This window comes from Macrotis lagotis, chromosome 2, assembly GCF_037893015.1.
Source record: "Macrotis lagotis isolate mMagLag1 chromosome 2, bilby.v1.9.chrom.fasta, whole genome shotgun sequence".
In the NCBI taxonomy this organism is placed as follows: Eukaryota; Metazoa; Chordata; class Mammalia; order Peramelemorphia; family Peramelidae; genus Macrotis; species Macrotis lagotis.
The window spans coordinates 39,020,602-39,074,693 of record NC_133659.1 but is presented as its reverse complement, the minus strand read 5'-3'; the positions used below and the strand labels follow the sequence as shown (position 1 = coordinate 39,074,693).

The following is a 54,092-nucleotide window of genomic DNA, read 5'->3' as shown; positions in this document are numbered from 1 at the left end:
GAGAATACAAGAACTAAAAAGAAACTGAAATGGCAACAAGTTCCAGCAAGAGTCATAGGCTGTAGTGCATTTGGAGTAAGCACAGCAGGCATGGTTGCTTTTTCCAAAGGACCTTCACCATTGGAAAAGGGCACTGAAGATGAGAGCATTGTCAGAGAAGTCTGAGGAATTATAGATCAACAGCTGGATGACCATAGTGCCCTACTGGTCCGCCCAAGATGTTGGGAGAAAATATAGAAGACCTCAAGCATATTGGGCAAACCTCTATTGTGAACACTTGAGAAAGCATGGAGGAGGGTCACCTAGGATGGGCAGGCATGGAGGGGTCACAATCTGCATCACAGGAGGCAGCCCCCTGCTCAGTGAACTCACAGATTGAATCTTTGAGTAAACTGGAAGCTACTACAACACCTCTGTTGATCTTATGTATTTGAAGGCAGGTACTGGCTGTAGTATTGACATCTAGCACAGTGAGCACTCTCTAAATCGCAGAAGAAGAATAATTAAAAGGAACGATAATATCCACAGGACTTCCTTTTTGTTTTTCTTTTAATGACAGGGTTCTATGAGGATTGTTCAGGTCCAGGGGGTAGGGAAATAGTTCCATAAAAGGGATATGTTATAGAGCAAGACCTGGAGTCAGGAAGACCTGAATTCAAAGCCATCCTCAGACACTTAGAGTTGTATGACCCTAGAAAAATCATAGTCCTGCTTTTTGCCTCAATTCACTGGTTTGTAAAATAGGGATAATGATACTACTTAGTCTCAAGGATCTTATGAGGACAAAATAAGATAACACTTGTAAAGTACTCTGCTGACATTTAAGCACTATATATATACACTACTTTTTAATCATTATTTTTATCATAATTATTATCATTATCATAATGATATTTTTATTGTTATTAACATAACTGCTACTGTTGCAGTTATGGAAAGCATGAAAGCAGTAACTTCAAGAAGTTAAAAATATTGTGTTGAGGGAGTGCTATGGAAGAATTTTCTGGTACAAAGCTGATGTACTTTTATTTATTTAATTTTATGTTCTATTTTTTCCAATTTTATGTAAGGATAGTTTTCAAAATTCATTTTTGTAAGACTTTGAGCTCCACATTTTTTCTCCTACTCTCCATTCCCTCCCCCTCCCCATGGCAGCAAGCAATCTGATACAGGTTGTATATCTACATTTCCATATGATTCATTTTGTGAAAAAAGAATCTGAAGAAAAGGGAAAAGAACCATGAGAAAGAAAAAAAAACAAAATTAATTTAAAAAATTGAAAATAGTATGCATTGGTCTTCATTCAGTCTCCCCAGTTTTTCCTCTGGATGTTGATGGCATTTTCTATCACAAGACCTTTAGAATTGTCTTGGCTCATTGAATCCTGAGAGGAACTAAATCCAACATAGTTGATCATCATACAATGCTGCACAATGTTCTCCCGGTTCTCTCACTTCAATCAGCAACAGTTCTTGACAGTCTTTCCAGGTTTTTCTAAAATCTATCTGCCCATTATTTCTTACACAACAAAAGTATTCCATCCCACAATGTGTTCAGTCATTCCTCAATTGATGGGCAATTCCTTGCCACTACAGAAAGATAAGCTGCTATAAATACTTATATACTAACAGATCTTTCTCATTTTTTATGATCTCTTTAGGATACAGACCTAGTACTCTTATTGTTAGATGACACATTTTTATAGTATGATGGACTTTTTTAAAGTTACAGTTCCTACTTTGAGTTGAGACATTAAATTTTGAAAGGAAAGTTGCTGATTTTTCATAAAATAGAGTTTTTGCTGCCTTTATGGTAGGGGTGGAAAGTAATGTCTGTCTTGATTAATTGGAGGGAGAGTATTTGAAATAGCTGAGGAAAAATGTAGAACAACATGAGGTTTCTTTGGATTCAGATAGAACTGGTTCTTTTTCTTCTAAAAGCCGGACGTCCAAATGTCCTTGACTTCTCATCTACATCTAGGAGTCATAGGATATCTCAAAATAAGGGGTTTCTTTTGAACATATTATTTTACTGTTATGTTAAATGTATAATGTTATTTAATTAATTTATTTTTTTAGGGTTTTTTTTTTTTTTGCAAGGCAATGGGGTTAAGTGGCTTGCCCAAGGCCACACAGCTAGGTAATTTTTAAGTGTCCGAGTCTAGGTACTCCTGACTTCAGGGTCGATGCTCTATCCTCTGCACCACCTAGTCGCCCCATGTTATTTAATTTATAACATCATTTTGACATGCTATTGAAAATATGTCTTAATCAATAGAAACTCCCTTCTGTCCCTAGCCCTTTTCCTAGGGATCCTCTTATTGATTGTGGCTAGAATATGCTACAAAGGAGTGTACCCTGAAATCTATAAACTTCTGGAAACACTTGGGGCTCTGAGCTATGCTGAAATACTTGGTCCTTTGTGATAATGCAACAAACCCTAGACCTCCATGTTGGCAAAAAGGGAAGAAGTTGATTAAGAAACTTCTGGCCACTGAGTCAGCAAGTACTGCCCATCTTAGAAGGAGTAACTCTGCCCTTGGGATTCTTTCTTATGTCCTGCCTTTGGACTTTGAAGCATGGAAATAACTCTCTTTTTCTTGTTTTGTTTAGGTTTTTTGTGGGGCAATGGGATCCATATGGTCACACAGATAGCATCAAGTGTCTAAGGTTGGATTTGAACTCAGGGCCTCCTGCCTCCAGGGCCAGTGCTCCATCCATTTGGCTGTCCCCAGTACTAATTCTTTCTTGAAGAGACTTCTATGACAGGGGCATGGGGGTGCAGGGGCACCTTTGTCCACCTTGACAGAAATGGTGATTATTTGAACTTGGGTCCTCAGCTTACTGAACCTGAACCTGAACTTCATGCCTCTGGCAGCCATTTATTGATATTAATCTTCAGACAGACATTCCAGTGATGGAGACAACCTTTTGAGTTTAGGTAATCAAGAACCTCAGAGTCTGAAAGTTAGTACCAGCTCTTTTACAGGAGTGAAGTATCTGCTGCAGCTATGTTTTCCCTTCTTGGAAAAGTCAGTCACCAATAAAAAGAAGAGCTGACCTTCTGGCCAGGCTTATAGAAGACCTTGAGGGAAACAGTGCAGGGTCTGTGATGGTGAAGTAAAAAATGCATCATGTTTTACTGTTTTATATTTCAAACTTCTTGGAGAGAAAAATAATAGTTTTACGTGATGATTTCATGTATAAATCTCTGTCCCCTGCTCACTCATTTGTATTTGATGGTTTACATATTTCTTTTGTGTGGAAGAAATTAATAAGCATTCCATATCTGATAGATATTGCTTACTAAGACCCTGTCTACTATGTTTTGAGGGATATCTTAGTCATGAGTCAGACCCAAGTTTTAACTCATCTCCTGGGGCAGAGCTATAAACAGCTAGAGAATTTGGGGAAAAAATAACCTGCTACCTCAGTAGGGTACAACCAGGTCTGTGAACCTTGGTTTGAGTAAGCACCAGAGGAAATTTCAAAAAGGAAATTTTTGTACTGAGGAAGATTAGAATTATAAGTCACAGAGAAACCAGGAAATGGCCCTGACCAAAAGCCCTTGTCATTTAGGCAGTTTTGTTTCATAAAGGATTCTTTGTTTCATGAATAATAGGCTGCTCTGGGCTGGTGACATAACCATCTAAATCTTCCTGGTTGTATAAAATGCATCCAGTGAGGCAGTTTTTCACTTGTTAAGACCTAGCAGATTTTCCATTCTGAGTGGGCTGATATGTCAACTCTTGAATATCATCTCTGAGGGAAAAAAAAAGAGGCAAGAGAAGCCTTGGTGCTCAATGGAACTAGAATCAGAACTGCAGGCATGGATTATCCTTGCCCTTTGTTTGCCAACTGTATTCTTATAAATTCTTATAAATTCAATAAATTCATTCATCTATCTATTCATCTATTTATCTAGTCATTCATTTGTTTATAAAATATTTTTATTTGTGCCTTTTTCATTACCATAATTTTCCTCAGTAACCTTTCTTCTATTTCTCAGAGAGCATCCTATCCACCAAGGAATATTTTTTTTAAAGACAAAAAAGGAAAAAAGGAAAGTAATTAGTCCAACTACTCAAGATATTAAAAAAATTTTAAAAATACATCATAGTTGTGGACTTTTCACCTCTACAGAGGGGTGGAATAGGAGTGTCTTCTCGTCTTCTCATATTTTTTATTTGGTCCATTTATATTGTTGTAAACAATATATATATATATATATATATATATATATATATATATATATATATATATATTGTGTTAATGGTTCAGATTACTTCCCTCTGCATTAGCCCATGTATAGTTTCCCTTTCTTTTTCTGTATTAACCATTTTTGTAATTTCATACAATAAAATAAATTTCCATTATACACCACAGTCTGTTTAACAATTCACCAATCTATTTTCTTCCTAGGTCTTTTCTATCACAAAAAATGCTGCTTTGATTATTTTGGTATTTATGGAGTTTTTTCCTTAGCAGTGAATCCCACTGGATATGGCTAGCAGTGGAATGTCTAAGTCAAAGGGAATGGACATTTTAGTCATTTTGTATAATTTCAAATTGCTTTTCAGAATGGTTGTACTGATTCACAACTCTATCCACCCTGTACTCATGTTCTTATCTTTCTATCATTCTACCAGTATTGACTATTCCCATAGTTTTTCATCTTTGTTAACTTTTTGAGATGAAAAATTAGGGTTACTTTATTTGGCATTCATTTTACCATTTATGAATTGAAACAGTTTTTTTCTTTAGCAATTAATAGTTTGCAATTCTTATTTGAAAAACTTTTTTTGTTTATATTCTTTCCCACTGGATTTTAGGAGTAGGGAATTGTTCTCCCAGGTTACTCTTTCCAGGGTTTTAGTTATGATTCTTTCCCTTGGTTCTTGTCCTGTCCATCAGACTATTCCTCAATATTTTTGAAGGTCATCTTTCATTTTTTACTCCACTAAACTATGGGTGTACCCCAGGTATGTCTTAGTTTTGTTTTCCTCTCTTCTATTGCCTTCTCCTGTCCAGTCCAGTACTCTCTGGTCCTGTCCTCTCTTGTGCTTTCCTCTCTTCTCCTCTTTAATTCTCTTTGCTTCTTTCCTTCCACAATCTATCACTTGATGACTCCAAAAACTGCCGTGGATCTAATTCCTGTCTCTCTGCAGTTGACTCTCTGAACTATGTATCTGGTAATAGTGTTTATCAAGTTTCAGTCATACACGTTCAACTCCTAGTGGATAGTACATGTGTAATGGTCTATAAGTATTTCAAAAGCAATATGTCCCAAACTGAACACAATAAGTTCCACCTCCTCTCAAATATCTTCCCAACCTCCCTTCTCTTTTCTAAACTTCCCTCTTCCCGCTGAGGGTGCCTCTATCCTAGTCATCTAGTTTTGAAAGTCTAGAATTATCTTTGACATCTCACTTTCCCTAACAATTATATCCAATTAGCTGCAAAATCTCATTTTTACCTCCATAATATTTCTCCCATGTCTCTCCATCTCTCCACTCACAAAGCCCCTTCTATTATGCAGGACTTCACCCCTTGTCTAAACTAACCCCAAGGGCATCCATATGGATCCCCCTTCCTCAAGTTTCTCCCAGTCCAATATGTTCTCCACATAGATGCCAAAGTAATTTTTCATGAAATACAAATATGGCCATTTCACAAGCCTCACAAGTCTTCCTATCGCCTCTAGGACCAAATGTAGGCCTTTTTCTCGTATCTCTGCTAGAGACATGCTCTCACCTCCTTCTGGATTCTCATGAAATGTGAGCTCCTTGAGGGAGCTTGTTTCTATCTCTGGGTCCCTAGAGTCTGGAGTTTGGATTTTGGACCAGAAGTGTTTAATAAATGTAGGTTTAATGGATGGACGGATTTTTAGATGAATGAATGGTATCACTGTCCTGTCCATTCTCTGGAACCTCACTGCATTTAGAATCTTCCTTAGTAATATTTTTGGCTTCTTTCCTTGACACACCATTCAGATGCAAGGTCCTGCCCTTCCCTATAAAATATCTGCTTTCATGGAGGTGAAGAGTCTGACATAATCAGGGCTACAAATATTTTTTCCCTGTTATTAATTTGTTTTTAGTGAACAAGAATCAGTTTTCTCCCTTTTGTATCATGTAACACAGATGGATGAGACACCTGGACCTGGAATCAGCAAGCCCTGTGTTCCAATCTAGACTCAGACACTGAGTAGCTATGAGACCCTGGCCAAGTCACTTAACTTCCTCTAGCCTTGGTGTTCTCATCTGTAAATCAGGGAGAACAGTAACCCTGTTTCCCAGGACTATTGTGAGGAGCAAATGGGGTAAAATTTGTAAAGTTCTCAGTACAATGTCTGCCACATAGGAGGCCCTCAATAAATGCTTATTCTTGTTCCTCTCTTCTTCTGCCATTAGAAAACAGAGGAAAAACAAAACTCTTGTAGCAAATATGCATAGCCAAAGTAGACCAGTTCCCACACTGACCCCAGACAAAAGGGCTGCAGCTCTGGAAGGCTATCATCTCTTCCTTACCTCCTCCTCCTCCCCTGGATTCACAATAATCTCATTTCTGCCCAACTCCCCAGCTTGCTGGGAGTCGATAAGGAAGCTGTCAGTGTGGGTGTATTGGGGGAAGGACTCAGCATTCTAGGGACTAATCTACCAGGACCAGTTCTAGTTAGGGGTGTGGTGGGGGTGGGACTCCCTTCAGAGGAGTGAGATAATGGTTGAAGGAGAACCTCAGGTACCGCCACCACGTGACCCATGATCAGAGACCTTGGTGCTTTTATACTTGGGAGTTGTTGTATCTCTTGTAAGAGACTATCTTGGGAAGAACTGAACTTCAAAAAGGTCAGGAGACTGACCTCCCCCCTAGCCCAGAATATGCAGGAACAGAGTCCAGTCTGGGATTTGGAGGCAGCAGTTATGAGACCCCTAATAGTGAGGAGTGAACTTCAGGCCACAGCCCTGGGTAGCTGAAACTCATCTAGTAGCCATGTCATATGTGCTCATGAATTCAGTATTACCAAGGCTATGCAGAAAGTGTGAAATGTGATCCAACTCCTCAAAGATCAAGTGACAGAGAGGAGTTAATGGACCTGAAAGGTTGGGAATGAGTGGAAAATGTTTGTATTTCTGTTTCTGTCCTACCTTTACTGGAAAAGTCTCTTTGTCAAAGTCAATTTAAAAATGAGTTAGATAGAATTGGAGTACTTGTCATTGGAGGTTAGCAGGAGAGGAACCACATCAGAATGGCTCAAGGTATCCATCCCTAAATTCCTGAGAGGGAGATGCAGCTGGCCTTCTTCTGGGAGGGTGAAGCTAAATTTTAAAAATAAGGTTATAAAAAAGTAATTCAAGAAAACTGTTATGTAGAAGAACCATATCTGCTGGCATATGACATCTCCAATTTCTATCTTTCCCTCTCCAGTTTTCTCCAGGGTCAAGTTTGGCTTTTATCCATCACCTGCTTCCTTATAAACTAAGGTTCTGAATCATGGAAGATAAACTCTGTAGAAGATAAGAAAACCATTTTGAAACAGAAAATTCAGAAAAGCTCTTAATGGTTATTTTTCATTTCCAAATGAATGCTCCTGTGTTTCCAATGGTTTGGTCTTCCTTTTGTTTTTGGCTATCCTCTGGCTCATAAATATTTAGTCCAGAGTAATTAAAATGGTTTTTATTAAGACATCTAAATAAATGGCACACCTCTCTCATGGGGAGGGCGCCAGGAATCTTGAAAATGTTAGGACTTACATGCAATTTTAAAGGCTTTGTTCCTGCGCCTTTATGCCAAACATTGACTGGGCCACAAATCTAATTGTTACATCCCTCCCCATAGCTTTTCCTCTCCCTGTTCATTATACTAATAAGCAAGTACTGCTACCTCCTGGAGCATGCACAAAGAAGAAGGACTCAAACCTTAGGTTAACTCAGAGCTAGGTGGAGAAGACCTAATCTCAATTTTTTTTGACTAGGTGATGTTCTTAATACACACCTGATCATAGGCAACAATACAGGCAAACCCCAGTCTTTGTAATGTAAATTAACAATTTTCCTTTCACATTCTTGTGGAACACAAAAACTCTCATATTCCTCACAATTTCCCCCTTTTCTTTCTTAATAAGAATTTGGAGTGATTTATTTCGTAAATCACAATCCTTGTGATTGATGTAATCACTGTCTTTTTTCTTCTATCAAGATTTTTACTTCCTCATTATCAAAGACATGGACCCATCCTATTTTCCAGGTTTGTGCAGAAGCACATGCCAAATTTCTGATGTCATCTATATTTAGGCAGCAATTTGATAGATTCAATTGAACACAAACTCCTCCTCCAATCAATAGTTTGTCTAATACAACTCTAAGGTGAATAACTCTCTCTCCTATTCACATGGCTTAGCCAGCCAGTAAGTCCAGGGCCATAGCTGTCTAATTGGTAAATGATTCCACTACATCTTAGAATCTAATCAGGATATAAATTGGGGTTCCATAGTCCCAAGTCCCATCCTGTGCCCAGGTAGCAGGTCCTTAAGGCTAGATAACAACTCCCTGACCAATCCTTGGCAGACAGGTATATACAGTGGTAATCACAATTTTCTATACCTTAATGCATCCTGACAAGAGATGCAGGTACTATCATAAATCTCACATGAGTCTCAGTCCACATATCTCTGTAATTTGTACAGTCCAGAACATGTACCCTGCTTCTGGATATAACTCCACATGCATTTCCTATTCCCCAGGAAAATATTAGTATAAACAATAGTCACCCTGAAGTGACTAAGTCATGTGTCACTGGTGTTTCTCTCCTCTGGTCCAGAATCCTGTGCCACAGTGCCCTTTTAACTGGTAACTGAGAATCTAGGTCAGACCCAAGGGGACTGGCACCCAAGGTCAATTCTCAACCTTCTATGGACCCCGGAAAGTCCATTTGTCAAACCAAAAGACTGGGCAATGTTTTCTGTCAGTTAGATTCTCCTTCCATCATTGCTAATACCTCATTCTCTAAATCAGAGATAGGACTCTCCCCAGATAGGACATGCAGACTCATGTAGGATCTAATCATGCCACCCAATAATTTTGACCTCCTTTTCTGTCAATGGAGAACATCTTCACCCTGCCTCTCTTCCTCCTTTCTATCAAAACCTTGATTATCTATACGGAGAGGGAAGGAGTGTCACACTTTCAAAATCAAGCAGAAATTATAGATATCAAAAGTGACAAATCTCCTGATTAAACAATGTACACATGGGCAAGAGATGGTGGAGATGAATTGGTCCAGTGTCTCTCCTTCTCTCTTCTCTTCTCCCCTGGAGACATCTGATGTCCTTCTGTATTTTCTGAATCTGATCCATAAGGTCCTCTCCAGCTCAGTTGACTTTTTGGAGACATAAACTTCTGGTAAGGAAACTGCTTAACATTTTATTCAGATTAAAACACAATTTTTATCGCAAAACAATGAGGTTTGGGAGCTTATTACAAGTTACATTTTGCCTTACTCACTGTCATATTGGCATACATATTTAACATTAACACAATAAACTTCCATAACTGCTTTACTGCATGAGTAAACTCTACTGAGAATTAACCTTTTGCTGTCATTACAATGATTCAACCTTAACTAAAATGAATTATTTCTTCCAAAATATTCCCAAATATAATATAGATTGTCCTAGTATACTCATCTGACTAACATTCCTTTCCTTAAAATAGACCTTGAAACTGTGATCATCCTAAAAATTTCTCATTCTTCTTCTTACCTAAATATCCCCTCTAGCATAAAAATTAAGAAATCTAAATTCCTATCTAAACACGCAGCTGACAGCAGGTGTCAGAGCCACATACTAATCTATCTGGTTATTATATCCACTTGACCTAAAACTTCTTTTTCTAGTTTGCTTAGTTATTATAAAGATCCAGGATATCAAAGGGAAATTCTTTTATAGATATAATTATTGAATGCCAGTGTCCAGGAAGAGGTCATGTGGGTAGCCATATGCCTTAGACCAGATTTATTCTACCTGGTGAGACATTATCCAAATATCACTTTGGGGGAAGTCAAATCAAAAGGGTCCAACCTCAGGTCACACTAAAAAATCCACGCCTTCGATTGTATATCCCTGAAACCTGAAATCTTCAGCCTGTTGACTTCCTTGGCTCCAAGAACAACACTGACCAGTAACACTTCCTTTTTGCTGAACATCACGCTATGTGACATAAAAAGAAAAAATTGATTAAAAGTCCCAGGATCTAAAAATAGTTGTTTTGCCTAATTAGAACTTCAAGTGAGTCTAATTCACTAAATTCCAATTATAGTCTTAAGGGGGTCCCAATTAATAAATCCCCTACTTAAACCTCTGAGTGAGTTTCCTTCCTGGATCCTTGCTAAAACCAGGAATTCTAATTATGACTGACCCTACTTGACTCATCTCCTACCTCTTACTCGATGCCGCTAATCTCCAGACCCACATCCCTTTGTCTGAAATCTTTTCTACTGTATCTCTATATAAAGATGGTGTATCAAATTCCCCTTGGCTAGAGAACCCACCTTCTAGCCTGTTGTATTTTATTACAAATAAACACGTTCTTTGGCCAGGAGATTGCCTAAAGTCTCACATAACAGTTAAGCTAAATATTGTGTTTATCTTTCTCATATTACATGGGTGCTTTTACTTCAAAGCAAACAACTCCAGTTTTGGGAGATATATATATATATATATATATATATATATATATATATATATATGTATATATGTATATATGTATATATGTATATATGTATATATATAATATTTTATTTTATATTATGTTTTATATATGTATAATTATTATATTTATATGTGTGTATGTATGTATATCCAAAATAGTCCCAATTTACATATATAGCCAGAAACTTCTATACATAATCTTTTTAGTTACTAACCATCCTCAACACATGGATTATTACTTTCAGAATTCTTTCAAGCCATTAGAACAAGATGACTTTAAATTTACCAACATGTATTATTAGTTCCAGTATAACAAAACAACAGTAAGAATACTACATGAATTTCTAGACTGTACAAAACTATCTTTCCATTATTACATTATGCATGAACCCATGGTTCTATTGCAGAAGAGGTCATAATTTTTGATATTTCCCTTATTACCTCTTCAAAGAAATCACATGTTATTTCCAGGATTTAACATTATAGTATTCAAATATCTTATATATTCACAAGAGATAATATAATCTCTCTTCAGTTACAAAAGAATATCACATAACTGACAAATATAATTTACTGAACAATAAATTACCCTACAGTGAGACCACACAATTGCTATTTGTTCAATCATACTTCAGAGCCCCCCCACATCATTTGTACCCGGATCCTCCATATTCTCATGTATATGATGCATTTAAAACCCCAATGTAATTCTTATTTATGCCTTGGTTAATCCAATGTCAAAGGACTAATTCATTAGATAAAACCTCAGTTCATTTAATTTGCTATCAACTATTACTATTACTGAATTTCCCAACAGTTTAGTTTGATAAAAGATTTAGAGTACCTTGTACAGAAAATCCAACACTCACATTCCAAAAACTCCATCCAACATAAAAATACATTTGTTATCATTATTAGGTTTAACATTAAAACAAATTAGAGCTCTTTCCCAAAAGAAATCAATAAATACCCTGATAATATAATCATGTATTTTCCTTCTCACCTTTAACTCAAAAGTGTTATAATAGTTTTAAATCCAAAACCACTTTACAGCAATTTAGATTATTTAATTCCACCCTTTCTGTACAGATTTTGTCAGAATGTAGCAAAACTAATGACCCTCTTTAAAAATCCTCAGAATGATCCCCAAAACTCTAGTTCAGAAAGGCATCAACCTCAAAAACGAGTTAGTCAGCTCTTTTAGATCATGTGACCAGAGCAGAGACATTCATTAAGCAAGATTTCCTTTCAATAAATGTGTCTCCTCACCCCTGGTTTTTATATTTTCTTCCTTTTATCCCACCTGTGGCTGGCCTTTCCCTTTCAGGCTTAAGCACTTGAATCTTCTGCTCCCTCCTCTCTCCACAGGTGGGGCACTCCTCAGTTTAGAATTCGAACCTTAACAAGATGGTGGATGGGATCAAGACTACCACATATCTAACCCACCATCCCTGTCCCCAACCCAGGGAGAAAACGTAGGATCTTTCCCAGACTGTCATAAGAATAAGAAATCTTCTTTCCTATAACTTCTCAATCTTTCCCTTAAAAGTTCTTTCTCTCTTGGGGGAGGCTAGGTGGCACAGTGGGTAGAGCGCCAGCCCTGGAGTCAGGAGGACCTGGGTTCAAATCCGGTCCCAGACAATAATAACCTAGCTGTGTGACCTTGGGCAAGTCACTTAACCCCATTTGCCTTGCAAAAAAAAAAGTTCTTTCTCTCAAAAACTTTCCTCAAATTACAACATTTAATCTTTAAGAGTTCCTGCCCCTTTCTCTCTTTAACTCCACACTCCAGCACCCAGTGAGGGAGAGGCTAAGCTCCATGAGGAGGGACACTGCAGGCCTACTTTCTCCTCCCCCACCTTCCCAAAACTCCTCAGCACAACTCCCAGCTCCCACTGTTTAAAATTTAAATAGAGTCCCCAGATATAGAAATAACTAACACAGACCACCTATATAAGACAGGACATACACAACATACACACACGCTGTGGGAACATTCAAACTCACTCACTCATACAACCATACAAAATCCAATCAGCTTCCTTACTACTTTCTTCCATCTTCTGGCTATTGGCCAAGAGATTCCCTGGCCCCCAAAGTCTTCCTCACGGTAAACTTTAAGATTTTGAGGAAATACCTGAGAGGGAACCCCAAATCCCCCTCCCTCCCTCCTTTTGGGCAGCCTATTATCATCTAGCCTATCCTTCAAGTTAGCTCTCCGGCCTAGAGGACTTCTCAGCCAGCTAAGGCAGTTCTGTCCACCTCCCCACCACCCTGGAGATTGCCACCAACTGCAGTTCTTACCCCCAGACATTTTAATCTCTATCAGGTCCAAAACTCCGGGCCAATCTTCCCAGGAATCTCTGAGATATTTCCCCCGCAGAGAACAAGAAGAAAGTGGTCTTGAAAACAAGACATTTGCCTGCATTAGTTTTCTGGTGTTATTCCAGGAAAATACTAGAAAAAGAAATTTACATTATAATATCAAGGTCAAGCCCCCAAATTGTTATAAATGGCTTGTGAATACTTAGTCCAGAGTGATTAAATTTTTTTTTTATTAAGACATCTTAATAAATGACATATCACTCTCACAGGGAGAAGGGCGAAGAATCCTGGAAATCTTAGGTCTTATATTGGCTGGGGTCACAAATCTAATTGTTACATTCTTCCTCATACATTTTTCCCTCCCAGTTCTTTATACCTATAAGTAAGAACATCTAACTCCTTGAGCATGAGCAAAGGAGATGAGGACCCTAGGTTAACTCCGAACTAGGTGGGGCAGACCCTGCCTAATTTCAGTTGTTTTGTTCAGTTGTTTTGAAGGTATTCCATTTCTTACCTACCCATAGGCAACAATACAGGCAGACCATGGTCTTTGTAATGTAAACTAACAATTTTCTCTTCACATTCTTGTGGAACCCAAACATCCCCATATTCCTCACCTCTGTCCTCCCTTTATTTTGCTCTTCTCACTGTTCAGTCAGCTCTTATAGTCTTGCCTCTGCTCCCAAGGGCCTGGGGGTTTCCAGGCTTCCATAAATGATCTGATGATTTAAAAAACAGACAAAGGAATACCTCTGCCATCAGTATGAACCAAACAACTTTGTCAAGGAAGTAGGACACACTGAAAGAAAAGAAAAGTTCTTTATTGCATAACTCAGTGAGTCAGTAACTTAGAAAACAGATAAAAAGAATTGTCTAGAGGCAATCTGAAAGAGGATTGCTTAGGGCAGAGAATTGAGCTGATTCTCAATAATTTATAGCAATGGAGGAAAGCTTATATTTGAAGTCATCCAGAAGATTCTTGGAACTCTTCCCATCCTGCTTCAAGAATTAGAGAAAGAAGTTCTAGAGAACTTGTAGCTCTTTTGTCTGTAATATAGACCTTTTCTATCCTAGTTAATTAGAATGAAATATGTGTCTATCCATGTAACTAGGGTTAGTAACCAGTGTTTGCAGTTTCTGGAAGCAGTTCCTCAAACATGGTGGCCAGTCATGATCCTCTGTGATCTTTGAGAAACCTCAAAGATCTGTCTCTACAATTTCAATGTGTCTATTTAATGCTATAGTATGAATTCATAAAATTTAAAACTGGCAGAGACCTACGAGGTCATCTACTCCAATCCCTTTCTCCCCCTCCTCCTACCACCCTCATGCTTTACATATGAGAAACCCAAAGTCTCCTAAAGGGTTATGCAGATATTAAGGGCCAGAGTGGGACTCAAGCCAGGTCTTCTTTAACTCTATGTCTAGCATTATGTCCCTTATTTTGCAGTTGCCCAGTTCTATAAGAGGTCTATAAGAAATTGTGGGATTTTTCTTTTCATTATGGCCTCTTGTGTTTCTTATTTTATGCTGTTGACTTTTGAAGTTTACTTTTGCAGCCTGCAACTCTGCTGAAGCTATTGTCTCATTTAGTACTTTTAATATTCTCCTGGATTTTCCATACCAATTTTTCACCCAATGCACATAGATATATCTCCTCTTTACCTATCATTATATCTTTATTTCTTTTTCTTGTCTTATTTCTATTGCCATCATTTCCAGAACTCTAACAAATAAAATATTTTATTTCCTTTGATAACTCCTTCAAAGTTAATTCAATTTCTTTTCTTGAGATTGAGTTAATGAAGGACTTATTTTTGTTCTTCTGATAATTTGGTTATTTTATGTTTTGAAGGTATTCTATTTCTTTTGTATTCTCAGATTTGGTAGCATGTAACTGTTTATAATATGTTCTGATTATTCTTTTTTACTCTTCATATATTCTTTTGACTTTATCTTGCTTATTTAGCTAAAGGTTTGTCAATTTATCAGCATTTTTCAAAGAATCAATCTTTATTTCTATAATTAATGTTTTTCCAATTTGTTTATTTCTCTTATAATTTTAAAATATCTCCTTTTTGTTTTTATATTCTGTTTGTTTATTTCTTGGCTTTCTGGTTTTAAAATGATATTCAATTAATTAATAACTCTTTTTTATTTTTATGGGAAAAGGTTTTTTGTTTTTGTTTTTTGCTCTTTAGGCATGTACCAAATGTATACTCAAGGGTGGCTCTGTTGTGGTATCAATATCACTTGAACATAGTTCTTGTTCTTTTATGAACTCATTATTTAGTATCTCATTATTACTTCTCCATCTGGGTTTGCTTCTTTTAATTGTACTTTCTGAACCAATGAGGATTTTCATTGCCTTATGTTCTGTAGAGCATATATTTACTGATTCTGTCTTTTTTTTTTTTGCTCTATCCTTGTGACTAAAAACAACCAGTTTTTGTAAAAGTTCTATCCAGTGCTTAGAAATGTGTATATTATTTTGCAGCACCAGCAGAAGATGTCCTAAGTCTCTTAATGCTAGTTGATTCAGAAATTTGTTCAGTTTCATATTTTACTTTTAATTTATCTTTCTGTTAGATATATCCAAAATACAGTAAGGAATGTTGAAATCTCCTGTTACTATATGTTACCATATCTTCTTGTAGTTCATTAAACTAAAAAATTTTTGCACTAACAAAACCACTGTAACCAAGATCAAAAGAAATGTAGTAAATTGGAAAACAATTTTTACAACTAGTATTTCTGACAAAGGACTCATTTCTAAAATATACAGAGAACTGAGTCAAGTGTTTAAAAAGACAAGCCATTCTCCCATTGACAAATGGTCAAAGGATATGCAGAGGCAATTTACAGATGAGGAGATCAAAGTAATCCATAGCCATATGAAAAATTGTTCTAAATCTTTGCTGATTAGATAAATGCAAATTAAAGCTTCTCTGGGGTACCATCTCACACCTCTCAGACTGGTTAATATGACCAGGAAGGACAATGTTCAATATTGGAAGAGATGTAGGGAATCTGGAACACTAATATGTTGTTGGTGGAGCTGTGAATTCATACAACCTTTCTAGAGATCAATTTGGTAATATGTCTAAAGGCCAACAAAAATGTGCATACCCTTTGATCCAGCAATACCACTACTGGGTCTTCAACCCAAAGAGATCATGAAAAAGGTCAAAAACATCACTTGTACAAAAATTTTCATAGCAGCCCTCTTTGTGGTAGCAAAGATTTGGAAATTGAGTGAATGTCCTTCAACTGGGGAATGACTTAACAAACTGAGGTATATGTATGTGATGGAATACTCTTGTTCTATTAGAAACCAGTAAAGATGGGAATTCAGGGAAGTCTGGAAGGATTTGCATGAAATGATGCTGAGTGAGATGAGCAGAACCAGAAAAACATCTTACACTTTAACAGCAACATGGGGGCGATGATCAACCTTGATGGACTTGCTCATTCTATCAGTGCAATAATTAGGGACAATTTGGTGTTGTCTGCATTAGAGAATACCATCTGTATCCAGAGAAAGAATTGTGGAGTTTGAACAAAGACCAAAGACTATTACATTTAATTAAAAAAATTTTATCTTATTATGTAATCTTGCTCTTATATTTTTTTTTTCCTTAAGGATATGATTTCTCTCTCAACACATTCAACTTAGATCAATTCATACCATGGAAACAATATAGAGACTAACAGACTGCCTTCTGTGGGGGGTGGGGGGAGGGAAGCAAGATTAGGGGGAGAATTGTAAAATTCAAATAAAATAAAATCTTTCTTTAAAATAAAGACAATTCACAGTATTTCAGATGGAAGTTTTGTTTTGAAAAGGAGAAAAATGAAAACAAAACCTTTGAATGCATAACCATGAGTCTTAAAGATTTAATGAAGGCAATGAGGATGGTTAAGCCTGGACAAGGGAAGGCTAAAGGGGTTATAATATGTGTCTCTAGTTAATTGTAAGATTTTTCATGTGCAAATGAGATTAGATTTTCTCCTGCTGTTTTCACAAGTCTGAACTGGATACAATTTCCAAACTGTATTTTGAGGCTCTCCAGGAAACCCCAGAGACTTCACAGGGGCATCATGTGATTTTTGATTTTCAAGGGAAATACAGGGCTATTTAACAGTTTGCCAGACAATAGGCAACTACTACTTAGAGATAGTTTATAGATTCAATATTGGATCTCAGTACATTTTGAAATGTTTGAGAGGAGAGTAAGTTCACTTGGGCTTTTGGCTGGGATAGTAAATTCTGATTTATTTCATGACGACTTTGCAAAGATGGTTTTTTGGCAGTTGTTTAGTTAAAAAGCAAGTACTGAGCAACATTCACCTTGGAGCAGTAAATGGGGGCTGGGTAGGAATAGTGGCCAATAGGATTCCAAAGTTTGAGCAGTTTTACTGTGCCCCAAAGGTACAAACATCCTATTAGTCATTGTGGTTATTTATGAATGAGATAAAAATATTTTTCCTTCCTTTTATGTTTATGTTTATGAATTTTTTCACATGACTGGGACATAAATTGTTAGGTCATCAATACTTGTTTAGGTTTTTAATAAATAGAACTCTTAGGTATTTCTTTTGTCCTGGGGATGCTTTGGTACAAAACACTGATATATTAAGAATTCTGTGAACTGGGAAAGTTTGAGAACCTCTGCATTAGATGTTGTGAAGATCATATGCAGGGTTGTCATGAAACATGGCTACACACACATCTTTATTAGTTGAGAGAACTTGATTTACTTGGAATTTGTAAGAACACAACATGCAAAGTCAGTTTTTAGGGACCAGGAAACGCATGTTGAACATCTAGACAACAGTGGAGAGAGGTTTCTGGGACCCCTAACATAACCCCCACCCAAAAGAAGTAAGTTTTAGAGCTGGAAGAGACCCAAGGGTCATCTAGTTCAGCCTGCTCATTTTACAGAGGAAGAAGCTGAGGCTGGGGAAGGTTAAGTAATTTATTCAAGGTCAAATGGTCAGTAAAGGCATTTGAGGGCAGCTAGGTGGCTCAGTAGATAAAGCACTGGCCTTGAAATCAGGAGAATGAGAGTTCAAATCTAACCTCTGACATTTACTAGCTGTATGACCTGAGTGCCTCACACCCAGGGCCATCTGCAGTTGTCCTGATTCATATCTGGCCACTGAAGCCAGATGGATCTGAAGGAGAAAGTGAGAGTGGTCCTTAAGCACAGCCTCCCCCCCCCATTTAAATCCATCTCAGGTGCTTGTCATAGTATCTTTTCCCTGATGTGGTCATCTTTGAAAATGAAGGGCAAATATTATTATTAAAGGCATTTGAACTCAGGTCTTCTGACTACTAACAGAACACTTTATTTTACTCATACACAAGTATTTCTGCTTCAAAGTTTAACTGGGGGTTCTGAAGTCAAGAACTGTTCTATTTGGACTTTTACTCATCTTAAGAAGCACAAGGACAAATTTAAGGGGAGTCAAGGGAACTTGTCGTTTGAGGTTGTCAGAGTATATTATTCTATAAGAAATCAAAAGAGACAGAACTTCAGAATAGCCAAAAAGACTTCCATGAACTGATGCAGAGTAAAGTTAGTAGAACCAGAAGGACATTGTACTCAGTAACGGCAACACTGGGTGATGATCAGGTATGATGAACTTGTTCATTTCTTTAGTATAATACTCAAAGATAATTCTAAAAGACTTGTGATGGGAAATGCCATCCAAAGAAGGAACAGTGGAGTTTAAATGCTGACCAAACTTTGCTACCTCCAATTTTTAAAAGTTGTCTTATATATTATATCTTTTTTCTCTCTCTAATGTTTCTGTCATTTGGGCTTGACTCTTCTTTCACAACATGATTAATATGGATCTATGTTTAGTGTGGTTATGCATGTAGATCATGTATTAGATTGCTTTCTGTCAGGGGGAGGTGAAAAGGAAGGGGAGGAGGAGGAAAATGTAAAACTCAAAACTTTGCAATAGGTTTTGTTGAAAGCTACCATCGCATGTATTTGAAAAAAAAATAAATATTTTTTTTAAAAAAGAATATATTTGGAGTCAATTTTAAGTCTCCTCTTCTGGGTGACTTTGGGCATATCACTGGGTATCTCTGTGCCTCAGTATCTCATAATATTAATAGCATTTTTCTTTGAGGTTTCCAGAGAATTTTGCTCATTTGCTCATACCAAGCCTGGGAAGTAGATGTTATCATCACCCCCTTTTGGGAATAAGTAACCTGAGACAGAGAGATACAGAGACTTTCTTAGGTTTCCACAGCTTGTGTCTGATGGCAGATTTCAACTCAGGTCTTTCTGACTGCCCTATCCTTTGTACCACTAAGGAATCATGTGTAAAATAAGGCAGGTAAATTCCATGACTGTCCAGGTCCCTTCTAACTCTGAATGCTGAACTATCAAAAGAAGAGGAGAAACTCAATCTTCCTGCCTTTCCCACCACTTTCCTTAAAGCAAATAAGGCTTTCTTTTAGTAGAATGAAGCCTCATTTCACCAATACATCGAAAATGGATGCTCTTCATATGAATTAACTATGATGTTCTTTATTCTGTTTAGTGACCTTCAGCTTTACATAAAACTTGGCTGAAATAGAAGCAGGAAGTATACACTGGTTCATGCATACACAAATCAGAAAATCTTAGTATACAAACATATCCTTTAACTTTTTTTGAGAAACTGAAATCCATTTGATTATTTGCCCAAATTTCCCAATGATTTTACCCCCAAACCAAGGTATTTTCCTGCACCAGGTAAGTGAATTAATACATTGCCAATACTATCTAAAAATGAGTGCAACCAGGAATGCTTTGTTTTCTCAGCATTCTTAATCTTTTTTTGTAGGATCTCCATTTGTCTCTTCATCTCTTCAGCTTTCTTATGAAATCCTTCCTCCATCAGCCTTTTTTGTTCCTAAGAGAAAACAAAAAGCACATCAGCTTTGCCCATTGGTTAGTCCCCATTCCACCAATTTATTTCTCCTACATGAAGTGTGATCTCTAAGTATATTAGAAGAGAAAAATGCATAGGGAATTTCTCCTCAAGGGGCATTCCTTGGCAGTGAAAAAAAAAACATCCAGACTAGGTTGGACTTCTTTGCAATGACTCAGTACTTCCCCACTATGAGAGACAAGAAGCTAGACTTCAGAGCCAATGTTGAAATCTGTAAGAGCTGAACACAATATCAGTCAACTTGGAATCATGGTCCTAAAAGAGTGAATGAAGTGGTAACCATGCTGCACTTGGAGTCAGAAAGATATGAATTTGAATATTGTCTCTGACATTTATTAGCTATGATTGAAGTCATATTTTTTAATCTCTAATAGTACCTAAATTACCAGATTGTTGTCAGGATAAAAGTGAGATAATGATTGCTTTGTAAACCATACAGTCACTTATAAATTGCTAGCTATCATCTGCAGCATTATTTTCAATTACTTAATCAAGTGGCCCAGATGTCCACATGTTTTAAAAATAGGCACAAACCACTATGTAGAGAGTGACTCAGTAACCTGATCTTTTGATCAACCCCAAAACAAATGTGAATCTCTATCTGTTGACTCCATTAATGGTCTGGACTGCCTCTGGCCAAACTCCATGAGTTTAGGCTAGGTCTGCCCCATCTCTTGGTCCATTGAGTAGGGATTATTGGTAATGGCCCTAAGTAAACAGGTCAGCTACTGGGCATATTCTTGTCCTAGGACCCAGTAGTTTTGGACTTAGGTAGGAGGGTACAATGGACTCAATCTGGGATACTTGGCATCATTCTAACCCACCAAACCATAGGGGATTCTGGAATTTAGTTTCACTGTCCAAAGCACTGAAGATTACAGATGACTCCACAGACTTGTTTTGTTTTGTTTTGTTTTGTTTTGTTTTGTTTTGTTTTGTTTTGGTTTGGTTTGGTTTGGTTTGGTTTTGTTTTGTTTTAGGATCTTTGTTGAGACCAAAGAAGCTCTGATCTGAATTCAGGACTTTCAGTTAAAAAGCAGGTTGAGTGGTGACAAATCCAAAACAGTCCCCATTGAGGTTTCATTCTACATGCTATGGTATTAGAAATACCAATCACAGGATTGTAAAGGTTCATGGCACTTTGTGATTTTTCAAGACTTTTTTTTTATTACCAGATGTAATAGAAACTTTCTGCAGTCACATCTTAGATAAGACAAGGAAATGTGACTGGGTGCAGAAAACAGTGTCTTGTCCCCTAAGTTTATATTTCCTCCTGTGTCTTTCTTGGCCCCTGTTCTGATTTGCACAGGGCAGCATGGCCTTATTGAGAGCCCTAGAGTCAGGAAGACCTGGATTCAAGTCTTCTCTCAATACTTCCTGGCTATGTGACCCAAGGCAAGTCATTTAACCTCCTCAGTGCCCCAGGAATTCTCTAGGACAATCCCTGCAGGATGGTGCTGATTTACTGGTAGAGGAAATTTTCTCACTGCAGTTCCTTCCATCAATGAGGTCATAGGGTCAGTTCATTCTCTCTTATACTTGTAAAAAGAGTCGAGAATTGGTAGATTGACTCACTTTGGGGGTGGAAGATGGGGGGAGGGGGCTCACATTTAGCCCTCTACAGTTTTTAGATATTTTATCCCTAAGCAGATGTGAACTTTGACAAGTTTAGAAATGGAAGTTAAGCCAGGAATGTCTGACCTCAGGTCAGAGAATGTGTGCAGACCATCTCTGGTCAGAGATAGCTGACCAGGAAATAGAAGTCAAAAATATCCTTAAACCAGAATATATGTTAATTAGGATGGCCCTGGATCTTTGATCCAAAGAGTTGGTCCTTAAGTTCTAGAATCTGCTTCTGGAGAGATAAGTAAGGCCCAATCCAACTGAGACTCAGAGAAAATCATGAATCTCTTATAGAAGAAAAACCACTGAGGATTGTTCTCTAGATAGATGACTGTGTTAAAGTGCTGTCTTGTATAAATGGGATGTAGCAGAAAAGCTACACTTAGGTCTTTGCTCTGAACTAATTGTGTCTTCTGTTGGACTAGAAAAATACAGATTTTGGTAGCAGATTGTGAACCCTAAATGTCACAGGTTGAAATTCTGTAGAGTTCCTTGAATGTGGAATATAATTGCCTGAGCACCTCATTGTGAGAGTTGGGGGAATGTTGTAAAAGTGACCCCAAAATCATTTGCTCTATACAAAAATTCTGCACCCTTAGTGAGGCAGATGTGATCTATCCTTTATTACAGATCAGAAAATTGTTGATGAGGAAAAAGATGTTCTGATGAAAAGTCCAGGAAGCTTTGCTCTTGACTATGCTTGACTATGCAAATTTGCCTTCCCTATATGTCTCCTCATTTCTTTCCTGTCATGGTGGTGATGTTGCTTCCTAAGTATAACCACTAAACCCAATTGCTTGTGTACCTTTAGATTATGATTCATAATCATTTCCTGTTTTTCCAGAATTTGGATCCTATCTTCTTCCATTTTCTTTTTCAATTGGCTGATGTTTTCTTCATAACTTCTCTTCTGAGCTTCCATCTTTTGCTGCATTTCCATTTGTTCCTGCTCCAACAATTTCTTCTCCTTCTCTGCTGCTTCTCTTTTGACCTGTTCAACTGTTTGATGGAATAGAAAGCATCAAAAGATTAAGTCAGGTGAGGCTAGTTTTAAATCTAACATTAGTGAACATCCATTTATTAAGTGTTCACTAGATACCAGACACTGGGCACTTGAAACACATTTTCTTTCTTTTTTTAGGTTTTTGCAAGGCATTGGGGTTAAGTGACTTGCTCAAGGTCACACAGCTAGGTAATGGTTAAGTGTCTGATACTGGATTTGAACTCAGTTCCTCCTGATTTCAGGTCCGGGTTCTATCCACTGCACCACCTAGCTGCCCTGTCTCTGCACTCTTGAGAAAGAACAAAAAAATTTTAAACAATTCCTGCCCTCAGGGAGCTGTCATTCAGATGCAAGATACATAGATAGTTATTGGGAAGCAATATGAATGAAGAAGGCAGTACTAAAAGTTGAAGAGACATGGAAAGACATTCTGAAGAAAGTGAGATCTTAGAAGAGGTATGGGTAAAGAGGCAGAGCATTAATTAGCTTAAGGAATAGCTACTGGAAAGATCTGGAGATCAGAGGCAACTCCTTGTGCCTGAGGAATTGCAAGTCAGTGTTGCTAAAATATTCCAAGCAGTAAAGTGTAAGAAACTATAAAGGCAGGAAAGAACCAATTTATGAAAGATTTTAAATGTTTAGTGGAAGGGTCTATAAATGATCCTGGAGGTAATAGGGAGTCATTGAAAGTCTCTAAGCAAAAGGGTGACACATAATGTTTTCTCCTGAACTCAGGACCTAAACGACCTATGAGAAAAAGAGTGAAAATTCTTAAATATTTTTATTTCTTGATTAAACTCAGAGAAGTAGGTCTGAGCAAGTCTTGAAGGAGTAATCTTTCTGATCTACTGGTTGTAGTCACAGTTGTTCTTTACAGATTTAGCAAGAACTGGAACAGTAGAGAAAAAGGAATCCCAGGAAAATCTTCATGTCACATGGAGGCCCCAAAGGGAAATTTCGTTCCAAACCCACCAAATTCCCTGCATGACTATCTCCTCACACCCCAGCTCCCTGTACCTTCCAAGGCCTTCTCTTGTTCACTGAGAGCTTGATCTGTCTGCAGGATGGATTCTTCTGTCATTGCCAGTGACTGCAGAAACCTTTGGAGGACCTCCTCTGCCTGGACAACCACACAAGACACACACGCAAACACATAATTTTTCCCAGATTGAGTCAGATGCTGAGAAGAGCATGAGCTTATATATCTCAGCAGAGACATTATGAAGAAAACATCAACCAATTGAAAAAGAAAAGGAAAAAACGAGGATCCAGTTTCTGAGAGAACAGGAAATGAGCTGAACTATATAGGCTAAATTATTCTTCTTATTAAAAGGTATTGAAAACATTTTGGGGACATGGTTGACTCAGGAGACTAAACACGGAGACCATTGATGTGACCTTCTTGTCAGGGAGTAAAAAAAGTCAGATCACAAGGAGGTAAAGTTCTAAACATGCCATTTCCTTTCAAGCTTGAACATGAGGTCCAAGGGCAAGCTGCTTTAGGCCTGGTCTCTTATGATCCTCACATGGTCTACTTCCTAAACTGCACAGCATATTCTCTGAACTGAAAGAAGAGATTTCTGTCAAGAATTTCTAGCTGAGATGTGAACTAAAAATTCAAAAGTTTCTAGTCATTCTCCTCTTGCGTGCTTATTGGTAGGAGAAAGTCACTGCTCAAGATCCAATGGGATCAGTGGTACCTCCTTGCTGAGTCACCATTCCTGATCTCCAGGTTCTTGCTCACCTTTACCCCTTTCCTGGGCACTTCATGATAATTCTTTATAATTTTTTCCCTTTCTTTCCGATAGAGCTTGTAACCCCCTGGAATAGAGAAGGTGCCTTGAGAAATGGCTTCCATCAGGGTTTCTGTGAAATACTTCAGTTTAGCTTGACAATATTGAGTTGATTCTTCTTCATTTTGGCATATGAATTCATTTTTCTTCTTCTCTAAGATTTGCTGCCAGTGAGGAGAGAAAGACAATCAGAGAAAATGAAACAATTTAACTGATAATAATAACAGATCATGATTGACATGATGCCCCATAAATGATCAAAGTGCTCTATTTCATTGGGAATGGAGGAAGATTCTAAAGAATCTGTTAGGAGGAAGGTTTTTATTTGGTTTTCTAGAAATAGGCATTGTGTAGTAGAATAAAATGTAAAATTCTGACTTGGGAGCTGAGATACTTAGGTTTTGACTTTAAATCTGCTATGTTACCATGGTCAAACACCTATTCTCTTTGGGGCCAAAAGTCCTCATTCCACAAAAAAAAAACCCAAAACATGATTATATCACATGATGCTCCATGTTTCTGCCAGTTCTAAAAACCTATAATAGTGATGACCCCTTTGGTATGGTCCAAGTGAGGACTACCAGACTGGGTAAGACTGAACAGATGTTTGGACTGAGAGGAAATGCTCCTAGAAGGGGAGTAGTGATCTAGGAATAGGAAGCTGTGTAGATATTAGTGTTTGTGTGAGTTCAAGAAAGACTGCAGTGTGCAATGAGCGAGCTAGGATATCAGCTAGTCAGCAGATATGTGAGTGGGTAATGTTTTGTCTTCTAAGAACTGGTTTCAGTGTGTCACAAGGAAGGGGCATCTTCTCATGGCAAGGGAGATCCAGACCTTCAAGCTTCTAGCTCTGTAAGGAAACCAGAATCTTCTCTTATGAATGGAGGGTATAGTCCCAAAGGTTAAAAAACTAGGAAAAACTAGTCTTTAGGTTTCACTCAGAGAAGGGAGGTAAGAAGGGAAGGATAAATCAGAGAGAACATACCACCAGTTCCTTCTGAAACGCATGTGTCTCATCCTTGAAGGAATACTTCAAGAAAATTGAGATGGCTTCTTTCTCACAAATTGTATGTAAGTTTAGCAAGTCCTGGAGAGTTTCGGTGGGCAAGTCCACCTTTAGGTTCATCTGCTCTACATAATGGTTGCTAGCTTTTTGTACAGCAGCTGAGTTCTCGGTCTGAGCCAATGCCAGCACCGCATTCTCCAGGCAGGGGATGTCTCCACTAGAGATTGTCTTCACATAGCTCTCCAGCAGCTTCCCCAAACCTGATGCACAAGATGAAATGGAAGATGAAGCAAAGAACAAGCTTCATTTAATTTGATTCAAGAGTTCTAGTAAAACTCAAGGCTTGTCAAGGATGTCTTTGAATATATTCTTAGTAAGTGGCTTCCAATCACAACTCGTCATTTATAATCGAAGTGGAGAACATTATGGCTCAAGGAAACCCCTTCTATGCTTTAGCAATTTAAATAGTTAAAAAGTATCAATTTTTATCCATCCTAAATGTGCTTCTTGGCAGATCCTATCTTATTTTTCCTAATTTTGACCTCTGGGATCAAGGAGAAGGAATATAGCTTTCTTCCATAGACATGGAAGATTTTTGATTCTTTCAATAATTTTTGTTATCTTGTTCTGGAAATGTTGGACATTGTCTATGTCCTTCCTAAAGTGAGATGCCTAAAACTGAACACAAAATTTCAAACATGCCCCATGTGGATCCAAAAGCTTGGCTCATTCTTGGCAATGAAGGCTTGAATAACTTTGCATTTGAGATTACTGATTCATATTGAGGTGGTAATCCATGTAATTCTTCAGATGTTCTTCCCTTGAACTATTTTCTTTCTCTATCTTCCCTATTCTCTAGTTAAGTTGATTTTTGAACTTTGCATTAATTCTTTTCAAGTTTCATCATCATCTTTCATTTAGTCATTTTTTTTTCCTGACAGGATCAAATTATATCTCATTTTTTTAAATCAATGCATTCAATGTATTTCTGAGTTCCTTTCCATCTACACATTGGGTCACCATTTCATTTACATCATCTTTAACTTTGTCAACATTACTGAGAATGTTCTAAAACCTTGAGGAATGGCTACATGGACTTCCCTTCAATATGAGCTCAAGTTATTAATGCCTATGGGGGGGGGGTTGGTCATTTCATATATTTTTATATCTCTGTCTTGTTCATAATCTTAGTAAATATTCTGTTGAAATCTAACTGTGCTAAATTGACACGGTTTCTCTAATCTATCTCAATCCAATCACAGTGTCAAATAAGGAAATTTGCTTAATCTGCTGAATTTTAGTGACCCCCTGATTCCCTTTCTTAGTGCTTATAAACCATCCCCTTAGTAATATGCTCTAGAATATTGTCAGGATTAAAAAGCAAAAGCACTAAATCCTACTCTCTTCACCTTTAGAAAGTTAAGCTCTCTACACCTGCAGCATCTTTCTAATTTAATTTATCTAATTTAACCCTCACCAAAGATCACTGATATTGTCTGAGTATATATTCCCATGGATTTTTATGCTGAAAGTTAGGGAAACAAAATAAAATCCTAGTTCATAAAGAGAGTAATGGAAAAATCTTGCAATACCTGTATCCTTACAAAGAAACTAAGAAAACATATCCTATCCCAATTCAGTATGCTTTGGAGGAAAGAAAACTTACGAGTCCCATTGACCTTGATACCCCCATTAAGGCTCTTAGCTTTTGCATTGGAAAAGATGTAAGAGCAGAAGTTGTCTGCCTGTTGCTTGAATGCAGACTCCAGCTGACTTTCATGGACATCTTCAAGATGAGCTAAGATTGACTTATCATTTGTTGGACGATCAAATGTAAAACACTTTCGTTTTGGAAAGAATTTTCTGATGCATTCTCGTGGAAGGTTAGCCATTTGAACTTTAGGATTCTTGCCTGAGGAAGAGGAAAACAGATTATTTTAAGGACTGGTATAAAGGGGTGATAAAGATGCTTAAGATCAGTAATTCCTGTATTTAAGTTTTCATGTATCAGTCTAAGGTAGAATGATCAAATTTTTAAAACTAGTAGTGATTTGGGGAGAGAAAATTAAAAATCAAGCAACAATTCACTTTTTTTTTGGTAAGGATAATGTATTATGTTATTCAGAGCCGCCACCTAAAACACCTGGGATTTGTACCAGATCTGAATGGAGCCTCTCATAGATTTATAGTTGATAGCTAGAACTCACCATATAATTCGACTAATTATATGTAATGTAGAAAGAGAATTATGGCTCTGTAAAATGAAAGGCCCAAGAATTAAAGGATAAGATCAGGAAGGAGGGCATCTCAGGAAGGAGATTCTCCTTGTTTGAAGTTAATAACGCTGTACCACTACAAACAGAATTTGCCTTTGAGAGCAAACTATCTCAGAAGTCATTCTCAACACTTCTTTCTCACCCATATCCTCTGTAACCAATCAGTTGCATTCTCTAAATAACATTTCTAGAATTAATTGTCTTCTGGCCACTTACACCCTAGTCATCTTTGTTCAGGTTCTCATTACCTCTCACCTGAAATTTTGGAACATCTTCCTAATTAGTCTTCCAGCCACCATTTCTTCTTCTCTCCTACTCATCATAGATGCATTACCAAATTTATATTCCAGATGAACAATTCTGATTATCCAAATATTACTTAGTTCAAGCAGATATCCATAGACCTTCCTTAATGCCTCTGGTACCAAATACAAGCATGACTCTTATGCTATCAACCCTTTCCCAATGTAGTACTAATCCTTCTAGAATGAATTCATAATATTCTCTTTAAATCCTCTGTTTCTCTCACATTGGCCTTCCTATTCTCTGTATGTGACATTCCATCACTCATTTGTGTGCTTCTGTCCAGGGAGTTCCTGTTACCTTTTCTCTTGGAACCTGTAACTCTCTGCAGCTCTCTGTTCTGACAATACCTCCTACAGAGGCCTTATGACCCCTGAACTTCTTTGATCCTTTCTACCTTCCTAGTTCCCCATATTTATTCCAAATATGTTTTTACCCACTTCTCTTTCACATGTTTTCCCCCTACCGGCATGTACCCTTTTTGAGGATAGGCATAGGCATTTTTTCCTTGTATGCTGAGCACTGAGCATAATCCCTTGGATAGAATAGGGATTAAATTAATGCCTTTGGACTGGACTTGAAGGAGTACATTGTCAAACATGGTTTATAGACATCCCTGACTACATGCCATTAAGGTGTTGCCCGTCTACAATGAAAAACAATGTATAATTAGAAATTTGTATTTAGCTTTATTACCCATTATGAAGCATTAGAAGAAAAGTTACTAGAGCAATGATAAAGCTGAATGCAAACACCTGATGGTCAGTCAGATAGCTTCAGGATAAGCAATTTGAAGATATATTTGAGAGATATAACTAATATTTCTCTAGGGTAGAAACTTTCTGAACTCATTAGCCAATGATTATAAAGCTGATTTTATTGGGAGCTTTTGAAGTCCAAATGCCCCCTTAATAGATGAGGAAACTGAGGCTCAGAGACATTAGATGACTTGCCCAAAATCACACAGGAAGTGAGCACCAGAGATATAATTTGACCTCAAGTCATCTAATTCCCAATGTACTTCCGATTGTGATGTACAACATGCCTTCTCAAGGACATGGCTATCTATGTCTCCTTATGAACAAAGTCTAGAGAGGAAAAATTCTTCAGGCTGTGTACCAGACCAAATGAAATAACTTTTAAAATCAAGTCATTCTCTTTTAATGAAATTACATGCTCACCAATCAACTGCAGGATATACAGAAACATCTAGCTCCTTTTGCAAGTTCAAAGTACATAAGTCATCACAGAATTTGGCAAAAAAATCAGTTATCTCAAGAACTATTCCCCTCTCTTTTTAGGTTTTTTGCAAGGCAATGGGGTTAAGTGCCAAGGCTACACAGCTAGCTAGGTAATTATTAAGTGTCTGAGACTGGATTTGAACTCTGGTACTCCTGACTCCGGGGCCGGTGCTCTATCCACTGCGCCACATACATAGCAGCCCCGCAGGACTATTTCCTCTTAAGAGAGTTCACTAGAATATGCAAATTATGGAGCTTCCAAAAAACTGACCGGGAGAGCTTTTCAGTCTCCATTTCAAGAGTCCATGAGATTTAAAAGAATAAGCCTCAGGAATAAACAGTTAAGCTCCAAAGAAATGCAAAAAATATTTGGAGTACATTTCTCCACTACTGTCCAAGAGCACTGTGTGCCCAATTTTGATTTTTGTTAAATTACCTTTACTGAGTTTCAAGGCATTTTCCAGGTACTCGTCGGGAGTGATGGGGCGTCCATCTAGTTCAAGAGTCAGGGTGAAATCCCGCACAGCCCACACAAAGTCTGGGAAGAAACCCACAAACTCTGCTGAGTCTTCTTCTCCATCAGCATTGGGTGAGGACTTGACCTTGATTAGCTCTGTCAGTTCTGTTACATATCTAAGATCATGAATAAGGAAAAGGAAACATCCACAGCAATAGCAGCTCCCAGTTTAACTTGTAGGATCTTCCCTCCAGTGAGTCTTATCATTTCTCTCCCCCACCTTCCCTTCTGACTTCATGGGATTTCAATCACAGATGCAGAGAGGGAAAGGAAAAGTTTTTCAGAGGAGTCCCTGGTAAACTTGATGCTTCTTTAGTCAACTTGGTGAGACCCCATGTCTCAGTATGATTCCTGATTGCCATAATTTTAGAACACAGGGTCTTTTACTGAGCCGGTCTTTATTAAAGGAGTATTTATTAAATGATTACTAAGTATCAGGCAGTGTTCTAAGTGGTAGACCATCAAATAAAGGCAAAAAAACATGGTCTTGGCTATCAGGGAGCTCCAATTTGAATGGGGGAGATAATATCCATATAAGCATATATTATATATATATATATGTATATATGGATGTATATGCTTACATATATTGATAACAATCTTAATATGTGCACATATTTATGCATAGAAATGTACATATATATGGATATATTTTCACACACATTGTATAAATGTCAGGGATATCCAAAAGAAAGCCACTAATCTGTGGAAACTGGAAAAGGTCCCTTCCTGAAGTCAGACTTTGAACTGAGGAGGGAAGAAGGGAAAAGGGAGAGAATTCTATGTGTGAAGGACAGTCAGTAAAAAGATACTTTAAGTAAAAAGAATGTCAAGAAAGAAGAACTGCAAGGAGGCCAATGTGGTTTGATGATAGAGTATAAGGAAGAAATGGACCGAAAATGTAGTCAAGAGAATGTTTTTAGGGGCTTTAAAAGTCAGAAATTTTTTATATTTGATCCCGGGGGGTAATAGGATCCACCACAGTTTATTAAATTGATAATGGAGTGACATCATCAAATCTGTGCATTGTGAATGAAGCACCAACTGGATGGAAGAGACATTTGAGCAAGAAGACCAACCAGCAGTCTATTGAAATAGTCCAGGGGGTAGATGATACCTTCACCCAATGGTAGCAATATATGAGGAAAGAAGAGATAACATGGGAGAAATTATGAAGATAGAAATGAAAACTCATTATTACAAATTGTGTACAAGGAATGAGAGTGAAGAGTTGAGGATAACACCTAGGTCAAGAGGCTAGAGACCTTGGGAGATGGAGGTGTTCATTAATAAGCAGTGAAGAGAGAATGATTTTGGAGAAAAGATAATTTTGTTTGGACATGTTGATTTTGAGATTTGTCAGAACATCCATTAGAACATGTTCAAAAAGCTACTAGAAATGGGAAGCTGGAGCCCAGCAAAGAGGTTAGGACTGGATAAGAAGGTTTGAGTATCAGAGAGATTACATCTGAAACCACCATTATAACTGAAACCACAATGGGATGAGCAAGAATGTAAAATGGAAGAAGAAAACTCAGTTTGGGGCAGAACTTGTAGAACACCAAGGTCAGTGGCTATGATTGAAAGAAGATCCAGCATAGGATGTTGAACAAAAGTCAGGACAAGTAGGAGGAGAAACTGGACCATGAAAAGCTAGGGAAGGTATCAAGGAGAAGAACGCGACCAACAGAGGCAAAGGCTACAGTCAAATCAAGGAGGATGAGGACTGAGAAAAGATCAGTCAATATGGTCATTTTTGAGATTTCTAGTAACTGCATAGAGGTTTAGTTGAATGATGAGGTCGGAATGCAGATTGTAGAGGGGTTAGAAGAGAAGGAATGGGAGAGAAATAGTCGTACCGATTAAAGATATTCTCCGGAAGTTTTACTATGTAAGAGAGTAGAGAAATGGGATTATAGCCTTTCAAGACAGTACAATTGAGAGAAGATCTTTTTTTTTAGGTTTTTGCAAGGCAAATGGGGTTAAGTGGCTTGCCCAAGGCCACACAGCTGGGTAATTATTAAGTGTCTGAGACTGGATCCTGACTCCAAGGCCGGTGCTTTATCCACTACGCCACCTAGTTGCCCCGGAAGATCTTTTTAAGGATGGGAGTGACATGGTTGATTTTTAAGGTGACACTGATACAGCCTATAAATTGGAAGGGATTGAATATTAGCTAAAGAGCAAAAAAATGATAGGACAACCTATTAGATGGAATCAAGGTAGCATGTAAAGGGTTGCTTTGGGAAGGAGAGAAGTCACTTCTTCATGTGATACAGGGATAAAAGGATGGGATGGAGAAGAAGACATATGAGTGGTGTGAGATGATGACTGGGCAATGATAAGGTAGAGGATAAGATGGAATGATTAGGCATTCCAGAATCCATTAACATGGAAGTGGAATATTATATGTAATGGCAAATTCAACTAAGGTCCATGCCTACTTTCATTTGTGAGGATCACTCAATCTGGTTTGGGAGCATTAACAAGAAAGTTGGCCACCTAGTGATTCTGGGTAGAATAACTCATTATGAGAGATCCTAAAATATGGATAGTTTACCATGTATCCTGGTGAGGGAACATTAGTTTTGAAGATGTCATGGATATTCTGAAACTCTGAAAGGATACTGCATCTGTTCTAAGGCTTGATGGTTGATGGTACTCATGCTGTTGTAGACAAAGGTACTGCTGAGCAGGATGGCCAGGGCAAAGATCCATGAATCATTCTTGGAGTCCCCCTACAAAGCAGATTATGTCAGTGACTCTATTATTCAAACCTTCATCCATGACACTGCATGACCTTTAGAGTCAGTGGTCAGCTCCACTGGAGTCAGAGAATATTAATCTATTCAAGATTTGATACTTTAGGGTTGGGGCTGAAGATTTTGGTCTAAATGTTTGTCTTTCATTTGCAAAAAAAAAAAAAAACATAAAGGGAGATGATATCATGACAAGCACATAAATTGGATTTTAGTGGTGTGCTAAGTCACCAGCTTCATTTTCTTCTCCATATTATCTGAATCCAGTGGTTAAGTGACTTGCCTAAGATCACACAACTAGTGTCAAGTATCTGAGGCAGGATTTGAATTCCCATTCTCCTGATTCCAGAGTCAGTGCTCTTTTCGCTGTACCACCTAGGTACCTACCAGGAATCTATGCTTAAAAGATGATCTATCATCTACCTATCTCTTTTTCTTTCTTCTTTTATTCTTCCTTCCTTTCTTTCTGATGGTCGATCTGTGTTCTATATTTTGTATTTGACTTTCTTCTAATCCAACCAGTCCGAGGAAGGTCAAGGTCAGCAAAGCTGGAATCTATTTTTGCCTTCAGTTTCTATTTTAAAATATTATTTTATATTTTCCTCAATTAAATGTTAAAATAACATTTAACAGTTGTTTCTATTTTTAAGTTTTGAGTTCCAAATCCTGTCCTAACTTCCTTCTCTTCTTCCTTCCTGAGATGTAAGTAATCTGATATAGGTTATGTGCAATCATGCATAATATTTCCATATCAGCCACTTTGTAGAAGAGGAAAGGGAAAGAAAGAAAGAAAGAAAGAAAGAAAGAAAGAAAGAAAGAAAGAAAGAAAGAAAGAAAGAAAGAAAGGAAGGAAGGAAGGAAGGAAGGAAGGAAGGAAGAAAGAAAGAAAGAAAGAAAGAAAGAAAGAAAGAAAGAAAGAAAGAAAGAAAGAAAGAAAACAGAGAGAATGAAAGAAAGAAAGATGGGGCAAGGAAGGTAGGAAGGAGATAGAGGGGGGAGGGAAAAGAAAAAGGAAGGGAAGGAAAGGAAAAGGAGAAGGGAAAGGGGGAATGGGGAAAAGGGAAAGGGAAGGGAAGAAGAGGGGGAAGGGGAGGGAAAGGGAGTGGAAGGGAAAGGGGGAAGGGAAAGGGGAAGGGAAAGAGAAGGAAGGAAAAGGGGAAAGGAAAAGGGAAGGAAGGGTAAGGAAAGAAGGGAAAGGGGAAAAGACAGGAAGATCATACATTTCAGTCTGTATTTTAATGTCAGTTCTTTCTCTGGAGACATCTAGTGTGTTTGTTCTTGAGTCTTTTAGGACTGTGTTGCTGAGAATAGTTGTCATTTACAATCCTTCATGGTACAGTATTTCTGTTAATGTATACATCTTCCATCTTGGACCCCAAAGCCATTATTTGGGGAAAGACTGCATTGAGGAAGGAAATTATTTTGAATAAATGACTTTACTTCATTGTCATGACCATCACCAAACTAATAAACAGACAGGCCCAAGAGGCCTGGAAAGGGTAAATGATCAATCCCACCAGCAGTTCAACCCCAGCTCCCATCAGCCTGGATAGAAAGTTGAACCGAGGTGCCTCCATATAAATTCCTCCTCTTTTATGGTACCAGAATCCTTGGCATTCTCAAGTGGCTCTATAGCAGAAACTGATAAGATTTTGTCAGTAGAAATGACATTAAAGAAAAGCTATTACCAAGTGCATTTCCTTACACTCTAAAGAAATACCCTGGCACCTCTGTATCTGATTTGGAGGTGAAATCTCTTCTAGGTTGTCTCATTCATTAGAATGGAACTCCCTGAAGATATTCAATAAAGTACTTTGTCCATACACTTAGAAAATGTTTTTTTCATTCATTCATTCATTTATTCATTCATTCATCTTTCCTCCAAGAAACTAGAGAAAAGAAAGAAAGGTTGGGCACTTTATAGTAGAATATAAAATTAAACCCTACTGTTGTCTCTTTTTTGTAAGATTTTAAGTTTCCCATTTTTCTCCCTCCTCCCCTGACAGAAAGCAATCCAATATAGGATCAACATTTATAGCCATGCTCAACATTGGTCCATATGGATCATTGTCTCTTCTTAGGTTCAGGATGGACCTATGTCTGAATAGGACATCCCCAAAAGAACACAAGTAAGCAAACATACTATAAAAACTGATTGGCAAAGACTGAAAGGCTTTTGCTCAGCACAAGGTCAGATTATAATATACATTTCACAATCTCCCTGGATTTCCCTTCCTTTTTCTGTAAAAAGAGGTACTAAATTTATATCCCCTTGAAGTGTTTTTTCCAGATCAATGATTCTAAGTCCAGTTGAAACTTGGGTCTCATATTATATACAGTGTTCAACAGAAAATAAAAAGAGACAAGCTTTATGTTAACTTTTAGGCTGAGCCATGTCATTCCTGTGCTCAAGAAATTTTAGCGGTTGTCCATTGTCTTCAGGATAAAATATAAATTCTTCTTTATCAGTGAGGCTCTATTTTATGTTCACAGATATGTGCCTATATTTCTATGCTCAGTATTTCATGATTTTTACAGATTCTGTCCCATGCCTTGAATGCTCTCTCTCTCTCTCTCTCTCTCTCTCAGGCCAGCTCTTCAGAAGAGCTTTTCCTGATTTCCCAAATTCACCACTCAAATCACTTTATGACTTATTTAATATACTGTCTTCTCTCCAGGTGTCTGTAAACATATTAGATCTCTGGTATTTGGGTACTATTGTAGCCTGACATTCCAGATCAACTATGGGTTCCAGATTGCTTGTGTGTGACTATCTGTATTTTTTTCTGTGTCTGTGTGTATGTGAAGAAGGATTTGTAGTTCTCAAATGGCTAGTATGAGTATAGCAACAAAGATTAGCAACCCTCAAGATAAGTACCAAATGGAGCCCACCTGGCCTCTATTTTTATATAGGAAAGGTTCCATCTGATGCATATCTATCTGTATTATTCATTTTGTTCTATTTTCAAGGTAGTAGATCTAAAGTCATGTTAGCCAAGGTGAGAAAATAGATATAGGGTGGGAAGGCTCATTCTTCTACCTGTCCTTAATGTTCAGATTTTATTAAAGAACTTTGGGAGATACAAAAAAAGACTTCAGTTACTCAATGTTGAACTTTGGAAACTTGGGGAAATTTTGGAGGTTAGGGATATAAGGAGACTAGAGATGCTCATGGGCGTCTTATATGAAACAATTTTAAGGTGCTGAAGGGACTTTGTAAGTCTTCTCCACAGCTTTTTTCGTTGTCAAGGGATAAGTTGGTCACCTGAAATCTAATCACCACCTGATCTTTTTTCATTTCTCAATGCCTTCCCTACAATTGTCTGTAGCTTCTGATTGGAGAATGCAGCACTAAAGTCCTCCAAAGCCTTCTTTTCCAGGGGGCTCAGATCAAAGCTTTCCAAATAATGCTCCATTTTCTATCAGCAATCCTTCTTGGTTTTGACTCCATACAGTATCATGCCCTAACACAGGAGTTCTCCTCTTCCTTTCCCCCATTTTCAGCTTCCTTTTGTCTTCCTCCAGGTTGTAAGCTTCTTTTTCTTTCCTATTTACCACCTTATTTATATGTTTAGCATAGCATCTGGCAGCTAATAGTTCCTAAATAAATTTTTATTGAATTGCTGTGGCATGGTCATTATTTTTGGGGGGAGGACAATAGTACCTTTGCTCTTATGACTTCTTAAGACAATTTCCTTTTGAAATTCTCCCCAAGAATGTGGACCTAGGTGGGGAAAAAGGAAACTTTGCCAGGAGTCTGGGGCCTTATTCTAGGCAGTAATTTCAGTTTTTTTACACTCCAAGAGGATGTATAGATCCCTTACAGCTACAAAACTTCAAAAGAACAAGAATATTAAAAAAAAGCAACCACAAATCAGATATAATAGAATGCATAATAGGTTTACCAGTTTTCTTGGCTTTTATATACACCTTGCCAATAGTTCACATCTGTGCATTGTTTTGCCAATGCATTTTACACAGATTATCTCATCTGAACATGATAATAACCCTAGAATATAGGCACAATTATTATCCTCATTTTACAAATGAGAAAATTGTGTTGCAGAGGATTCAAGTGACTTTCCCAGGTTTATTATGCCAAGTGAATTGAATTTGAGTGAGGGTGGGCTGAGTCACTAGCCTCAGTTTTCTCCTTCAGAGTTATCTAGTTCCAGGGGCCAAATATGAATCAAGATAATTAGAAATAACCCTGGCTAGAGGCAATCGGGGTTAAGTGACTTGCCCAAGGTCACACAGGGAAGTGAGAAGGCACTGAGAAAAAAAATCAGGATGGTGATTAGATTTCAGGTGATCAACTTATCGCTTGACAATGAAAAAAAGCTGTGGAGAAGACTTAAAAAGTCCCTTCAGCACCTTAAAATTGTTTCATATAAGATGCCCATGAGCATCTCCACTTCCCCTTACGTCCCTAACCTCCAAGAAATTTCTGCAAGTTTCCAAAGTTCAACAAAGTGTTGGAGGTCAAATTTGAACTCGGTTCCACTTGATTCCAGGTTGATGCTCTACCACTATATTGACTAGCTGCATTTCCCAGGATCATCCAGCTTATGACTGTCTAAGGTAGGTTTCAAACACAGATCTCTCTGACCCCAGATCCAGCACACTCTCCACGATGTCCCCTGGCTACTCCTAGAAGGCAGGTCCTGGGTCTCTTTGATCTTTGTCTGCCCTGAGTCCAGCAGAACTTGGTAGACTGATCTTTTTTTTATTTATTGGTGAATTTATAGGAAAGGAACAGGTTCAGAAGTGGGTTTTCAAAGGCTTTTTAAAGAAATGAGAACTTCCTACAATAATTGGGATTCTCAAACAACCAGACATAGCTGAGGTCCAATGCCAACTTCTCCTGGCTGAGTCAGTGTGTTCTTTCAGCCCATCTATTTCTGCACTTGGAAGTTTTGGGAAGTCCTGGATACAATGAGAGAAGTGGGACCCTGTGATGGTTGCTCATGTTTAACTGTCATGACCTTCTTCCTCAAAGTGACAGCAGCAGCCCAGAGCCTGGGTCTCAGCCCAGGACCCACCCAGCTTCATCACCCCACAGACCCACTGCATGAGAATCCCTTGGCAACAACCCATTATACCCACCCAGGCCTGCCAGGTGGAGGGGGGCCATTCCTTCTAAGTCAGACAGAGGGAAGGGAATCAAATGAGCAGAAGGTCATTGATTCTTGATTCGATTTACCTTTTCCACATCTCCAAGACCTTCAGTATCAAGAAGAACTAAGACATGGTCCGGTTTGTGGGGATGATTGACACACCACATCCAGATGCCCTTTGTGTGGGACTGCACGGTGGATCCAAGGGAAAAGCCTGCAAGGGAAGGATGAGAGGTAAGGGAACAGTGGAGGCACGAAGCCTGGAGGCTGCACCAGCCAAAGCCTGGGTCCTAGAGGAGGAGATGTGAAAGTCCTCAGTGGGGAAAGAACAAGAAAAGGCATTGCAGTGAGCAGTTCTGTAGCACATTTTATGCATGTCACAGTAATCCTGTGTTCTAGGGGTTTCTTCTGTCTTCCATTTCACAGAGGAGGAAACTGAAATTGAGGGAGGTAAATCGATAGTCCAGGCCACCCAGCTTTCACACTCTGTCCTCCTGTCTCCCAGTCCCACATTATCCAATATCAACAGCTAAGGAAAATGGAATGCATTCATTTCCTTCACCCAGAGCACTGGGAGATCAGACTTCTGGGGTAAGATTTATGGTAAAGATGGTGAACAAGATCAATGAGAGCTGCAGATCTGCCAGGAGACGTCATGGTTCTTCACAGTGGCAGCCACCCTCAAGGCTACAAAGGGTTTGGACCAACCCCAGAAACCTGAGCATACAGAGAGCCAGGAAGCATTGAATCCTAATAGATCCAGGGAGACAGGACAGCTGTGTGTCCCGCCCCAGCCCCGGGGCCCAGGAAACTTTCAAAGACCTGAAGTGGCAGGAAACTAGCTGATCTAACAGAGGGAGAGAAAGTCTCTGCTTTTTCACACCTGCAGCCAGTTACACACAGAGCATGGAAATGGTATGATTTCCTAGAATCGAGCCAGTTTCAGTTTCATTCTGATTCAGCAAGTTGTTAGCCAAAACCTCTCCTTACATGAACTAGAAGAATGTGTCTCTACAAGCAGGGCGCCAGAAAAGGAAAGAGGCAGAAGCACCAGGCCCTGGGCTAAGCACTTCACAAATATCTGATTCTGACTACAACTCTGCAGCATGGATGTTCTGATTATATCCATTTTACAGTTGAAGAAACTGAGGAAAACCAAGATAAAGAGACTTGCCCAGAATCACATTGTCAGTGTCTACGTCCAGAACTGCATTTGGATTTTGACTCTGGATCCAAGATTCTGACCACTTTGAGGTTTGTCCAGAATGCCCACGAACCACAAGTCGGCAGGAAGGTGACACTTCTGCTTGACTCCCTTATAACCCAACTGCTTTCCCCTCATGGGAAATTTTCTTTCTTTTTATTGTTTGCTGTCATTTCAGTTTGGGTAGGTATTGGTTGATTGGTTATTTCTATTATTAGTATTATTTGCATTGTTTTAATTATCATTCTTGTTTGAGACTATGTTTTCTGTAGGCACTGAATGACCAAGTTTATTCTGACCTTTGTCAGTAGCAATGTAGGAGTAAAACCTTATACAGGTTTTTGTTAGAGGTGAGTGTGAGCTCCAGAGGTACCAGCTATTGTAGGTATGAACCTTACAAAGGATGCTGGGGTAGGAGTGCCTATTCACTGTGCAGAAGCACCTCTGGAAGATCTTTACACACAAAATGAGACATTTTAGAGGAATTTTAAATCCTGGGAGAATTTTCTAGAAACTAAACAATGAAACTGAGGCTCTATGAGAGCTTCCTGGCAGCAGGGATCTTTGCCAGATTCCCAGAGAGCTATCCAAGAAGGAGAAAGCAGGTTGGTGTGACTGAGGATGATACCCTGCTATAATTTCCTGAGAAGATGCATTTTTCATGAGGGATCAGTGGAGGAGGATTATCCAGGAGGTTTGTCCAGGGGGAGGTTGGTCAACTACTTCTGGTTCCCTAGATTGATGAAGCGATAGGTAGAGGCCATTTTGACACTGAAAATGTTCAGTATTAAATGAACCCAGACTTGATATGCTGTGAATGCTTAGTCCTTGGTGGAGCTCCCTTGAGATGGAAACCAGTTTGAACATTTAATAACCATGAATGCATTCTGTTTCGCAGGGGAACCTAGGCAGAAATGAAGTTTCATCAGAGACACTAATCTGGTGACAGTGATATTATATCATAATATATACCACATGTTTCCAAATGGGTCAATGATTTAAAACAGTATTAAAACTTGCATCATAAAAAAATTAATAGTAGATAGAAGATAATATTTTCTCAACTGTTAAAAGAAGAAAAGTTATTTTTCTTTGATAGATAAGTATGGGGGCAGCTAGGTGGTGCAGTGGATAGAGCACCGGCCCTGGAGTCAGGGTCACCTGAGTTCAAATTTGATCTCAGACACTTAATAATTACCTAGCTGTGTGACCTTGGGAAAGTCACTTAACCCCTTGCCTTAAATAATTTTTTTTTAAAAAAGAAGGAAACATATGAGAAAACATAACATATGAAATAAAAAATGAAAAGCACTCTAACCAAAGCCAAAGATAATGATTAATGTTAAAAACTCTGTTTAAACCAGTCTGTTTTGATCCAGAGTTATGGTTGTACATTAAGGGTTTCTTTTCTAGGTCTTAATTCATATGAGATATCCTGGAATTCAGATTTGATCTTGTTTGAGGATGACATGAGGAGGTGTATCCTTCTATCTAACCAGCTGTCATATTTGGGCAAGGAAGTGCAGGAGACCTGTAAATAGCTGTAAGCTGCAGCCCCTCAGCCTTCTGACAGTCTAGTCCACACACCCAAAATGCAGGAATGCAACAGGAGAGAAACAAACCTGCTGACAACAGCCCCTTACAGGCCTGGAAATCCAGCCTCAGTGAATCTTCTAGGTTCCTGAACAGAAGTCAGCATATGGCAGGAGGATGAAATCATCTGGATCAAGCTCTCCCCTCAAACCTTGTAGAAATAATTCAGATCCCATCTCCCCAGAGCCATGGGAAAAGAAGCCCTCTTAACTTCTAACCTGATCATCAGCCTCACTTCCAGCCTCACCAATCCAGTCATTATCCTAGGGAATACCCCCATTGTGATGGAAACACACTGTGACCACCACCAAGAACTGCCCAACAGCCACTTATTGGCATCCCCCATTAGCAGCAGCTAAGTCCCAGAGTCCTGAAAGTAAAAACATCCCCTTCACCCTGGCCCCCAACCTGAATCCAGCCCTAGGCAGCCATGGTCCAAAGGAACAATCCTTAGATCTGGCTGCCAACTCTGCGGGTGCTCTGTCTGGCACACTCCTCCTCCTTTTCTCTGTTTGCCTTCAATTCTCAGTTGAATTTAAGTGAGAAACTTTCCTTGCTCCCATTAATGTTAGTGCTTTTCCTTTAATGATTATCTCCAATGTATCTGTATAGATTTCATTTACATTCAGGTGTTTGCTTCTTGCCCCCCCCCATTAGACTGTGAGCTCCTAGAGGCTTGGATTGAATTGTCCTTTCTTTGTATCCTCAGTACTTAGCATTCAGTGGGCACTTAATAAATGCTTGTTGATGGACTGGAAGGCAACAGTAAACCAAGGGTCAATTTTTACATTTTTACATTATATGTTTGGTTCCAGACATGCCTTGTAGTAGCAACTTTAATCCTGGGGCATAATATCCTCCCGAAGTAATCTCCCCAAGACCAGAGACTCCACTTACCTCTGTTGTTTCCTGCCAGCCTGTTCATCAAGTAGGATTTTCCTGTACGATACAGGCCAACAATAGCAACCACTACCACCGGCTTGGTGATGGAAGAAAGAATAGCTAAGGCTTGCTGGTTTACTGTCAGTTCTTCATTCCTGTTTTCTACCAAACAGATGGGGGTCTTCATGGGCAGTGCTGATGCCATGGTCACCTGTAAATGTAGAGAGAAATCATGGGGCAGATGTTAAATAACTGTCCATTGAGAATTCCTAGCTTCATCATATATTAGTAACAGCTGAAGAGAGGATGTTCTACATTTGTGGAATTCTATTTTTAGGAAGATAGATATGGCAATGGCAGATAATGAGGGTGACAGTAATGACAATGGTCATAATTACTTTTATGGAGTACTTTCAGAGTTATAGAACACTTAAGAAATATTATCATGTACTTAAACCATGAGCCTGGGAAGTGAGTATAATTATTATTCCTGTTCTTACAGATGAGGAAATTGAGGCAATTTCCATGGTTTAAACACAGGTCTTCCTGACTCCTGGGTCAGTACTCTTATCCCCTGGATCCACTTGACCAGTTGTTTATTCTGTATCCCTAGGGATGTCCCCTAGGGGAAAATAGTCCCAATCTTTGAAAGTCCCATCCAGGAAGTTCCTATCTTGGACTATGGAATATGATTATTATCATATTCCTTTGCATTATGTTAATCCATTGACTATGGTCATGAGCTGGTGTGAGAGAAGGATAATATGGATCTGAGTTTAGGGCAAATACTTTAAGATAAATAGTTTTTATTTTACCTAGTGCTAGTCCCTTCTTAGTATTGCCTAGTGACTTGGGCTGATTTCTGCCCATCCATCCATCTCTTTTCCCACCTCACCTTGAGTTTCTCATTATTGCTCAATTTCTGTTTCCTGACACCTATTTTTTTTTATTTTTTAGATTTTTGCAAGGCAATTGGGGTTAAGTGGCTTGCCCAAGGCCACACAGCTAGGTAATTATTAAGTATCTGAGGCTGGATTTGAACTCAGGGACTCCTGACTCCAGGGCCGGTGCTCTATCCACTGTGCCACCTAGCTGACCCCGACACCTATTTTTGTCCTAAGGATCTCTTTGGTTTGATTCTGGCCTATGGCATTGTGCTTAATCATCAGCATCATGGCATGGTGGATAGAGTTGGTTGGAGAGTTGAGTAGTCATTGGATTAAATACTGTCTCTGACAAAACCTGGTTGCAGGACCTTAGCTAAGTTGAATAAGCTGTCATTGGTTCATGGATCTAAGACTTTAAATTGCATAACAATTGTAGGTCTACATTGGACAGGCATCCCGGGGATTATTACACCAGAGAAACATTGTGTCCAGACCAAAAAAAATCTGGTGGAATGATTTTTTTTTTTCCATTTCCAAATAAGGATCAAGGACCCCAACTTCTGAACTCCTGACAGGAATCCAGAACCAGCCTCTCGATGGCTGTTCAGACAATGGACTGGGACTCTGGCAATGGTGCAAACAGACCCCAGGTCCAGAGCCTTGGTTGAACCCAACCCTCACACAAGTAATAGAACTACAAAGAATTTTACGATCTTTTCTGAGAATTAGGAAATAAGGCCAAGAGTGAGGTCAGTTACCCTCCCTGCCTGCCTCCCAGGGTCACAAGGGACTCTTTCTGCATGGTTTGTAGATGTTTTCCCTGAGTTTCTGGTTCATGCCAATAGTCTGTAGATCTTTACTCCTGGGAACTTCTCAGGGCTTGGAACAAGGTAGTCAAACTACTGTCTGTATTAAGCCTGACATCATATATTATAGCTTTCATTATATAATGTGAAGCAGTACAAGCATTCTCTTGAATTTGAAATAACCAGCCTCTGGAAAGGGCAAGGAAAAACAATGTCATCACCTTCCTAGATGAGGCCATGTGGCAAGCTGGATATGAAGTTGGACCTGGAGAAAGGAGCAGTTGGACTCCTCTCTTAGCTCCACATTACAGCTGGGTGATCATGGACTTAATATTTCTATACCTCAGGTTCCTCATCTATTCAATGAACACAACAGTACAGTGCCTACTTCCTTGGCTTCTTGTGTGGCTTAAGTGAGATACTTTCTCTACAATACTCAGTGAAACTTAGAGAGTAATTCATATAGGCAATATTATTCATCTCCCTGCTTTCCCTGTTCATTCGTTTTAAGGTTTAGCTTGGACACTCACAATGATTTAGCTCATGGATTAGTCTTTTGACTGTAAGTGCTCACTGACAATAGATGATCCATAGGGGAAGGAAATAACAAACCACTTCAGTATCTTTGCCAAGAAAATCCCCATAGACAACTGGTCCATGGGGGTTACAAAGATTTAGATATGAATGAATGACTGAACAGCAATAACTCTTGCTCAATTTCCTAATGTGGAATCCAATTTTTGATTGGAAGCCAAGTCCCTGAATTCTCTTAATAGTCTGATGAAAGACTATCCCTGCTGTTCATACTTCTAAACTACACTGAGGAAGGAGCAAGGTCCTCTTCAGAGTAGTCCCCTGAAAAAACTGGGGAGATGAAGTGGATTTGCTAGTATACTCTCTCTGCATCTGTCACTGGCTGACATCCCCAGCCCACCTAGAAGATTCTGGTGATACACACCACCCTACTTGTGAGCAGTCCACCTCCCAGCTGATCTGATGTAGACATGGGGCCTTTGCAAACTTTCTAGATTCTCTCTTCTTCCCCCAAGAACAAATGCCCCTGCCACTAAGATTGTCTGAGTGACAGAGAACCAGGCCCTACATGCTTGAAATCCAGTTCTAGTGATTTCTTTTCCATTGGGCTAAATATTGTTGATTCTATATTCATAAGAGACCTTAAGAAATGATGTGGTTCCACCCCCTTCCTGTACATACATTACATGAGATGTGTAGGGAGAAAACTGTGTCTCACAGAGATTAAAATGTCTGGTCAGGGCCAGGCAACTGGGAGAGGGAAGAGCCAGGACTCGAATCCAGGTCTCTCATATCATGGCTCTGTCCTTTTCCCTTTCTTCTGAGGAAAGGCCTAAGCAGAATAGACAAGTCAACCCCAGAAGTTCCCCCTTTATTAGGGAAGGGAGGAATTGTTGGTCTCCAGAACTCAAAACCAGGGGCCAGGGTTAGATTTCTGTATGAGTAGCTAAGGCCAGAGGAAATTGTTCAGATAAATCAGCACCAAACATACATATCCTGTTCATGCTGCCCCCCTTCTCACTGGATTTTAATCCTGATACAAACTTTCAAGCTCCAGGGAAAAGATGCAGATAAAAGAAAACTTGGAAATAGCCCTCACCTGTTTCACGAAGCTTCTAGATTAACTGATGTTCCCAGATGTTTGGCCAAGTTTCCTCTTTCTCTCAGATCTTCCCTTCTCTTCTTTGCTTTTCCTTCTCTCCTCTCTTGTAGTTATGAAACGCTGCTATTATTTATAGTAGAAGAAAAGGATGGGAGGGACAGAAGAAATTGAAACCAAAAGCAAATCTCTCTTCCTATCTCCCTAAAAAGAGGAAACTAAAGTGTATGTTTGGATGGGGGCCCTGAGAAATACAGCAAGAATAGCAACAGAAGCATTTTCTAATGTCAACCCCCAACATAGCCTACACATCCTTTGTACTTCCTAGAATAAATAGAAAGCCCAGGGTCTCACAATGGCAATTCTTCAGGTAGATGACCTAGGTTCCTGACTGTTGACCTGAAAGAAGTGTTAAAATATTAGCAAAGCCTCCTATCTGCTGGCATTTCTTTAATGCTATGTGGCACAGCGGACAGTGCCAGGCTTCCAACAGGAAGACTCATCTTCATGAGTTCAAATTTTGTAAGGAATCCTGGAGTAAGAGCAGAAAGGCATGACTTGAAATCTGTGCCCTGAACCTTGTGTGCAGGAACACCTTGGGCAAGTGGCTTCATTTCTCCAGTTCTCAGTTTTCGCAGGCCTAAAATGGACATCACATCTACTTTTCGCTTTTGGCAGAACATTTTGTAGATCAAAAATTTATAAAATGTAAAGTAAGAGGATCAATAATGTATCTGTTTTATTGACTGTTGATATTTACAGTCTCATTCTCTTCTCCTGTTTTGTTGTTGTTTCTATGTGAAGTTAAAGGGTTTATTGGACTTAACATTTCTTGGATAGGTGCTCTCTGCTTTAGAAATACTCTCATCTCCTTCCTGGTTCCCATGAAATGTAATTTCTTTGGGGTAGGGACCCTGGTTTTGTCTCTGTGTCCCCCCTAGTGGCTGGTTCCTGGTCTATGACTGTTTAATAAACATAGGTTGAATGAATGAATGACATCCCTACTCTGTCTATTCACTGTATTTAGAATTTCCTTCATGAGGATTTCTAGCTTCTTTCCTTGACACACCAATCAGGTACAATGCCCGACTTTCCTACAAAACACCTGGCTCTCTTCTACTTTACATGAAGGAGCTGGAGGCAGGTGGAGAATAGACAGATGGATAAGAGTTTTACATAATCTGGGCTACAGTTTTTTCCCCCCCTTTGTTTTAAAATTTATTTTCCATGAACTAAAATCTATTTTCTCTCTTTCCTCCTTTCTCAGCTCTCTGTCACCTGCAGCCCCCTTTTTTGCAAGTCCCTGATTAGGAGAGAGCCTTGGGCCCTGCTCAAAGGAGGTCTCAGCCGTAAAAGATTACAGCTTATGACTTAATAAGTTTCAAAAGGGGAGGATATTGAGCCCCTAGAATATCCAAGTAGATTGTCCAACCTGGGGTTTAGAAGCAACTTGTCCAGTTTTTGAGACCCCTGGGACTAGGAAGTGATCTTTAGGAGTAGTTGAGACAAGGCTCAATCCAATAGCCGTGTCATATTTTGGCATGAATTTGGTAGGACCAAAGCTATGTAAATGTGTGAAGTGAGAGCAAACTGTTCAAAGACTGAGGTGTCATAGACCCTTAAATATTGGGGTGGGAAGGAAATATTTGTATCTGCTCTATCTTTGCTGGAAAAGTCTGTCAAAGTCAATTTTTAAAATGGGTTAATATGGAATTGGAGTGCAGGGAAAGGATCCCATCAGAATGACTCAGGTTACCCATAAATTCCTGAAGAGGGATGCAGCTGACCTAGTTCTGGGAGAATGAGGCTACATTTTTTTTTTCTGCTTTAAATTTATTTTATTTTATTTTTTGTCTAAATTATTATTTATTAAATGATGACTGTTTTAGTATCCCCAAGAGAAATACAACAAGCAACAAAACAAATGTAAAATGAGATTTTTAGTGTTAAATAAGTTTTACAAATAAAATATCAGATAAAGTTTCGAATTTTGAATTTTACAATTTTTCTCCCACCCTCCCTTCCCTCTCCCCTCCCCCACACAGAAGACAATCTGACAATCTTTACATTGTTTCCATGCTTTGCATTGATCAAAATTGAATGTGTTGAAAGGAAAAACATCCGTGAGGAAGAAATAAAATATTAGAGATAGCAAAATGATGTAGTATATAAGAAAACTTTTTTTTTTTATAAAATTGAAAGTAATAAATAATCCTTGGTCTTTGTTTAAACTCCAGTTCTTTCTCTGGATACAGATGGTATTCTCCATCACAGATACTCTAATATTGTCCAGAATTATTGCACTGATGGAGTGAGCAAGTCGATCAAGGTTGATCATCACCCCCATGTTGACATTAGGGTATACAATGTTCTGGTTCTGCTCATCTAGCTCAGCATCAATTCATGTAAGTCTATCCAGGCTAATCTGAATTTCCATCCCTTCCGATTTCTAATAAAATCTTTGTTTTATTAGATTATTAATTATTAATAGTGTTCCATCACATTCATATAGCATATAATTTGTTCAGCCATTCCCCAATTGATGAACATCCACTCTATTTCTAGTTCTTTACCATAGCAAACAGAGCTGCAGTGATATTTTCACCCTTTTTCATGATCTCTTCAGATTATAGGCCCAAAAGTGGTGTTGCTGGATCAAAGGATATGAAGAGTTTTATTGCCATTTGGGCATAACTCCAAATTGTTTTCCACAAAGGTTGGATCAGTTCACAGGTCCACCAACAATGCATTAGTATTCCAAATTTCCCACATTTCCCCCATCCCTTCCAACATTGATCATTGTCCTTTCCAGTAATATTGGTCAATCTGAGAGATGTGAAGTGGTACATCAGAGATGCTTTCATTGCATTTCTGTAATCAGTAATGATTTAGAGCAATTTTCCATATGACTGTAGCTAGTTTTGATTTCCTCATCTGCAAATTGCCTTTACATAGCCTTTGACCATTTGTCAATTGGAGAATGGAGGCTATATTTTAAAATAAGGTTATTAAAAAAGAGGGGAAAAAGCATCTCCAATTTCTCTTTACCTGCTCCCCCAGCTTTCTCCAGGATGGTTCTTAGTCACCTTCTCCTTTCTTCCAACTTAAGGCTCTGAAACATGAAGGAGAGACTATTCAGAAGATAAGAAAACTCCTTTGAAGGAGAAAATACCAAAAAGTTCTTACTGGCTCCTGTTCTCTTCAAAAGTAAGACCTCCTGTGAATAAGATGAGACTCAGCTCAATCTTCTCCCCCAGCAATCTTTCAGGATTGCCATTTAGCAATTCCTTTTGTGCTTTCCTTAACTGAGTTATGCAATAAAGAACTTTTTTTTAACTTTCAGTTCCCCTAATTCATTGTTAGTTCATCTGCAAAGTGTGGGAATGGCATTAGGTGGGGTAGAGAAGGGTTTTGGAATAGATGACCTCTAAGACTTCTTTCAGTTTAAAAGAGAAGAGCTCATGATTATAGAAGCTACCTGTGAGTGTTTTATATGATAGAATTCTAATATATACAATGAAAATTGTATTATTAAGGAGTGAGAGTTCAAAGATGACAGAGAATCAAACCTACTGATTGGCCACCATCAATGAGGAACTTCTTCCAGAAACTGCAAACTTGGGACATTATTTCTTTTCACTACCCTCAAGTCACTAATTCTGGTTAAATGTGTAGATCCATATTTAATTCTAATTAACTAGGGTGGGGAAGATCTAAATCAGAAATATAAGAGCTACAAGTTCTGTAGAAAGATCTCTATCTAATGTCAAATGCAGGATAGGAAGGGATTCCCAGAATTTTCTGGATGAATAAGATGAGACTCAGCTCAGTATTCTCCCCCTAGCAAGCTTTCAGAATTTCCATTCAGCACTTTTTGTGCTTTCCTTCACTGAGTTATACAGTAAAGATCTTTTTTTTGTAACTTTGTTTCCCCTAATTCATTGTTGGTTCATATTGTTTGCTGGGGGTTTTGGATTAATTTTTAATGGAAGCCTGGAAACTCCTCAGGCCTTGGGAGGAAAGGCAGGAATATCAGAACTCATCGAACAGAGAAAAGAGCAAAGTAATTATGTTACTTGATTAATGTTTATTAATTATTTATCTCATTCATTCACTCAAAGTCTCAGTAATGATTATACTACCTTACCTGTTTCCCCTCTTCCTCTCCATGGACTGCATCTTCTCTGCCCTGTCATTTCCTTGTGCCCTCTGAACCTCCTGGTCTTTGTTAACAAACTTCTCCATATACTGGAGCTTTCATTTCTTACTCTTTTTTATTTTCTTTCATTAATTTAATTCTCTCCAAAAGACATCATAAATCTACATACTCCCTAATACTAACTGCATATTGCTAGATCCCAAATCATTTTTAGACTGTTTCTTTGCCACATTTAGCTAGCAACTTTACCTAGAAACAACCTAGTTCAGAAGATCTGGATTCAGATGGTATCACTAACCTACCACCCTTCAGGACCTTGACTGCTTTGTACATTTTTCTCTCTTCACCTCTTCTCCAGGCTGAATGTCTCAGATTCTTTAACCAATGTTTGCATGGTGTGTTTGTCAACATTCTAACCACAATGCAGTGTAAGGCTAGGGTACTGGACTTGGGGTCAGGACCTAGCCCAAATTTATCTCTGAGACTGAGTTAGCCCTGGGAACCTGAGCAAATCACCTACCTCTTTGCATCTGTTAAAAGGAGAGTTGGAATCGATGGCCTCCAGTCACACCCAGCTCCAACACTTTTCAGTTTGTCCATCTTTATCATCCAGTTCAAATCCATGAATCAGTGACCAGTATTCCATCTGTCCCTTTAGGAAATCACAACACTACAAATGTATTTTCTTTCATTTCAGTTAGATTCTCAGCTTTAAGAAAATATTTTTTTAAAATTCCAAACCTTTTTTCTGTTCTCCAAGTTCATATGTCACCTCTTATCTCCCTTTTAGCAAAAGGCAATTGTCTTCTACATGTACTGAGATAATGGAGTTCACCTCTTCTTATATTCCTCCTTTAACCTATTCTGTACTTCAAAACATTTTCTTCTCATTCTTCCTCCATTACATCTAATGAGGAAGTTGGCCTTCTTAATAAGGTTAAGCCTTTTGTTTGTGATTTTAATCTTTCATTCTTGCTACCCCCAAGAGCTTGGTCCACTCAAACATTTTCTCTATTTCTTTTTTTTTCTTAATTTTCTTTATTTAAAGCAATGGAGTTAAATGACTTGGCCAAGGTCACACAGCTAGGCAATTATAAAGTGCCTGAGGCAGATTTGAACTCAGGTCCTCCTGATTCCAGAGCCAGTACTCTATCCACTGTGCCCCTAGCTGCCCCATTCTATTTCTTTCATTTCAATTCCCCATTCACTAATTCCTTCTGCATGCCCTACAAATATCTTCATATTTCTCCTTCATTTTTTTTAGTTTTTTTTTTTAGGTTTCTTTTGCTAGGTAATGGGGTTAAGTGGCTTGCCCAAGGCCACACAGCTAGGCAATTATTAAGTGTCTGAGACCGGATTTAAACCCAGGTACTTCTGACTCCAGGGCCGGGCCTTTATCCACTGCGCCACCTAGCTGCCCCCACTCCATTTTTAAAACACTTTGATTTGACCTTAAAATTTCCTCAAACTATTCTCCCTTTGTTAAAACTGCATCTTAGAAAGGGATAAATATATTCCACACTCCCCTTTCTTATAATTCTTCTCAAATCCTTGTAATCTGACCTCTGACTCTTATCACATGGTTGAAGTTGTGTTCTCAAAGTTACCATGGATCTCAATGACTAAAATTTATTGATCTATTTCCTAGACTTCTGTGTGCAGCTTTTGAAATTGTCAGGCAGCTCTTCTTTTGGAATGTTCTCTCCTCATAAGTTTACATTACAATACTTTCTCTTGGTTTTCCTTGTAGTTGCCTGACCACTCCCTGAGCTGCTTTGTGGGATCATCATTCTCTTCCTATCCACCAGGATCATCCTCCAAAGTACTGTCTTGGGTTTTCATCTCTTCCCTTTATCTCTCTTTCATGATCTCTTCACCTCTCATGGATCCAATGATCACCTCTGAACATAACTTCCAATTTAAATATCTACTCTTAATCTCTGATCCCAACTATCTCCTGGAAATCCTCACAAAGGTATCTCAAATTTACCCTATCTGAAAGGGAACTCATCTCATCTCCAGATTTCCTCATTTTTCTGAAGAATACCATTTTCTTTCTAGTTATCAAGGTTCACTTTGACTTTTTTTATTATTTGAGCTTTCCTATGTCAGAGCAAATTTTCATTGTCCTCCGAATCTATCTTTACTTTCTCACATTTTATCTTCTCTCTCTTCACAATGCGTCTTCCCTAGTATGGATTATCATAACCTCTAGTAAAGATTGTTTCACTGGCTCCTAATTGTGCTTCCTATCTCTATTATCTTGACTTTCTAAACCACCTTCTATATAACTGCCAAATTGATATTTTTTCTTTGATCTCCCTCTCTATATTATAGGGTCAGTCAATGGTCCAGTGGATGAAAAGTTGAGCCTGGACTCTTTAAGACAATTGTACCTTGCTGTGTGACCCTGGGCAAGTCATTTTACCTCTGCCAGCCAGTCAGTGAATCAATGTGCCAGACCCTGTGCTAAGTGCTAGTGACTGTCTCAGGTGATAATAACAGTATATACAATCTGCGATTATTGAGGAGATCAAATGAAATGATATCTGTAAAGTCCTTACAAGTGTTTAAACACCATGTAGTGACTTTTATTAATATTATCACAGATTATTATCTAACTAAAGAGAGAAATGAACATTATAAAATATCTGACTTGGAGAAAAGTATGAGATCTGCCCAAAAGGAAATCCTCTAAACCAGAAAGGGCTTTAATTTGATGAGGATCTCTTCTCTCTCTGGATTGCTAAACTTTTGTCTCTCCCTTTGAACCCCACATGTCAGACTTTCAGGAACTGATACTTCCCTCTGCCATTAAGGTCTCCATACTTGGAGCCATGGGAGACTGCTCTCCCTGTTGTCTCCTTGCCTTTTGTGACTAATTCCCTAAAGCTACCTTCCTTCCTTCCTTCCATCTACAAGAAGTAAATCCTAGGGTATAGGAGCTAGACTAATAAGCTCCTCCTGGGCTGCTCACTAAGCCTGTATCCCTCAGTCTCCATCCTTACTCCAGGTCTCTTAGCCTCAGAAAAGCTTACATTTAAGTTGCTTCCAGGTGGGCCTGTCCTTCACTTCCCTACTGGTTAAATTGAAAGGATGTGGAAAAAAAAAACCCTGATGGGTTCCAACATTCCTCAGTCTCTGAGTCGGAAGGGACGTCAGCACCCATCTCTTCCAGCTTCTACCCAAATTGGAATCTCTTTTAAAACTCATATGTCAAGTGCTTAGGCAGCTTAATGGGAAGACTCATTCCTCCTGAGGCATCTCACTCTAATTTTTCATTAGCACCAGTTCCTTTATGAGGATTCAAATGGTATCTCTGTTGCCTAGAGTCATTTGTAACAGTAAAAACTGAACAAAATCAAGAAGTAAAAACTAGAACAAATTTTACTCCTACATGATTTGGAGAAAAGTTGAAAGGCTTGTGATAGCTCTATTTATAGGCTACTATTTTGCTATTAAATACACAAGAGATGTAGAGCCCTTGAGAGCAGGGACTGTTGTTGGATTTCTTTAGATTTAAAATAGTGCTCAGCAATTAAAAATACATGCTGATTAATTCCCTGTTATTAGTTTGTTCACATATGTTCTAGTCATAGGGAAATAGATGACCAAAAGTATTCATTTTTGAGTAGCATCTTCATTTTCTTTTTCTTCCATATACACATATGTATATGTTTTTTAGGTTTTTGCAAGACAGTGGGATTAAGTGACTTGCCAAGGCCACACAGCTAGGTAATTATTATTGAGGGTCTGAGGCCAGATTTGTACTTAGGTCCTCCTGACTCCAGGGTCAGTGCTCTATCCACTGTACAACCTAGCCACCCATGTATATTTTTAAATTACAAAATTTCCTTCCACCTTCCCTTCCCACCCCCCCTCCCCTCAGTGACAAACAACCAGGTTAGTATTGTACACACATATTTTTGATAAACATGTTTATACATTTGTCATTCTTGGCACGAGGCATTAGGATTAAGGGAAAGAGACACATAAGAGATAATTTTTATAAAGTGTTCATCAGATGCTGAAGAGTTTTTTGTTTGTTTGTTTTACTTCCTCTGGATGGGGATAACATTGTCCATAGCTGGTCCAATAGGGTTGTCTCTGAACTGCTGGGGGGAGCTGATTCCATCAAGGTTCATCATCTCACAATGTTGTTCTTAATCAAAAGTATTCATAGTAGAAAGTGCAGAGCATGGTCAGGGCTTGGCTAGTTTGGTTGGACCATAGAGGGTGGGTAGTGTATGGCTAGAAAGGAAATTCTGTTCAACAAGCATCAATCACACACCAAAGCGGGACCAGGTACCATGTGTGCATGACACTAATATTTGAAAAACAAAAGGGAAGCAGTTGCTGCTGTCAAGGAGCTGATGATCTATGGGGAAATACAATACAAACTCAGGTGAATGAATGGAGAGGGTCTACATTGAATATTCTTAAGCCAGGCTGTGACCTAAATTTAGGAATACCAACACTGAAGCTCTGTGTATAATGGCTTGGGAGGCAGGTGGGAGAGACAGAAAGCTAGAACCCAAGGAGGAAGTGAATGAAAGAGTCCAGGAGAGAGGAGATGACAGCCTGCGGTAGTGAAGTCTGCAGAATGACATTTTGAATCCTCAGGAAGGAGCTGGTGCTAATGAAAATTAGAGTGAGATGCCTCAGAAGGGAAGGCTAGATGAGGGTTCATTTATCAGTAATGAAACCACAGAAGGCTCTCTGACTCAGGAAGGTAAGAAAAAGCTTAAATTTTAATTCACTTAGCTAAATAAAGAAAGTGAATTTTTTAGAAGATATTAAGTTTAAGCAAAGAAGAAACAGCTGAGCTAACAGTACAGAAAGGACAGCTAAGAGGGAGGAAAGAGAAATAGCCATGAGATGGTGGCTGAACTTAGATCAGCATGGTTCCAGCATGGAGAAGAGGGTGGGAAGAAACTTTATTGGGAGCCTAGCCCATCTCCTGTGCAGGGAGGAGGCAGGAGAGACTCCCCTGGATGTGACTGGAGTCATGTATATACCTTGGAAGGCAAAGAGCCAGACAGGAAAGGAGGGTTAGAGGAAAGGGCTTGAGGTTGTTTTGTATTATCTTAGTGCATTTCCATTTAAGAGGGTTAGACTGAACCTTGGGGAGGAAGTTAGAGACTCACAGAAAATGCCAGACAAGTATAGATAATAATTTCTTAATAGTACAGAAAAGAATAGACAACTAATTCTCTAATATTTCTCCTTCATCATAGAGTGCTGATCTTGTGAGAGGAGAGAAAGGCATGGCAGCGGGAAGGGCAGAACTGGTACAACTTG

General features: G+C 38.7%; 1 protein-coding gene across 2 annotated transcripts; it reads right to left on the bottom strand.

Moving 5' to 3' along the window:
• Positions 1-19,563: 19,563 nt before the first annotated feature.
• On the bottom strand, positions 19,564-44,774 carry LOC141512629 (guanylate-binding protein 6-like). 2 transcript variants are annotated; one of them, XM_074221719.1, is made up of 11 exons: positions 44,633-44,774; positions 41,322-41,517; positions 37,714-37,841; positions 32,380-32,489; positions 29,671-29,867; positions 27,081-27,326; positions 25,394-25,674; positions 24,360-24,572; positions 23,633-23,735; positions 22,418-22,611; positions 19,564-19,950 (listed from the first exon to the last, which is right to left on the bottom strand). In XM_074221719.1, exons 2-11 carry the CDS (start codon positions 41,509-41,511, stop codon positions 19,732-19,734), a joined length of 1,881 nt encoding a protein of 626 aa, XP_074077820.1. In that variant the 5' UTR covers positions 41,512-41,517; positions 44,633-44,774; the 3' UTR covers positions 19,564-19,731. The 2 variants fall into 2 exon arrangements, with proteins under 2 accessions (XP_074077820.1, XP_074077821.1); XM_074221720.1 differs by lacking the exons at positions 41,322-41,517; positions 44,633-44,774 and adding an exon at positions 40,454-41,282.
• Between the last annotated feature and the right edge of the window lie 9,318 nt (positions 44,775-54,092).

What these genes read in the sequence shown, in the direction of transcription:
- LOC141512629 (XM_074221719.1), bottom strand. Translation starts at nt 41,511, where the DNA reads ATGGCATCAGCACTGCCCATGAAGACCCCCATCTGTTTGGTAGAAAAC. An exon ending in GTCTTGGAGATGTGGAAAAG is followed by an intron (nt 32,490 to 37,713) that starts GTAAATCGAATC and finishes TCTGCTTTGTAG; the next exon opens with GGGGACTCCAAGAATGATTC. An exon ending in TTATGAATCATAATCTAAAG is followed by an intron (nt 19,951 to 22,417) that starts GTACACAAGCAA and finishes GTTTTCTCTTAG; the next exon opens with GAACAAAAAAGGCTGATGGA.